The sequence below is a fragment of the Eucyclogobius newberryi genome, unplaced genomic scaffold (assembly GCF_026437365.1).
Source record: "Eucyclogobius newberryi isolate DKJ021-1_F unplaced genomic scaffold, fEucNew1.0.hap1 SCAF_387, whole genome shotgun sequence".
Lineage (NCBI taxonomy): Eukaryota > Metazoa > Chordata > Actinopteri > Gobiiformes > Gobiidae > Eucyclogobius > Eucyclogobius newberryi.
This window is the reverse complement of record NW_027316042.1, coordinates 5,826-67,681: the sequence shown is the minus strand read 5'-3', so window position 1 is coordinate 67,681 and position 61,856 is coordinate 5,826. Positions and strand designations below refer to the sequence as shown.

Genomic DNA, 61,856 nt, shown 5'->3' with positions numbered 1-61,856 from the left:
GCAGTTCCATATGACAAAAGCCTCCATTGGTAATGCAAAAGAAAAAGTCCTTGCTCCAAGATTACTTCAAATGGAACCACTTGTGCTTCTTCATGCTCATAAGTGCTCCTCTTTGGGGTTTTCTTGTCAGCAACTTGTTCACGAATAGGAACTGTACGGCCAATATCAGGACTCCTGTGCCAAATGTAAGTCAAAAGTAGAGCTCAACCACAGCCATGATCTGTCTGCATTTTATAGAAAGTGCTTCATAGTTGGGGTGTTGTTCTGGCTTCACTATTTAGCATTGCACAATAGAATATATCAGCTTGTTTTCTCAGTAATATCACTCTGTCTCTAGACACTGACTCTTGGGCAGTGATGCTGGCTTTAAAATCGAAATACAAGAATTGTTTCTTTTTCAGTAATAAACTAAACTGAACTTTTACTTTGATCAATGTCCATGATATTGTATGGCTCTTGGCTGCATAAACACTGTTGTTGACGGCTTGTATGTAAATTGACTACACATTGAAGGCCCATTTGCAGAATGGCCATTACCACAGTCGTTGAAACCCTGAAAAGAAGGTGGGGCTATGGCATACAGTACTTATACTGGTCACATACCTTAGCCAGCACAACTCACCAGAGACGGCCAAGAAGACATCGGAAGAAGATCTGGAGTACAGCAGCCACTTTGATAGGAATATCTGGATTCAGTGGAGTTCAACAGGAGCATTGACTTGTTTTTTTCAGTAAGTTCTACTTGTTGTGACCACCATTTAAGACATTGTGAAGCAAACACATTAAGACGACCTCAACTTGAGCCACTGTTGGCTTCTGCAATCATAAGTGCTTCTCTTTGGGGTTGTCTTGGTTGTGACTTTGGCCTCAATAACTGCAAGTATCTCAAGTTTTGAAAAATACCATGAAGTTTTCACTCTACCTGGTCATTCACATTACCCTGGCACAAGCACTGACTTGACTTTTGAATGCAGTAAGTGCTACTTGTTGGGGTAGTGTTGATGTCTTTGTCTGCATGCACTTTGAAATTACGTTCTGGAAAAGTTTGTTTAAACACCAGTTTCAGAGAGTCATTCTTATTTCCCTAACATGAGCATTGACTTGGCAATGAAATTCAGTAAGTGCTTTTTGTTGGGGGGCAGTTCCATATGACAAAAGCCTCCATTGGTAATGCAAAAGAAAAAGTCCTTGCTCCAAGATTACTTCAAATGGAACCACTTGTGCTTCTTCATGCTCATAAGTGCTCCTCTTTGGGGTTTTCTTGTCAGCAACTTGTTCACGAATAGGAACTGTACGGCCGATATCAGGACTCCTGTGCCAAATGTAAGTCAAAAGTAGAGCTCAACCACAGCCATGATCTGTCTGCATTTTATAGAAAGTGCTTCATAGTTGGGGTGTTGTTCTGGCTTCACTATTTAGCATTGCACAATAGAATATATCAGCTTGTTTTCTCAGTAATATCACTCTGTCTCTAGACACTGACTCTTGGGCAGTGATGCTGGCTTTAAAATCGAAATACAAGAATTGTTTCTTTTTCAGTAATAAACTAAACTGAACTTTTACTTTGATCAATGTCCATGATATTGTATGGCTCTTGGCTCCATAAACACTGTTGTTGATGGCTTGCATGTAAATTGACACTCGTTGAAAAAAGAGGGTGGGACCATGGCACACATTGGTTTGCAGTTTACAGTCAACTCAAGACAGTTCTAGGTTCCACCGAGATTTGAACTCGAATCACTGGATTCAAAGCCCAGAGTGCTAACCATTACACCATGCAACCATACAATGCAATACCGCCATGTAGGGTTGAATTTGATGAGGGTTGGTGATCAATCTGATATGATATATCACATGCAGTGTTTTTGATGTAGGGGAACCACAGGAAGTTCTTTTCGCATTAGGCAAGTCCAAATTCTGTCTACATGCCGGCATGAGTCATTAAAATTGTATGGTCTAGTATTGTGTTTAATGTCTTACAATAATTACATAGTAATACAACCACCTGAACAGGGACTTGAACCCTGGACCCTCAGATTAAAAGTCTGATGCTCTACCGACTGAGCTATCCAGGCTCTGAGTGAGACAGAGCCAAATGGAGCCTGGATCATTTCATAGCTGTGCATAACCTTTTTTGGGAACAGTGTTCTTTTAGCAGCAAATAAACTGGATCCAGAGTCTGACTCCCATGAGGCCTTGCATCTTTACAATGTCAATGACAATGTAATCCTTCAATGGGTACCAAAGACAGTTGCAAAAATGATTTTGAAGTTTCACAATGATTCAACTTGTTTGGCTGATCACTGGCTATGTATTTGATGTCTCTTGTTGGTCTGCATCGATAACTTTGTTGACGGCTTGTATGTAAATTGACTACACATTGAAGGCCCATTTGCAGAATGGCCATTACCACAGTCGTTGAAACCCTGAAAAGAAGGTGGGGCTATGGCATACGGTACTTATACTGGTCACATACCTTAGCCAGCACAACTCACCAGAGACGGCCAAGAAGACATCGGAAGAAGATCTGGAGTACAGCAGCCACTTTGATAGGAATATCTGGATTCAGTGGAGTTCAACAGGAGCATTGACTTGTTTTTTTCAGTAAGTTCTACTTGTTGTGACCACCATTTAAGACATTGTGAAGCAAACACATTAAGACGACCTCAACTTGAGCCACTGTTGGCTTCTGCAATCATAAGTGCTTCTCTTTGGGGTTGTCTTGGTTGTGACTTTGGCCTCAATAACTGCAAGTATCTCAAGTTTTGAAAAATACCATGAAGTTTTCACTCTACCTGGTCATTCACATTACCCTGGCACAAGCACTGACTTGACTTTTGAATGCAGTAAGTGCTACTTGTTGGGGTAGTGTTGATGTCTTTGTCTGCATGCACTTTGAAATTACGTTCTGGAAAAGTTTGTTTAAACACCAGTTTCAGAGAGTCATTCTTATTTCCCTAACATGAGCATTGACTTGTCAATGAAATTCAGTAAGTGCTTTTTGTTGGGGGGCAGTTCCATATGACAAAAGCCTCCATTGGTAATGCAAAAGAAAAAGTCCTTGCTCCAAGATTACTTCAAATGGAACCACTTGTGCTTCTTCATGCTCATAAGTGCTCCTCTTTGGGGTTTTCTTGTCAGCAACTTGTTCACGAATAGGAACTGTACGGCCAATATCAGGACTCCTGTGCCAAATGTAAGTCAAAAGTAGAGCTCAACCACAGCCATGATCTGTCTGCATTTTATAGAAAGTGCTTCATAGTTGGGGTGTTGTTCTGGCTTCACTATTTAGCATTGCACAATAGAATATATCAGCTTGTTTTCTCAGTAATATCACTCTGTCTCTAGACACTGACTCTTGGGCAGTGATGCTGGCTTTAAAATCGAAATACAAGAATTGTTTCTTTTTCAGTAATAAACTAAACTGAACTTTTACTTTGATCAATGTCCATGATATTGTATGGCTCTTGGCTCCATAAACACTGTTGTTGATGGCTTGCATGTAAATTGACACTCGTTGAAAAAAGAGGGTGGGACCATGGCACACATTGGTTTGCAGTTTACAGTCAACTCAAGACAGTTCTAGGTTCCACCGAGATTTGAACTCGAATCACTGGATTCAAAGCCCGGAGTGCTAACCATTACACCATGGAACCATACAATGCAATACCGCCATGTAGGGTTGAATTTGATGAGGGTTGGTGATCAATCTGATATGATATATCACATGCAGTGTTTTTGATGTAGGGGAACCACAGGAAGTTCTTTTCGCATTAGGCAAGTCCAAATTCTGTCTACATGCCGGCATGAGTCATTAAAATTGTATGGTCTAGTATTGTGTTTAATGTCTTACAATAATTACATAGTAATACAACCACCTGAACAGGGACTTGAACCCTGGACCCTCAGATTAAAAGTCTGATGCTCTACCGACTGAGCTATCCAGGCTCTGAGTGAGACAGAGCCAAATGGAGCCTGGATCATTTCATAGCTGTGCATAACCTTTTTTGGGAACAGTGTTCTTTTAGCAGCAAATAAACTGGATCCAGAGTCTGACTCCCATGAGGCCTTGCATCTTTACAATGTCAATGACAATGTAATCCTTCAATGGGTACCAAAGACAGTTGCAAAAATGATTTTGAAGTTTCACAATGATTCAACTTGTTTGGCTGATCACTGGCTATGTATTTTATGTCTCTTGTTGGTCTGCATCGATAACTTTGTTGACGGCTTGTATGTAAATTGACTACACATTGAAGGCCCATTTGCAGAATGGCCATTACCACAGTCGTTGAAACCCTGAAAAGAAGGTGGGGCTATGGCATACGGTACTTATACTGGTCACATACCTTAGCCAGCACAACTCACCAGAGACGGCCAAGAAGACATCGGAAGAAGATCTGGAGTACAGCAGCCACTTTGATAGGAATATCTGGATTCAGTGGAGTTCAACAGGAGCATTGACTTGTTTTTTTCAGTAAGTTCTACTTGTTGTGACCACCATTTAAGACATTGTGAAGCAAACACATTAAGACGACCTCAACTTGAGCCACTGTTGGCTTCTGCAATCATAAGTGCTTCTCTTTGGGGTTGTCTTGGTTGTGACTTTGGCCTCAATAACTGCAAGTATCTCAAGTTTTGAAAAATACCATGAAGTTTTCACTCTACCTGGTCATTCACATTACCCTGGCACAAGCACTGACTTGACTTTTGAATGCAGTAAGTGCTACTTGTTGGGGTAGTGTTGATGTCTTTGTCTGCATGCACTTTGAAATTACGTTCTGGAAAAGTTTGTTTAAACACCAGTTTCAGAGAGTCATTCTTATTTCCCTAACATGAGCATTGACTTGTCAATGAAATTCAGTAAGTGCTTTTTGTTGGGGGGCAGTTCCATATGACAAAAGCCTCCACTGGTAATGCAAAAGAAAAAGTCCTTGCTCCAAGATTACTTCAAATGGAACCACTTGTGCTTCTTCATGCTCATAAGTGCTCCTCTTTGGGGTTTTCTTGTCAGCAACTTGTTCACGAATAGGAACTGTACGGCCAATATCAGGACTCCTGTGCCAAATGTAAGTCAAAAGTAGAGCTCAACCACAGCCATGATCTGTCTGCATTTTATAGAAAGTGCTTCATAGTTGGGGTGTTGTTCTGGCTTCACTATTTAGCATTGCACAATAGAATATATCAGCTTGTTTTCTCAGTAATATCACTCTGTCTCTAGACACTGACTCTTGGGCAGTGATGCTGGCTTTAAAATCGAAATACAAGAATTGTTTCTTTTTCAGTAATAAACTAAACTGAACTTTTACTTTGATCAATGTCCATGATATTGTATGGCTCTTGGCTGCATAAACACTGTTGTTGACGGCTTGTATGTAAATTGACTACACATTGAAGGCCCATTTGCAGAATGGCCATTACCACAGTCGTTGAAACCCTGAAAAGAAGGTGGGGCTATGGCATACAGTACTTATACTGGTCACATACCTTAGCCAGCACAACTCACCAGAGACGGCCAAGAAGACATCGGAAGAAGATCTGGAGTACAGCAGCCACTTTGATAGGAATATCTGGATTCAGTGGAGTTCAACAGGAGCATTGACTTGTTTTTTTCAGTAAGTTCTACTTGTTGTGACCACCATTTAAGACATTGTGAAGCAAACACATTAAGACGACCTCAACTTGAGCCACTGTTGGCTTCTGCAATCATAAGTGCTTCTCTTTGGGGTTGTCTTGGTTGTGACTTTGGCCTCAATAACTGCAAGTATCTCAAGTTTTGAAAAATACCATGAAGTTTTCACTCTACCTGGTCATTCACATTACCCTGGCACAAGCACTGACTTGACTTTTGAATGCAGTAAGTGCTACTTGTTGGGGTAGTGTTGATGTCTTTGTCTGCATGCACTTTGAAATTACGTTCTGGAAAAGTTTGTTTAAACACCAGTTTCAGAGAGTCATTCTTATTTCCCTAACATGAGCATTGACTTGGCAATGAAATTCAGTAAGTGCTTTTTGTTGGGGGGCAGTTCCATATGACAAAAGCCTCCATTGGTAATGCAAAAGAAAAAGTCCTTGCTCCAAGATTACTTCAAATGGAACCACTTGTGCTTCTTCATGCTCATAAGTGCTCCTCTTTGGGGTTTTCTTGTCAGCAACTTGTTCACGAATAGGAACTGTACGGCCGATATCAGGACTCCTGTGCCAAATGTAAGTCAAAAGTAGAGCTCAACCACAGCCATGATCTGTCTGCATTTTATAGAAAGTGCTTCATAGTTGGGGTGTTGTTCTGGCTTCACTATTTAGCATTGCACAATAGAATATATCAGCTTGTTTTCTCAGTAATATCACTCTGTCTCTAGACACTGACTCTTGGGCAGTGATGCTGGCTTTAAAATCGAAATACAAGAATTGTTTCTTTTTCAGTAATAAACTAAACTGAACTTTTACTTTGATCAATGTCCATGATATTGTATGGCTCTTGGCTCCATAAACACTGTTGTTGATGGCTTGCATGTAAATTGACACTCGTTGAAAAAAGAGGGTGGGACCATGGCACACATTGGTTTGCAGTTTACAGTCAACTCAAGACAGTTCTAGGTTCCACCGAGATTTGAACTCGAATCACTGGATTCAAAGCCCAGAGTGCTAACCATTACACCATGCAACCATACAATGCAATACCGCCATGTAGGGTTGAATTTGATGAGGGTTGGTGATCAATCTGATATGATATATCACATGCAGTGTTTTTGATGTAGGGGAACCACAGGAAGTTCTTTTCGCATTAGGCAAGTCCAAATTCTGTCTACATGCCGGCATGAGTCATTAAAATTGTATGGTCTAGTATTGTGTTTAATGTCTTACAATAATTACATAGTAATACAACCACCTGAACAGGGACTTGAACCCTGGACCCTCAGATTAAAAGTCTGATGCTCTACCGACTGAGCTATCCAGGCTCTGAGTGAGACAGAGCCAAATGGAGCCTGGATCATTTCATAGCTGTGCATAACCTTTTTTGGGAACAGTGTTCTTTTAGCAGCAAATAAACTGGATCCAGAGTCTGACTCCCATGAGGCCTTGCATCTTTACAATGTCAATGACAATGTAATCCTTCAATGGGTACCAAAGACAGTTGCAAAAATGATTTTGAAGTTTCACAATGATTCAACTTGTTTGGCTGATCACTGGCTATGTATTTTATGTCTCTTGTTGGTCTGCATCGATAACTTTGTTGACGGCTTGTATGTAAATTGACTACACATTGAAGGCCCATTTGCAGAATGGCCATTACCACAGTCGTTGAAACCCTGAAAAGAAGGTGGGGCTATGGCATACAGTACTTATACTGGTCACATACCTTAGCCAGCACAACTCACCAGAGACGGCCAAGAAGACATCGGAAGAAGATCTGGAGTACAGCAGCCACTTTGATAGGAATATCTGGATTCAGTGGAGTTCAACAGGAGCATTGACTTGTTTTTTCAGTAAGTTCTACTTGTTGTGACCACCATTTAAGACATTGTGAAGCAAACACATTAAGACGACCTCAACTTGAGCCACTGTTGGCTTCTGCAATCATAAGTGCTTCTCTTTGGGGTTGTCTTGGTTGTGACTTTGGCCTCAATAACTGCAAGTATCTCAAGTTTTGAAAAATACCATGAAGTTTTCACTCTACCTGGTCATTCACATTACCCTGGCACAAGCACTGACTTGACTTTTGAATGCAGTAAGTGCTACTTGTTGGGGTAGTGTTGATGTCTTTGTCTGCATGCACTTTGAAATTACGTTCTGGAAAAGTTTGTTTAAACACCAGTTTCAGAGAGTCATTCTTATTTCCCTAACATGAGCATTGACTTGTCAATGAAATTCAGTAAGTGCTTTTTGTTGGGGGGCAGTTCCATATGACAAAAGCCTCCATTGGTAATGCAAAAGAAAAAGTCCTTGCTCCAAGATTACTTCAAATGGAACCACTTGTGCTTCTTCATGCTCATAAGTGCTCCTCTTTGGGGTTTTCTTGTCAGCAACTTGTTCACGAATAGGAACTGTACGGCCAATATCAGGACTCCTGTGCCAAATGTAAGTCAAAAGTAGAGCTCAACCACAGCCATGATCTGTCTGCATTTTATAGAAAGTGCTTCATAGTTGGGGTGTTGTTCTGGCTTCACTATTTAGCATTGCACAATAGAATATATCAGCTTGTTTTCTCAGTAATATCACTCTGTCTCTAGACACTGACTCTTGGGCAGTGATGCTGGCTTTAAAATCGAAATACAAGAATTGTTTCTTTTTCAGTAATAAACTAAACTGAACTTTTACTTTGATCAATGTCCATGATATTGTATGGCTCTTGGCTGCATAAACACTGTTGTTGACGGCTTGTATGTAAATTGACTACACATTGAAGGCCCATTTGCAGAATGGCCATTACCACAGTCGTTGAAACCCTGAAAAGAAGGTGGGGCTATGGCATACGGTACTTATACTGGTCACATACCTTAGCCAGCACAACTCACCAGAGACGGCCAAGAAGACATCGGAAGAAGATCTGGAGTACAGCAGCCACTTTGATAGGAATATCTGGATTCAGTGGAGTTCAACAGGAGCATTGACTTGTTTTTTTCAGTAAGTTCTACTTGTTGTGACCACCATTTAAGACATTGTGAAGCAAACACATTAAGACGACCTCAACTTGAGCCACTGTTGGCTTCTGCAATCATAAGTGCTTCTCTTTGGGGTTGTCTTGGTTGTGACTTTGGCCTCAATAACTGCAAGTATCTCAAGTTTTGAAAAATACCATGAAGTTTTCACTCTACCTGGTCATTCACATTACCCTGGCACAAGCACTGACTTGACTTTTGAATGCAGTAAGTGCTACTTGTTGGGGTAGTGTTGATGTCTTTGTCTGCATGCACTTTGAAATTACGTTCTGGAAAAGTTTGTTTAAACACCAGTTTCAGAGAGTCATTCTTATTTCCCTAACATGAGCATTGACTTGTCAATGAAATTCAGTAAGTGCTTTTTGTTGGGGGGCAGTTCCATATGACAAAAGCCTCCATTGGTAATGCAAAAGAAAAAGTCCTTGCTCCAAGATTACTTCAAATGGAACCACTTGTGCTTCTTCATGCTCATAAGTGCTCCTCTTTGGGGTTTTCTTGTCAGCAACTTGTTCACGAATAGGAACTGTACGGCCAATATCAGGACTCCTGTGCCAAATGTAAGTCAAAAGTAGAGCTCAACCACAGCCATGATCTGTCTGCATTTTATAGAAAGTGCTTCATAGTTGGGGTGTTGTTCTGGCTTCACTATTTAGCATTGCACAATAGAATATATCAGCTTGTTTTCTCAGTAATATCACTCTGTCTCTAGACACTGACTCTTGGGCAGTGATGCTGGCTTTAAAATCGAAATACAAGAATTGTTTCTTTTTCAGTAATAAACTAAACTGAACTTTTACTTTGATCAATGTCCATGATATTGTATGGCTCTTGGCTGCATAAACACTGTTGTTGACGGCTTGTATGTAAATTGACTACACATTGAAGGCCCATTTGCAGAATGGCCATTACCACAGTCGTTGAAACCCTGAAAAGAAGGTGGGGCTATGGCATACAGTACTTATACTGGTCACATACCTTAGCCAGCACAACTCACCAGAGACGGCCAAGAAGACATCGGAAGAAGATCTGGAGTACAGCAGCCACTTTGATAGGAATATCTGGATTCAGTGGAGTTCAACAGGAGCATTGACTTGTTTTTTTCAGTAAGTTCTACTTGTTGTGACCACCATTTAAGACATTGTGAAGCAAACACATTAAGACGACCTCAACTTGAGCCACTGTTGGCTTCTGCAATCATAAGTGCTTCTCTTTGGGGTTGTCTTGGTTGTGACTTTGGCCTCAATAACTGCAAGTATCTCAAGTTTTGAAAAATACCATGAAGTTTTCACTCTACCTGGTCATTCACATTACCCTGGCACAAGCACTGACTTGACTTTTGAATGCAGTAAGTGCTACTTGTTGGGGTAGTGTTGATGTCTTTGTCTGCATGCACTTTGAAATTACGTTCTGGAAAAGTTTGTTTAAACACCAGTTTCAGAGAGTCATTCTTATTTCCCTAACATGAGCATTGACTTGGCAATGAAATTCAGTAAGTGCTTTTTGTTGGGGGGCAGTTCCATATGACAAAAGCCTCCATTGGTAATGCAAAAGAAAAAGTCCTTGCTCCAAGATTACTTCAAATGGAACCACTTGTGCTTCTTCATGCTCATAAGTGCTCCTCTTTGGGGTTTTCTTGTCAGCAACTTGTTCACGAATAGGAACTGTACGGCCGATATCAGGACTCCTGTGCCAAATGTAAGTCAAAAGTAGAGCTCAACCACAGCCATGATCTGTCTGCATTTTATAGAAAGTGCTTCATAGTTGGGGTGTTGTTCTGGCTTCACTATTTAGCATTGCACAATAGAATATATCAGCTTGTTTTCTCAGTAATATCACTCTGTCTCTAGACACTGACTCTTGGGCAGTGATGCTGGCTTTAAAATCGAAATACAAGAATTGTTTCTTTTTCAGTAATAAACTAAACTGAACTTTTACTTTGATCAATGTCCATGATATTGTATGGCTCTTGGCTCCATAAACACTGTTGTTGATGGCTTGCATGTAAATTGACACTCGTTGAAAAAAGAGGGTGGGACCATGGCACACATTGGTTTGCAGTTTACAGTCAACTCAAGACAGTTCTAGGTTCCACCGAGATTTGAACTCGAATCACTGGATTCAAAGCCCAGAGTGCTAACCATTACACCATGGAACCATACAATGCAATACCGCCATGTAGGGTTGAATTTGATGAGGGTTGGTGATCAATCTGATATGATATATCACATGCAGTGTTTTTGATGTAGGGGAACCACAGGAAGTTCTTTTCGCATTAGGCAAGTCCAAATTCTGTCTACATGCCGGCATGAGTCATTAAAATTGTATGGTCTAGTATTGTGTTTAATGTCTTACAATAATTACATAGTAATACAACCACCTGAACAGGGACTTGAACCCTGGACCCTCAGATTAAAAGTCTGATGCTCTACCGACTGAGCTATCCAGGCTCTGAGTGAGACAGAGCCAAATGGAGCCTGGATCATTTCATAGCTGTGCATAACCTTTTTTGGGAACAGTGTTCTTTTAGCAGCAAATAAACTGGATCCAGAGTCTGACTCCCATGAGGCCTTGCATCTTTACAATGTCAATGACAATGTAATCCTTCAATGGGTACCAAAGACAGTTGCAAAAATGATTTTGAAGTTTCACAATGATTCAACTTGTTTGGCTGATCACTGGCTATGTATTTGATGTCTCTTGTTGGTCTGCATCGATAACTTTGTTGACGGCTTGTATGTAAATTGACTACACATTGAAGGCCCATTTGCAGAATGGCCATTACCACAGTCGTTGAAACCCTGAAAAGAAGGTGGGGCTATGGCATACAGTACTTATACTGGTCACATACCTTAGCCAGCACAACTCACCAGAGACGGCCAAGAAGACATCGGAAGAAGATCTGGAGTACAGCAGCCACTTTGATAGGAATATCTGGATTCAGTGGAGTTCAACAGGAGCATTGACTTGTTTTTTTCAGTAAGTTCTACTTGTTGTGACCACCATTTAAGACATTGTGAAGCAAACACATTAAGACGACCTCAACTTGAGCCACTGTTGGCTTCTGCAATCATAAGTGCTTCTCTTTGGGGTTGTCTTGGTTGTGACTTTGGCCTCAATAACTGCAAGTATCTCAAGTTTTGAAAAATACCATGAAGTTTTCACTCTACCTGGTCATTCACATTACCCTGGCACAAGCACTGACTTGACTTTTGAATGCAGTAAGTGCTACTTGTTGGGGTAGTGTTGATGTCTTTGTCTGCATGCACTTTGAAATTACGTTCTGGAAAAGTTTGTTTAAACACCAGTTTCAGAGAGTCATTCTTATTTCCCTAACATGAGCATTGACTTGGCAATGAAATTCAGTAAGTGCTTTTTGTTGGGGGGCAGTTCCATATGACAAAAGCCTCCATTGGTAATGCAAAAGAAAAAGTCCTTGCTCCAAGATTACTTCAAATGGAACCACTTGTGCTTCTTCATGCTCATAAGTGCTCCTCTTTGGGGTTTTCTTGTCAGCAACTTGTTCACGAATAGGAACTGTACGGCCGATATCAGGACTCCTGTGCCAAATGTAAGTCAAAAGTAGAGCTCAACCACAGCCATGATCTGTCTGCATTTTATAGAAAGTGCTTCATAGTTGGGGTGTTGTTCTGGCTTCACTATTTAGCATTGCACAATAGAATATATCAGCTTGTTTTCTCAGTAATATCACTCTGTCTCTAGACACTGACTCTTGGGCAGTGATGCTGGCTTTAAAATCGAAATACAAGAATTGTTTCTTTTTCAGTAATAAACTAAACTGAACTTTTACTTTGATCAATGTCCATGATATTGTATGGCTCTTGGCTCCATAAACACTGTTGTTGATGGCTTGCATGTAAATTGACACTCGTTGAAAAAAGAGGGTGGGACCATGGCACACATTGGTTTGCAGTTTACAGTCAACTCAAGACAGTTCTAGGTTCCACCGAGATTTGAACTCGAATCACTGGATTCAAAGCCCAGAGTGCTAACCATTACACCATGGAACCATACAATGCAATACCGCCATGTAGGGTTGAATTTGATGAGGGTTGGTGATCAATCTGATATGATATATCACATGCAGTGTTTTTGATGTAGGGGAACCACAGGAAGTTCTTTTCGCATTAGGCAAGTCCAAATTCTGTCTACATGCCGGCATGAGTCATTAAAATTGTATGGTCTAGTATTGTGTTTAATGTCTTACAATAATTACATAGTAATACAACCACCTGAACAGGGACTTGAACCCTGGACCCTCAGATTAAAAGTCTGATGCTCTACCGACTGAGCTATCCAGGCTCTGAGTGAGACAGAGCCAAATGGAGCCTGGATCATTTCATAGCTGTGCATAACCTTTTTTGGGAACAGTGTTCTTTTAGCAGCAAATAAACTGGATCCAGAGTCTGACTCCCATGAGGCCTTGCATCTTTACAATGTCAATGACAATGTAATCCTTCAATGGGTACCAAAGACAGTTGCAAAAATGATTTTGAAGTTTCACAATGATTCAACTTGTTTGGCTGATCACTGGCTATGTATTTGATGTCTCTTGTTGGTCTGCATCGATAACTTTGTTGACGGCTTGTATGTAAATTGACTACACATTGAAGGCCCATTTGCAGAATGGCCATTACCACAGTCGTTGAAACCCTGAAAAGAAGGTGGGGCTATGGCATACAGTACTTATACTGGTCACATACCTTAGCCAGCACAACTCACCAGAGACGGCCAAGAAGACATCGGAAGAAGATCTGGAGTACAGCAGCCACTTTGATAGGAATATCTGGATTCAGTGGAGTTCAACAGGAGCATTGACTTGTTTTTTTCAGTAAGTTCTACTTGTTGTGACCACCATTTAAGACATTGTGAAGCAAACACATTAAGACGACCTCAACTTGAGCCACTGTTGGCTTCTGCAATCATAAGTGCTTCTCTTTGGGGTTGTCTTGGTTGTGACTTTGGCCTCAATAACTGCAAGTATCTCAAGTTTTGAAAAATACCATGAAGTTTTCACTCTACCTGGTCATTCACATTACCCTGGCACAAGCACTGACTTGACTTTTGAATGCAGTAAGTGCTACTTGTTGGGGTAGTGTTGATGTCTTTGTCTGCATGCACTTTGAAATTACGTTCTGGAAAAGTTTGTTTAAACACCAGTTTCAGAGAGTCATTCTTATTTCCCTAACATGAGCATTGACTTGTCAATGAAATTCAGTAAGTGCTTTTTGTTGGGGGGCAGTTCCATATGACAAAAGCCTCCATTGGTAATGCAAAAGAAAAAGTCCTTGCTCCAAGATTACTTCAAATGGAACCACTTGTGCTTCTTCATGCTCATAAGTGCTCCTCTTTGGGGTTTTCTTGTCAGCAACTTGTTCACGAATAGGAACTGTACGGCCGATATCAGGACTCCTGTGCCAAATGTAAGTCAAAAGTAGAGCTCAACCACAGCCATGATCTGTCTGCATTTTATAGAAAGTGCTTCATAGTTGGGGTGTTGTTCTGGCTTCACTATTTAGCATTGCACAATAGAATATATCAGCTTGTTTTCTCAGTAATATCACTCTGTCTCTAGACACTGACTCTTGGGCAGTGATGCTGGCTTTAAAATCGAAATACAAGAATTGTTTCTTTTTCAGTAATAAACTAAACTGAACTTTTACTTTGATCAATGTCCATGATATTGTATGGCTCTTGGCTCCATAAACACTGTTGTTGATGGCTTGCATGTAAATTGACACTCGTTGAAAAAAGAGGGTGGGACCATGGCACACATTGGTTTGCAGTTTACAGTCAACTCAAGACAGTTCTAGGTTCCACCGAGATTTGAACTCGAATCACTGGATTCAAAGCCCAGAGTGCTAACCATTACACCATGCAACCATACAATGCAATACCGCCATGTAGGGTTGAATTTGATGAGGGTTGGTGATCAATCTGATATGATATATCACATGCAGTGTTTTTGATGTAGGGGAACCACAGGAAGTTCTTTTCGCATTAGGCAAGTCCAAATTCTGTCTACATGCCGGCATGAGTCATTAAAATTGTATGGTCTAGTATTGTGTTTAATGTCTTACAATAATTACATAGTAATACAACCACCTGAACAGGGACTTGAACCCTGGACCCTCAGATTAAAAGTCTGATGCTCTACCGACTGAGCTATCCAGGCTCTGAGTGAGACAGAGCCAAATGGAGCCTGGATCATTTCATAGCTGTGCATAACCTTTTTTGGGAACAGTGTTCTTTTAGCAGCAAATAAACTGGATCCAGAGTCTGACTCCCATGAGGCCTTGCATCTTTACAATGTCAATGACAATGTAATCCTTCAATGGGTACCAAAGACAGTTGCAAAAATGATTTTGAAGTTTCACAATGATTCAACTTGTTTGGCTGATCACTGGCTATGTATTTGATGTCTCTTGTTGGTCTGCATCGATAACTTTGTTGACGGCTTGTATGTAAATTGACTACACATTGAAGGCCCATTTGCAGAATGGCCATTACCACAGTCGTTGAAACCCTGAAAAGAAGGTGGGGCTATGGCATACGGTACTTATACTGGTCACATACCTTAGCCAGCACAACTCACCAGAGACGGCCAAGAAGACATCGGAAGAAGATCTGGAGTACAGCAGCCACTTTGATAGGAATATCTGGATTCAGTGGAGTTCAACAGGAGCTTTGACTTGTTTTTTTCAGTAAGTTCTACTTGTTGTGACCACCATTTAAGACATTGTGAAGCAAACACATTAAGACGACCTCAACTTGAGCCACTGTTGGCTTCTGCAATCATAAGTGCTTCTCTTTGGGGTTGTCTTGGTTGTGACTTTGGCCTCAATAACTGCAAGTATCTCAAGTTTTGAAAAATACCATGAAGTTTTCACTCTACCTGGTCATTCACATTACCCTGGCACAAGCACTGACTTGACTTTTGAATGCAGTAAGTGCTACTTGTTGGGGTAGTGTTGATGTCTTTGTCTGCATGCACTTTGAAATTACGTTCTGGAAAAGTTTGTTTAAACACCAGTTTCAGAGAGTCATTCTTATTTCCCTAACATGAGCATTGACTTGTCAATGAAATTCAGTAAGTGCTTTTTGTTGGGGGGCAGTTCCATATGACAAAAGCCTCCATTGGTAATGCAAAAGAAAAAGTCCTTGCTCCAAGATTACTTCAAATGGAACCACTTGTGCTTCTTCATGCTCATAAGTGCTCCTCTTTGGGGTTTTCTTGTCAGCAACTTGTTCACGAATAGGAACTGTACGGCCAATATCAGGACTCCTGTGCCAAATGTAAGTCAAAAGTAGAGCTCAACCACAGCCATGATCTGTCTGCATTTTATAGAAAGTGCTTCATAGTTGGGGTGTTGTTCTGGCTTCACTATTTAGCATTGCACAATAGAATATATCAGCTTGTTTTCTCAGTAATATCACTCTGTCTCTAGACACTGACTCTTGGGCAGTGATGCTGGCTTTAAAATCGAAATACAAGAATTGTTTCTTTTTCAGTAATAAACTAAACTGAACTTTTACTTTGATCAATGTCCATGATATTGTATGGCTCTTGGCTCCATAAACACTGTTGTTGATGGCTTGCATGTAAATTGACACTCGTTGAAAAAAGAGGGTGGGACCATGGCACACATTGGTTTGCAGTTTACAGTCAACTCAAGACAGTTCTAGGTTCCACCGAGATTTGAACTCGAATCACTGGATTTAAAGCCCAGAGTGCTAACCATTACACCATGCAACCATACAATGCAATACCGCCATGTAGGGTTGAATTTGATGAGGGTTGGTGATCAATCTGATATGATATATCACATGCAGTGTTTTTGATGTAGGGGAACCACAGGAAGTTCTTTTCGCATTAGGCAAGTCCAAATTCTGTCTACATGCCGGCATGAGTCATTAAAATTGTATGGTCTAGTATTGTGTTTAATGTCTTACAATAATTACATAGTAATACAACCACCTGAACAGGGACTTGAACCCTGGACCCTCAGATTAAAAGTCTGATGCTCTACCGACTGAGCTATCCAGGCTCTGAGTGAGACAGAGCCAAATGGAGCCTGGATCATTTCATAGCTGTGCATAACCTTTTTTGGGAACAGTGTTCTTTTAGCAGCAAATAAACTGGATCCAGAGTCTGACTCCCATGAGGCCTTGCATCTTTACAATGTCAATGACAATGTAATCCTTCAATGGGTACCAAAGACAGTTGCAAAAATGATTTTGAAGTTTCACAATGATTCAACTTGTTTGGCTGATCACTGGCTATGTATTTTATGTCTCTTGTTGGTCTGCATCGATAACTTTGTTGACGGCTTGTATGTAAATTGACTACACATTGAAGGCCCATTTGCAGAATGGCCATTACCACAGTCGTTGAAACCCTGAAAAGAAGGTGGGGCTATGGCATACAGTACTTATACTGGTCACATACCTTAGCCAGCACAACTCACCAGAGACGGCCAAGAAGACATCGGAAGAAGATCTGGAGTACAGCAGCCACTTTGATAGGAATATCTGGATTCAGTGGAGTTCAACAGGAGCATTGACTTGTTTTTTCAGTAAGTTCTACTTGTTGTGACCACCATTTAAGACATTGTGAAGCAAACACATTAAGACGACCTCAACTTGAGCCACTGTTGGCTTCTGCAATCATAAGTGCTTCTCTTTGGGGTTGTCTTGGTTGTGACTTTGGCCTCAATAACTGCAAGTATCTCAAGTTTTGAAAAATACCATGAAGTTTTCACTCTACCTGGTCATTCACATTACCCTGGCACAAGCACTGACTTGACTTTTGAATGCAGTAAGTGCTACTTGTTGGGGTAGTGTTGATGTCTTTGTCTGCATGCACTTTGAAATTACGTTCTGGAAAAGTTTGTTTAAACACCAGTTTCAGAGAGTCATTCTTATTTCCCTAACATGAGCATTGACTTGTCAATGAAATTCAGTAAGTGCTTTTTGTTGGGGGGCAGTTCCATATGACAAAAGCCTCCATTGGTAATGCAAAAGAAAAAGTCCTTGCTCCAAGATTACTTCAAATGGAACCACTTGTGCTTCTTCATGCTCATAAGTGCTCCTCTTTGGGGTTTTCTTGTCAGCAACTTGTTCACCAATAGGAACTGTACGGCCAATATCAGGACTCCTGTGCCAAATGTAAGTCAAAAGTAGAGCTCAACCACAGCCATGATCTGTCTGCATTTTATAGAAAGTGCTTCATAGTTGGGGTGTTGTTCTGGCTTCACTATTTAGCATTGCACAATAGAATATATCAGCTTGTTTTCTCAGTAATATCACTCTGTCTCTAGACACTGACTCTTGGGCAGTGATGCTGGCTTTAAAATCGAAATACAAGAATTGTTTCTTTTTCAGTAATAAACTAAACTGAACTTTTACTTTGATCAATGTCCATGATATTGTATGGCTCTTGGCTCCATAAACACTGTTGTTGATGGCTTGCATGTAAATTGACACTCGTTGAAAAAAGAGGGTGGGACCATGGCACACATTGGTTTGCAGTTTACAGTCAACTCAAGACAGTTCTAGGTTCCACCGAGATTTGAACTCGAATCACTGGATTCAAAGCCCGGAGTGCTAACCATTACACCATGGAACCATACAATGCAATACCGCCATGTAGGGTTGAATTTGATGAGGGTTGGTGATCAATCTGATATGATATATCACATGCAGTGTTTTTGATGTAGGGGAACCACAGGAAGTTCTTTTCGCATTAGGCAAGTCCAAATTCTGTCTACATGCCGGCATGAGTCATTAAAATTGTATGGTCTAGTATTGTGTTTAATGTCTTACAATAATTACATAGTAATACAACCACCTGAACAGGGACTTGAACCCTGGACCCTCAGATTAAAAGTCTGATGCTCTACCGACTGAGCTATCCAGGCTCTGAGTGAGACAGAGCCAAATGGAGCCTGGATCATTTCATAGCTGTGCATAACCTTTTTTGGGAACAGTGTTCTTTTAGCAGCAAATAAACTGGATCCAGAGTCTGACTCCCATGAGGCCTTGCATCTTTACAATGTCAATGACAATGTAATCCTTCAATGGGTACCAAAGACAGTTGCAAAAATGATTTTGAAGTTTCACAATGATTCAACTTGTTTGGCTGATCACTGGCTATGTATTTTATGTCTCTTGTTGGTCTGCATCGATAACTTTGTTGACGGCTTGTATGTAAATTGACTACACATTGAAGGCCCATTTGCAGAATGGCCATTACCACAGTCGTTGAAACCCTGAAAAGAAGGTGGGGCTATGGCATACGGTACTTATACTGGTCACATACCTTAGCCAGCACAACTCACCAGAGACGGCCAAGAAGACATCGGAAGAAGATCTGGAGTACAGCAGCCACTTTGATAGGAATATCTGGATTCAGTGGAGTTCAACAGGAGCATTGACTTGTTTTTTTCAGTAAGTTCTACTTGTTGTGACCACCATTTAAGACATTGTGAAGCAAACACATTAAGACGACCTCAACTTGAGCCACTGTTGGCTTCTGCAATCATAAGTGCTTCTCTTTGGGGTTGTCTTGGTTGTGACTTTGGCCTCAATAACTGCAAGTATCTCAAGTTTTGAAAAATACCATGAAGTTTTCACTCTACCTGGTCATTCACATTACCCTGGCACAAGCACTGACTTGACTTTTGAATGCAGTAAGTGCTACTTGTTGGGGTAGTGTTGATGTCTTTGTCTGCATGCACTTTGAAATTACGTTCTGGAAAAGTTTGTTTAAACACCAGTTTCAGAGAGTCATTCTTATTTCCCTAACATGAGCATTGACTTGTCAATGAAATTCAGTAAGTGCTTTTTGTTGGGGGGCAGTTCCATATGACAAAAGCCTCCATTGGTAATGCAAAAGAAAAAGTCCTTGCTCCAAGATTACTTCAAATGGAACCACTTGTGCTTCTTCATGCTCATAAGTGCTCCTCTTTGGGGTTTTCTTGTCAGCAACTTGTTCACGAATAGGAACTGTACGGCCAATATCAGGACTCCTGTGCCAAATGTAAGTCAAAAGTAGAGCTCAACCACAGCCATGATCTGTCTGCATTTTATAGAAAGTGCTTCATAGTTGGGGTGTTGTTCTGGCTTCACTATTTAGCATTGCACAATAGAATATATCAGCTTGTTTTCTCAGTAATATCACTCTGTCTCTAGACACTGACTCTTGGGCAGTGATGCTGGCTTTAAAATCGAAATACAAGAATTGTTTCTTTTTCAGTAATAAACTAAACTGAACTTTTACTTTGATCAATGTCCATGATATTGTATGGCTCTTGGCTCCATAAACACTGTTGTTGATGGCTTGCATGTAAATTGACACTCGTTGAAAAAAGAGGGTGGGACCATGGCACACATTGGTTTGCAGTCAACTCAAGACAGTTCTAGGTTCCACCGAAATTTGAACTCGGATCACTGGATTCAAAGCCCAGAGTGCTAACCATTACACCATGGAACCATACAATGCAATACCGCCATGTAGGATTGAATTTGATGAGGGTTGGTGATCAATCTGATATGATATATCACATGCAGTGTTTTTGATGTAGGGGAACCACGGGAAGTTCTTTTCGCATTAGGCAAGTCCAAATTCTGTCTACATGCCGGCATGAGTCATTAAAATTGTATGGTATTGTATTGTGTTTAATATCTTACAATAATTACATAGTAATACAACCGCCTGAACAGGGACTTGAACCCTGGACCCTCAGATTAAAAGTCTGATGCTCTACCGACTGAGCTATCCAGGCTCTGAGTGAGACAGAGCCAAATGGAGCCTGGATCATTTCATAGCTGTGCATAACCTTTTTTGGGAACAGTGTTCTTTTAGCAGCAAATAAACTGGATCCAGAGTCTGACTCCCATGAGGCCTTGCATCTTTACAATGTCAATGACAATGTAATCCTTCAATGGGTACCAAAGACAGTTGCAAAAATGATTTTGAAGTTTCACAATGATTCAACTTGTTTGGCTGATCACTGGCTATGTATTTGATGTCTCTTGTTGGTCTGCATCGATAACTTTGTTGACGGCTTGTATGTAAATTGACTACACATTGAAGGCCCATTTGCAGAATGGCCATTACCACAGTCGTTGAAACCCTGAAAAGAAGGTGGGGCTATGGCATACGGTACTTATACTGGTCACATACCTTAGCCAGCACAACTCACCAGAGACGGCCAAGAAGACATCGGAAGAAGATCTGGAGTACAGCAGCCACTTTGATAGGAATATCTGGATTCAGTGGAGTTCAACAGGAGCATTGACTTGTTTTTTTTCAGTAAGTTCTACTTGTTGTGACCACCATTTAAGACATTGTGAAGCAAACACATTAAGACGACCTCAACTTGAGCCACTGTTGGCTTCTGCAATCATAAGTGCTTCTCTTTGGGGTTGTCTTGGTTGTGACTTTGGCCTCAATAACTGCAAGTATCTCAAGTTTTGAAAAATACCATGAAGTTTTCACTCTACCTGGTCATTCACATTACCCTGGCACAAGCACTGACTTGACTTTTGAATGCAGTAAGTGCTACTTGTTGGGGTAGTGTTGATGTCTTTGTCTGCATGCACTTTGAAATTACGTTCTGGAAAAGTTTGTTTAAACACCAGTTTCAGAGAGTCATTCTTATTTCCCTAACATGAGCATTGACTTGTCAATGAGATTCAGTAAGTGCTTTTTGTTGGGGGGCAGTTCCATATGACAAAAGCCTCCATTGGTAATGCAAAAGAAAAAGTCCTTGCTCCAAGATTACTTCAAATGGAACCACTTGTGCTTCTTCATGCTCATAAGTGCTCCTCTTTGGGGTTTTCTTGTCAGCAACTTGTTCACGAATAGGAACTGTACGGCCAATATCAGGACTCCTGTGCCAAATGTAAGTCAAAAGTAGAGCTCAACCACAGCCATGATCTGTCTGCATTTTATAGAAAGTGCTTCATAGTTGGGGTGTTGTTCTGGCTTCACTATTTAGCATTGCACAATAGAATATATCAGCTTGTTTTCTCAGTAATATCACTCTGTCTCTAGACACTGACTCTTGGGCAGTGATGCTGGCTTTAAAATCGAAATACAAGAATTGTTTCTTTTTCAGTAATAAACTAAACTGAACTTTTACTTTGATCAATGTCCATGATATTGTATGGCTCTTGGCTCCATAAACACTGTTGTTGATGGCTTGCATGTAAATTGACACTCGTTGAAAAAAGAGGGTGGGACCATGGGACACATTGGTTTGCAGTTTACAGTCAACTCAAGACAGTTCTAGGTTCCGCCGAGATTTGAACTCAAATCACTGGATTCAAAGCCCAGAGTGCTAACTATTACACCATGGAACCATACAATGCAATACCGCCATGTAGGGTTGAATTTGATGAGGGTTGGTGATCAATCTGATATGATATATCACATGCAGTGTTTTTGATGTAGGGGAACCACAGGAAGTTCTTTTCGCATTAGGCAAGTCCAAATTCTGTCTACATGCCGGCATGAGTCATTAAAATTGTATGGTCTAGTATCGTGTTTAATATCTTACAATAATTACATAGTAATACAACCGCCTGAACAGGGACTTGAACCCTGGACCCTCAGATTAAAAGTCTGATGCTCTACCGACTGAGCTATCCAGGCTCTGAGTCAGACAGAGCCAAATGGAGCCTGGATCATTTCATAGCTGTGCATAACCTTTTTTGGGAACAGTGTTCTTTTAGCAGCAAATAAACTGGATCCAGAGTCTGACTCCCATGAGGCCTTGCATCTTTACAATGTCAATGACAATGTAATCCTTCAATGGGTACCAAAGACAGTTGCAAACATGATTTTGAAGTTTCACAATGATTCAACTTGTTTGGCTGATCACTGGCTATGTATTTGATGTCTCTTGTTGGTCTGCATCGATAACTTTGTTGACGGCTTGTATGTAAATTGACTACACATTGAAGGCCCATTTGCAGAATGGCCATTACCACAGTCGTTGAAACCCTGAAAAGAAGGTGGGGCTATGGCATACGGTACTTATACTGGTCACATACCTTAGCCAGCACAACTCACCAGAGACGGCCAAGAAGACATCGGAAGAAGATCTGGAGTACAGCAGCCACTTTGATAGGAATATCTGGATTCAGTGGAGTTCAACAGGAGCATTGACTTGTTTTTTTTCAGTAAGTTCTACTTGTTGTGACCACCATTTAAGACATTGTGAAGCAAACACATTAAGACGACCTCAACTTGAGCCACTGTTGGCTTCTGCAATCATAAGTGCTTCTCTTTGGGGTTGTCTTGGTTGTGACTTTGGCCTCAATAACTGCATGTATCTCAAGTTTTGAAAAATACCATGAAGTTTTCACTCTACCTGGTCATTCACATTACCCTGGCACAAGCACTGACTTGACTTTTGAATGCAGTAAGTGCTACTTGTTGGGGTAGTGTTGATGTCTTTGTCTGCATGCACTTTGAAATTACGTTCTGGAAAAGTTTGTTTAAACACCAGTTTCAGAGAGTCATTCTTATTTCCCTAACATGAGCATTGACTTGTCAATGAAATTCAGTAAGTGCTTTTTGTTGGGGGGCAGTTCCATATGACAAAAGCCTCCATTGGTAATGCAAAAGAAAAAGTCCTTGCTCCAAGATTACTTCAAATGGAACCACTTGTGCTTCTTCATGCTCATAAGTGCTCCTCTTTGGGGTTTTCTTGTCAGCAACTTGTTCACGAATAGGAACTGTACGGCCAATATCAGGACTCCTGTGCCAAATGTAAGTCAAAAGTAGAGCTCAACCACAGCCATGATCTGTCTGCATTTTATAGAAAGTGCTTCATAGTTGGGGTGTTGTTCTGGCTTCACTATTTAGCATTGCACAATAGAATATATCAGCTTGTTTTCTCAGTAATATCACTCTGTCTCTAGACACTGACTCTTGGGCAGTGATGCTGGCTTTAAAATCGAAATACAAGAATTGTTTCTTTTTCAGTAATAAACTAAACTGAACTTTTACTTTGATCAATGTCCATGATATTGTATGGCTCTTGGCTCCATAAACACTGTTGTTGATGGCTTGCATGTAAATTGACACTCGTTGAAAAAAGAGGGTGGGACCATGGCACACATTGGTTTGCAGTCAACTCAAGACAGTTCTAGGTTCCACCGAAATTTGAACTCGGATCACTGGATTCAAAGCCCAGAGTGCTAACCATTACACCATGGAACCATACAATGCAATACCGCCATGTAGGATTGAATTTGATGAGGGTTGGTGATCAATCTGATATGATATATCACATGCAGTGTTTTTGATGTAGGGGAACCACGGGAAGTTCTTTTCGCATTAGGCAAGTCCAAATTCTGTCTACATGCCGGCATGAGTCATTAAAATTGTATGGTATTGTATTGTGTTTAATATCTTACAATAATTACATAGTAATACAACCGCCTGAACAGGGACTTGAACCCTGGACCCTCAGATTAAAAGTCTGATGCTCTACCGACTGAGCTATCCAGGCTCTGAGTGAGACAGAGCCAAATGGAGCCTGGATCATTTCATAGCTGTGCATAACCTTTTTTGGGAACAGTGTTCTTTTAGCAGCAAATAAACTGGATCCAGAGTCTGACTCCCATGAGGCCTTGCATCTTTACAATGTCAATGACAATGTAATCCTTCAATGGGTACCAAAGACAGTTGCAAAAATGATTTTGAAGTTTCACAATGATTCAACTTGTTTGGCTGATCACTGGCTATGTATTTTATGTCTCTTGTTGGTCTGCATCGATAACTTTGTTGACGGCTTGTATGTAAATTGACTACACATTGAAGGCCCATTTGCAGAATGGCCATTACCACAGTCGTTGAAACCCTGAAAAGAAGGTGGGGCTATGGCATACGGTACTTATACTGGTCACATACCTTAGCCAGCACAACTCACCAGAGACGGCCAAGAAGACATCGGAAGAAGATCTGGAGTACAGCAGCCACTTTGATAGGAATATCTGGATTCAGTGGAGTTCAACAGGAGCATTGACTTGTTTTTTTTCAGTAAGTTCTACTTGTTGTGACCACCATTTAAGACATTGTGAAGCAAACACATTAAGACGACCTCAACTTGAGCCACTGTTGGCTTCTGCAATCATAAGTGCTTCTCTTTGGGGTTGTCTTGGTTGTGACTTTGGCCTCAATAACTGCAAGTATCTCAAGTTTTGAAAAATACCATGAAGTTTTCACTCTACCTGGTCATTCACATTACCCTGGCACAAGCACTGACTTGACTTTTGAATGCAGTAAGTGCTACTTGTTGGGGTAGTGTTGATGTCTTTGTCTGCATGCACTTTGAAATTACGTTCTGGAAAAGTTTGTTTAAACACCAGTTTCAGAGAGTCATTCTTATTTCCCTAACATGAGCATTGACTTGTCAATGAGATTCAGTAAGTGCTTTTTGTTGGGGGGCAGTTCCATATGACAAAAGCCTCCATTGGTAATGCAAAAGAAAAAGTCCTTGCTCCAAGATTACTTCAAATGGAACCACTTGTGCTTCTTCATGCTCATAAGTGCTCCTCTTTGGGGTTTTCTTGTCAGCAACTTGTTCACGAATAGGAACTGTACGGCCAATATCAGGACTCCTGTGCCAAATGTAAGTCAAAAGTAGAGCTCAACCACAGCCATGATCTGTCTGCATTTTATAGAAAGTGCTTCATAGTTGGGGTGTTGTTCTGGCTTCACTATTTAGCATTGCACAATAGAATATATCAGCTTGTTTTCTCAGTAATATCACTCTGTCTCTAGACACTGACTCTTGGGCAGTGATGCTGGCTTTAAAATCGAAATACAAGAATTGTTTCTTTTTCAGTAATAAACTAAACTGAACTTTTACTTTGATCAATGTCCATGATATTGTATGGCTCTTGGCTCCATAAACACTGTTGTTGATGGCTTGCATGTAAATTGACACTCGTTGAAAAAAGAGGGTGGGACCATGGCACACATTGGTTTGCAGTTTACAGTCAACTCAAGACAGTTCTAGGTTCCGCCGAGATTTGAACTCGAATCACTGGATTCAAAGCCCGGAGTGCTAACTATTACACCATGGAACCATACAATGCAATACCGCCATGTAGGGTTGAATTTGATGAGGGTTGGTGATCAATCTGATATGATATATCACATGCAGTGTTTTTGATGTAGGGGAACCACAGGAAGTTCTTTTCGCATTAGGCAAGTCCAAATTCTGTCTACATGCCGGCATGAGTCATTAAAATTGTATGGTCTAGTATTGTGTTTAATGTCTTACAATAATTACATAGTAATACAACCGCCTGAACAGGGACTTGAACCCTGGACCCTCAGATTAAAAGTCTGATGCTCTACCGACTGAGCTATCCAGGCTCTGAGTGAGACAGAGCCAAATGGAGCCTGGATCATTTCATAGCTGTGCATAACCTTTTTTGGGAACAGTGTTCTTTTAGCAGCAAATAAACTGGATCCAGAGTCTGACTCCCATGAGGCCTTGCATCTTTACAATGTCAATGACAATGTAATCCTTCAATGGGTACCAAAGACAGTTGCAAAAATGATTTTGAAGTTTCACAATGATTCAACTTGTTTGGCTGATCACTGGCTATGTATTTTATGTCTCTTGTTGGTCTGCATCGATAACTTTGTTGACGGCTTGTATGTAAATTGACTACACATTGAAGGCCCATTTGCAGAATGGCCATTACCACAGTCGTTGAAACCCTGAAAAGAAGGTGGGGCTATGGCATACGGTACTTATACTGGTCACATACCTTAGCCAGCACAACTCACCAGAGACGGCCAAGAAGACATCGGAAGAAGATCTGGAGTACAGCAGCCACTTTGATAGGAATATCTGGATTCAGTGGAGTTCAACAGGAGCATTGACTTGTTTTTTTCAGTAAGTTCTACTTGTTGTGACCACCATTTAAGACATTGTGAAGCAAACACATTAAGACGACCTCAACTTGAGCCACTGTTGGCTTCTGCAATCATAAGTGCTTCTCTTTGGGGTTGTCTTGGTTGTGACTTTGGCCTCAATAACTGCAAGTATCTCAAGTTTTGAAAAATACCATGAAGTTTTCACTCTACCTGGTCATTCACATTACCCTGGCACAAGCACTGACTTGACTTTTGAATGCAGTAAGTGCTACTTGTTGGGGTAGTGTTGATGTCTTTGTCTGCATGCACTTTGAAATTACGTTCTGGAAAAGTTTGTTTAAACACCAGTTTCAGAGAGTCATTCTTATTTCCCTAACATGAGCATTGACTTGTCAATGAAATTCAGTAAGTGCTTTTTGTTGGGGGGCAGTTCCATATGACAAAAGCCTCCATTGGTAATGCAAAAGAAAAAGTCCTTGCTCCAAGATTACTTCAAATGGAACCACTTGTGCTTCTTCATGCTCATAAGTGCTCCTCTTTGGGGTTTTCTTGTCAGCAACTTGTTCACGAATAGGAACTGTACGGCCAATATCAGGACTCCTGTGCCAAATGTAAGTCAAAAGTAGAGCTCAACCACAGCCATGATCTGTCTGCATTTTATAGAAAGTGCTTCATAGTTGGGGTGTTGTTCTGGCTTCACTATTTAGCATTGCACAATAGAATATATCAGCTTGTTTTCTCAGTAATATCACTCTGTCTCTAGACACTGACTCTTGGGCAGTGATGCTGGCTTTAAAATCGAAATACAAGAATTGTTTCTTTTTCAGTAATAAACTAAACTGAACTTTTACTTTGATCAATGTCCATGATATTGTATGGCTCTTGGCTCCATAAACACTGTTGTTGATGGCTTGCATGTAAATTGACACTCGTTGAAAAAAGAGGGTGGGACCATGGCACACATTGGTTTGCAGTTTACAGTCAACTCAAGACAGTTCTAGGTTCCACCGAGATTTGAACTCGAATCACTGGATTCAAAGCCCAGAGTGCTAACCATTACACCATGGAACCATACAATGCAATACCGCCATGTAGGGTTGAATTTGATGAGGGTTGGTGATCAATCTGATATGATATATCACATGCAGTGTTTTTGATGTAGGGGAACCACAGGAAGTTCTTTTCGCATTAGGCAAGTCCAAATTCTGTCTACATGCCGGCATGAGTCATTAAAATTGTATGGTCTAGTATTGTGTTTAATGTCTTACAATAATTACATAGTAATACAACCACCTGAACAGGGACTTGAACCCTGGACCCTCAGATTAAAAGTCTGATGCTCTACCGACTGAGCTATCCAGGCTCTGAGTGAGACAGAGCCAAATGGAGCCTGGATCATTTCATAGCTGTGCATAACCTTTTTTGGGAACAGTGTTCTTTTAGCAGCAAATAAACTGGATCCAGAGTCTGACTCCCATGAGGCCTTGCATCTTTACAATGTCAATGACAATGTAATCCTTCAATGGGTACCAAAGACAGTTGCAAAAATGATTTTGAAGTTTCACAATGATTCAACTTGTTTGGCTGATCACTGGCTATGTATTTTATGTCTCTTGTTGGTCTGCATCGATAACTTTGTTGACGGCTTGTATGTAAATTGACTACACATTGAAGGCCCATTTGCAGAATGGCCATTACCACAGTCGTTGAAACCCTGAAAAGAAGGTGGGGCTATGGCATACGGTACTTATACTGGTCACATACCTTAGCCAGCACAACTCACCAGAGACGGCCAAGAAGACATCGGAAGAAGATCTGGAGTACAGCAGCCACTTTGATAGGAATATCTGGATTCAGTGGAGTTCAACAGGAGCATTGACTTGTTTTTTTCAGTAAGTTCTACTTGTTGTGACCACCATTTAAGACATTGTGAAGCAAACACATTAAGACGACCTCAACTTGAGCCACTGTTGGCTTCTGCAATCATAAGTGCTTCTCTTTGGGGTTGTCTTGGTTGTGACTTTGGCCTCAATAACTGCAAGTATCTCAAGTTTTGAAAAATACCATGAAGTTTTCACTCTACCTGGTCATTCACATTACCCTGGCACAAGCACTGACTTGACTTTTGAATGCAGTAAGTGCTACTTGTTGGGGTAGTGTTGATGTCTTTGTCTGCATGCACTTTGAAATTACGTTCTGGAAAAGTTTGTTTAAACACCAGTTTCAGAGAGTCATTCTTATTTCCCTAACATGAGCATTGACTTGTCAATGAAATTCAGTAAGTGCTTTTTGTTGGGGGGCAGTTCCATATGACAAAAGCCTCCATTGGTAATGCAAAAGAAAAAGTCCTTGCTCCAAGATTACTTCAAATGGAACCACTTGTGCTTCTTCATGCTCATAAGTGCTCCTCTTTGGGGTTTTCTTGTCAGCAACTTGTTCACGAATAGGAACTGTACGGCCAATATCAGGACTCCTGTGCCAAATGTAAGTCAAAAGTAGAGCTCAACCACAGCCATGATCTGTCTGCATTTTATAGAAAGTGCTTCATAGTTGGGGTGTTGTTCTGGCTTCACTATTTAGCATTGCACAATAGAATATATCAGCTTGTTTTCTCAGTAATATCACTCTGTCTCTAGACACTGACTCTTGGGCAGTGATGCTGGCTTTAAAATCGAAATACAAGAATTGTTTCTTTTTCAGTAATAAACTAAACTGAACTTTTACTTTGATCAATGTCCATGATATTGTATGGCTCTTGGCTCCATAAACACTGTTGTTGATGGCTTGCATGTAAATTGACACTCGTTGAAAAAAGAGGGTGGGACCATGGCACACATTGGTTTGCAGTCAACTCAAGACAGTTCTAGGTTCCACCGAAATTTGAACTCGGATCACTGGATTCAAAGCCCAGAGTGCTAACCATTACACCATGGAACCATACAATGCAATACCGCCATGTAGGATTGAATTTGATGAGGGTTGGTGATCAATCTGATATGATATATCACATGCAGTGTTTTTGATGTAGGGGAACCACGGGAAGTTCTTTTCGCATTAGGCAAGTCCAAATTCTGTCTACATGCCGGCATGAGTCATTAAAATTGTATGGTATTGTATTGTGTTTAATATCTTACAATAATTACATAGTAATACAACCGCCTGAACAGGGACTTGAACCCTGGACCCTCAGATTAAAAGTCTGATGCTCTACCGACTGAGCTATCCAGGCTCTGAGTGAGACAGAGCCAAATGGAGCCTGGATCATTTCATAGCTGTGCATAACCTTTTTTGGGAACAGTGTTCTTTTAGCAGCAAATAAACTGGATCCAGAGTCTGACTCCCATGAGGCCTTGCATCTTTACAATGTCAATGACAATGTAATCCTTCAATGGGTACCAAAGACAGTTGCAAAAATGATTTTGAAGTTTCACAATGATTCAACTTGTTTGGCTGATCACTGGCTATGTATTTGATGTCTCTTGTTGGTCTGCATCGATAACTTTGTTGACGGCTTGTATGTAAATTGACTACACATTGAAGGCCCATTTGCAGAATGGCCATTACCACAGTCGTTGAAACCCTGAAAAGAAGGTGGGGCTATGGCATACGGTACTTATACTGGTCACATACCTTAGCCAGCACAACTCACCAGAGACGGCCAAGAAGACATCGGAAGAAGATCTGGAGTACAGCAGCCACTTTGATAGGAATATCTGGATTCAGTGGAGTTCAACAGGAGCATTGACTTGTTTTTTTTCAGTAAGTTCTACTTGTTGTGACCACCATTTAAGACATTGTGAAGCAAACACATTAAGACGACCTCAACTTGAGCCACTGTTGGCTTCTGCAATCATAAGTGCTTCTCTTTGGGGTTGTCTTGGTTGTGACTTTGGCCTCAATAACTGCAAGTATCTCAAGTTTTGAAAAATACCATGAAGTTTTCACTCTACCTGGTCATTCACATTACCCTGGCACAAGCACTGACTTGACTTTTGAATGCAGTAAGTGCTACTTGTTGGGGTAGTGTTGATGTCTTTGTCTGCATGCACTTTGAAATTACGTTCTGGAAAAGTTTGTTTAAACACCAGTTTCAGAGAGTCATTCTTATTTCCCTAACATGAGCATTGACTTGTCAATGAGATTCAGTAAGTGCTTTTTGTTGGGGGGCAGTTCCATATGACAAAAGCCTCCATTGGTAATGCAAAAGAAAAAGTCCTTGCTCCAAGATTACTTCAAATGGAACCACTTGTGCTTCTTCATGCTCATAAGTGCTCCTCTTTGGGGTTTTCTTGTCAGCAACTTGTTCACGAATAGGAACTGTACGGCCAATATCAGGACTCCTGTGCCAAATGTAAGTCAAAAGTAGAGCTCAACCACAGCCATGATCTGTCTGCATTTTATAGAAAGTGCTTCATAGTTGGGGTGTTGTTCTGGCTTCACTATTTAGCATTGCACAATAGAATATATCAGCTTGTTTTCTCAGTAATATCACTCTGTCTCTAGACACTGACTCTTGGGCAGTGATGCTGGCTTTAAAATCGAAATACAAGAATTGTTTCTTTTTCAGTAATAAACTAAACTGAACTTTTACTTTGATCAATGTCCATGATATTGTATGGCTCTTGGCTCCATAAACACTGTTGTTGATGGCTTGCATGTAAATTGACACTCGTTGAAAAAAGAGGGTGGGACCATGGCACACATTGGTTTGCAGTTTACAGTCAACTCAAGACAGTTCTAGGTTCCGCCGAGATTTGAACTCGAATCACTGGATTCAAAGCCCGGAGTGCTAACTATTACACCATGGAACCATACAATGCAATACCGCCATGTAGGGTTGAATTTGATGAGGGTTGGTGATCAATCTGATATGATATATCACATGCAGTGTTTTTGATGTAGGGGAACCACAGGAAGTTCTTTTCGCATTAGGCAAGTCCAAATTCTGTCTACATGCCGGCATGAGTCATTAAAATTGTATGGTCTAGTATTGTGTTTAATGTCTTACAATAATTACATAGTAATACAACCGCCTGAACAGGGACTTGAACCCTGGACCCTCAGATTAAAAGTCTGATGCTCTACCGACTGAGCTATCCAGGCTCTGAGTGAGACAGAGCCAAATGGAGCCTGGATCATTTCATAGCTGTGCATAACCTTTTTTGGGAACAGTGTTCTTTTAGCAGCAAATAAACTGGATCCAGAGTCTGACTCCCATGAGGCCTTGCATCTTTACAATGTCAATGACAATGTAATCCTTCAATGGGTACCAAAGACAGTTGCAAAAATGATTTTGAAGTTTCACAATGATTCAACTTGTTTGGCTGATCACTGGCTATGTATTTTATGTCTCTTGTTGGTCTGCATCGATAACTTTGTTGACGGCTTGTATGTAAATTGACTACACATTGAAGGCCCATTTGCAGAATGGCCATTACCACAGTCGTTGAAACCCTGAAAAGAAGGTGGGGCTATGGCATACGGTACTTATACTGGTCACATACCTTAGCCAGCACAACTCACCAGAGACGGCCAAGAAGACATCGGAAGAAGATCTGGAGTACAGCAGCCACTTTGATAGGAATATCTGGATTCAGTGGAGTTCAACAGGAGCATTGACTTGTTTTTTTCAGTAAGTTCTACTTGTTGTGACCACCATTTAAGACATTGTGAAGCAAACACATTAAGACGACCTCAACTTGAGCCACTGTTGGCTTCTGCAATCATAAGTGCTTCTCTTTGGGGTTGTCTTGGTTGTGACTTTGGCCTCAATAACTGCAAGTATCTCAAGTTTTGAAAAATACCATGAAGTTTTCACTCTACCTGGTCATTCACATTACCCTGGCACAAGCACTGACTTGACTTTTGAATGCAGTAAGTGCTACTTGTTGGGGTAGTGTTGATGTCTTTGTCTGCATGCACTTTGAAATTACGTTCTGGAAAAGTTTGTTTAAACACCAGTTTCAGAGAGTCATTCTTATTTCCCTAACATGAGCATTGACTTGTCAATGAAATTCAGTAAGTGCTTTTTGTTGGGGGGCAGTTCCATATGACAAAAGCCTCCATTGGTAATGCAAAAGAAAAAGTCCTTGCTCCAAGATTACTTCAAATGGAACCACTTGTGCTTCTTCATGCTCATAAGTGCTCCTCTTTGGGGTTTTCTTGTCAGCAACTTGTTCACGAATAGGAACTGTACGGCCAATATCAGGACTCCTGTGCCAAATGTAAGTCAAAAGTAGAGCTCAACCACAGCCATGATCTGTCTGCATTTTATAGAAAGTGCTTCATAGTTGGGGTGTTGTTCTGGCTTCACTATTTAGCATTGCACAATAGAATATATCAGCTTGTTTTCTCAGTAATATCACTCTGTCTCTAGACACTGACTCTTGGGCAGTGATGCTGGCTTTAAAATCGAAATACAAGAATTGTTTCTTTTTCAGTAATAAACTAAACTGAACTTTTACTTTGATCAATGTCCATGATATTGTATGGCTCTTGGCTCCATAAACACTGTTGTTGATGGCTTGCATGTAAATTGACACTCGTTGAAAAAAGAGGGTGGGACCATGGCACACATTGGTTTGCAGTTTACAGTCAACTCAAGACAGTTCTAGGTTCCACCGAGATTTGAACTCGAATCACTGGATTCAAAGCCCAGAGTGCTAACCATTACACCATGGAACCATACAATGCAATACCGCCATGTAGGGTTGAATTTGATGAGGGTTGGTGATCAATCTGATATGATATATATCACATGCAGTGTTTTTGATGTAGGGGAACCACAGGAAGTTCTTTTCGCATTAGGCAAGTCCAAATTCTGTCTACATGCCGGCATGAGTCATTAAAATTGTATGGTCTAGTATTGTGTTTAATGTCTTACAATAATTACATAGTAATACAACCACCTGAACAGGGACTTGAACCCTGGACCCTCAGATTAAAAGTCTGATGCTCTACCGACTGAGCTATCCAGGCTCTGAGTGAGACAGAGCCAAATGGAGCCTGGATCATTTCATAGCTGTGCATAACCTTTTTTGGGAACAGTGTTCTTTTAGCAGCAAATAAACTGGATCCAGAGTCTGACTCCCATGAGGCCTTGCATCTTTACAATGTCAATGACAATGTAATCCTTCAATGGGTACCAAAGACAGTTGCAAAAATGATTTTGAAGTTTCACAATGATTCAACTTGTTTGGCTGATCACTGGCTATGTATTTGATGTCTCTTGTTGGTCTGCATCGATAACTTTGTTGACGGCTTGTATGTAAATTGACTACACATTGAAGGCCCATTTGCAGAATGGCCATTACCACAGTCGTTGAAACCCTGAAAAGAAGGTGGGGCTATGGCATACGGTACTTATACTGGTCACATACCTTAGCCAGCACAACTCACCAGAGACGGCCAAGAAGACATCGGAAGAAGATCTGGAGTACAGCAGCCACTTTGATAGGAATATCTGGATTCAGTGGAGTTCAACAGGAGCATTGACTTGTTTTTTTCAGTAAGTTCTACTTGTTGTGACCACCATTTAAGACATTGTGAAGCAAACACATTAAGACGACCTCAACTTGAGCCACTGTTGGCTTCTGCAATCATAAGTGCTTCTCTTTGGGGTTGTCTTGGTTGTGACTTTGGCCTCAATAACTGCAAGTATCTCAAGTTTTGAAAAATACCATGAAGTTTTCACTCTACCTGGTCATTCACATTACCCTGGCACAAGCACTGACTTGACTTTTGAATGCAGTAAGTGCTACTTGTTGGGGTAGTGTTGATGTCTTTGTCTGCATGCACTTTGAAATTACGTTCTGGAAAAGTTTGTTTAAACACCAGTTTCAGAGAGTCATTCTTATTTCCCTAACATGAGCATTGACTTGTCAATGAAATTCAGTAAGTGCTTTTTGTTGGGGGGCAGTTCCATATGACAAAAGCCTCCATTGGTAATGCAAAAGAAAAAGTCCTTGCTCCAAGATTACTTCAAATGGAACCACTTGTGCTTCTTCATGCTCATAAGTGCTCCTCTTTGGGGTTTTCTTGTCAGCAACTTGTTCACGAATAGGAACTGTACGGCCAATATCAGGACTCCTGTGCCAAATGTAAGTCAAAAGTAGAGCTCAACCACAGCCATGATCTGTCTGCATTTTATAGAAAGTGCTTCATAGTTGGGGTGTTGTTCTGGCTTCACTATTTAGCATTGCACAATAGAATATATCAGCTTGTTTTCTCAGTAATATCACTCTGTCTCTAGACACTGACTCTTGGGCAGTGATGCTGGCTTTAAAATCGAAATACAAGAATTGTTTCTTTTTCAGTAATAAACTAAACTGAACTTTTACTTTGATCAATGTCCATGATATTGTATGGCTCTTGGCTCCATAAACACTGTTGTTGATGGCTTGCATGTAAATTGACACTCGTTGAAAAAAGAGGGTGGGACCATGGCACACATTGGTTTGCAGTTTACAGTCAACTCAAGACAGTTCTAGGTTCCACCGAGATTTGAACTCGAATCACTGGATTCAAAGCCCGGAGTGCTAACCATTACACCATGGAACCATACAATGCAATACCGCCATGTAGGGTTGAATTTGATGAGGGTTGGTGATCAATCTGATATGATATATCACATGCAGTGTTTTTGATGTAGGGGAACCACAGGAAGTTCTTTTCGCATTAGGCAAGTCCAAATTCTGTCTACATGCCGGCATGAGTCATTAAAATTGTATGGTCTAGTATTGTGTTTAATGTCTTACAATAATTACATAGTAATACAACCACCTGAACAGGGACTTGAACCCTGGACCCTCAGATTAAAAGTCTGATGCTCTACCGACTGAGCTATCCAGGCTCTGAGTGAGACAGAGCCAAATGGAGCCTGGATCATTTCATAGCTGTGCATAACCTTTTTTGGGAACAGTGTTCTTTTAGCAGCAAATAAACTGGATCCAGAGTCTGACTCCCATGAGGCCTTGCATCTTTACAATGTCAATGACAATGTAATCCTTCAATGGGTACCAAAGACAGTTGCAAAAATGATTTTGAAGTTTCACAATGATTCAACTTGTTTGGCTGATCACTGGCTATGTATTTTATGTCTCTTGTTGGTCTGCATCGATAACTTTGTTGACGGCTTGTATGTAAATTGACTACACATTGAAGGCCCATTTGCAGAATGGCCATTACCACAGTCGTTGAAACCCTGAAAAGAAGGTGGGGCTATGGCATACGGTACTTATACTGGTCACATACCTTAGCCAGCACAACTCACCAGAGACGGCCAAGAAGACATCGGAAGAAGATCTGGAGTACAGCAGCCACTTTGATAGGAATATCTGGATTCAGTGGAGTTCAACAGGAGCATTGACTTGTTTTTTTCAGTAAGTTCTACTTGTTGTGACCACCATTTAAGACATTGTGAAGCAAACACATTAAGACGACCTCAACTTGAGCCACTGTTGGCTTCTGCAATCATAAGTGCTTCTCTTTGGGGTTGTCTTGGTTGTGACTTTGGCCTCAATAACTGCAAGTATCTCAAGTTTTGAAAAATACCATGAAGTTTTCACTCTACCTGGTCATTCACATTACCCTGGCACAAGCACTGACTTGACTTTTGAATGCAGTAAGTGCTACTTGTTGGGGTAGTGTTGATGTCTTTGTCTGCATGCACTTTGAAATTACGTTCTGGAAAAGTTTGTTTAAACACCAGTTTCAGAGAGTCATTCTTATTTCCCTAACATGAGCATTGACTTGTCAATGAAATTCAGTAAGTGCTTTTTGTTGGGGGGCAGTTCCATATGACAAAAGCCTCCATTGGTAATGCAAAAGAAAAAGTCCTTGCTCCAAGATTACTTCAAATGGAACCACTTGTGCTTCTTCATGCTCATAAGTGCTCCTCTTTGGGGTTTTCTTGTCAGCAACTTGTTCACGAATAGGAACTGTACGGCCAATATCAGGACTCCTGTGCCAAATGTAAGTCAAAAGTAGAGCTCAACCACAGCCATGATCTGTCTGCATTTTATAGAAAGTGCTTCATAGTTGGGGTGTTGTTCTGGCTTCACTATTTAGCATTGCACAATAGAATATATCAGCTTGTTTTCTCAGTAATATCACTCTGTCTCTAGACACTGACTCTTGGGCAGTGATGCTGGCTTTAAAATCGAAATACAAGAATTGTTTCTTTTTCAGTAATAAACTAAACTGAACTTTTACTTTGATCAATGTCCATGATATTGTATGGCTCTTGGCTCCATAAACACTGTTGTTGATGGCTTGCATGTAAATTGACACTCGTTGAAAAAAGAGGGTGGGACCATGGCACACATTGGTTTGCAGTTTACAGTCAACTCAAGACAGTTCTAGGTTCCACCGAGATTTGAACTCGAATCACTGGATTCAAAGCCCGGAGTGCTAACCATTAGACCATGGAACCATACAATGCAATACCGCCATGTAGGGTTGAATTTGATGAGGGTTGGTGATCAATCTGATATGATATATCACATGCAGTGTTTTTGATGTAGGGGAACCACAGGAAGTTCTTTTCGCATTAGGCAAGTCCAAATTCTGTCTACATGCCGGCATGAGTCATTAAAATTGTATGGTCTAGTATTGTGTTTAATGTCTTACAATAATTACATAGTAATACAACCACCTGAACAGGGACTTGAACCCTGGACCCTCAGATTAAAAGTCTGATGCTCTACCGACTGAGCTATCCAGGCTCTGAGTGAGACAGAGCCAAATGGAGCCTGGATCATTTCATAGCTGTGCATAACCTTTTTTGGGAACAGTGTTCTTTTAGCAGCAAATAAACTGGATCCAGAGTCTGACTCCCATGAGGCCTTGCATCTTTACAATGTCAATGACAATGTAATCCTTCAATGGGTACCAAAGACAGTTGCAAAAATGATTTTGAAGTTTCACAATGATTCAACTTGTTTGGCTGATCACTGGCTATGTATTTTATGTCTCTTGTTGGTCTGCATCGATAACTTTGTTGACGGCTTGTATGTAAATTGACTACACATTGAAGGCCCATTTGCAGAATGGCCATTACCACAGTCGTTGAAACCCTGAAAAGAAGGTGGGGCTATGGCATACGGTACTTATACTGGTCACATACCTTAGCCAGCACAACTCACCAGAGACGGCCAAGAAGACATCGGAAGAAGATCTGGAGTACAGCAGCCACTTTGATAGGAATATCTGGATTCAGTGGAGTTCAACAGGAGCATTGACTTGTTTTTTTCAGTAAGTTCTACTTGTTGTGACCACCATTTAAGACATTGTGAAGCAAACACATTAAGACGACCTCAACTTGAGCCACTGTTGGCTTCTGCAATCATAAGTGCTTCTCTTTGGGGTTGTCTTGGTTGTGACTTTGGCCTCAATAACTGCAAGTATCTCAAGTTTTGAAAAATACCATGAAGTTTTCACTCTACCTGGTCATTCACATTACCCTGGCACAAGCACTGACTTGACTTTTGAATGCAGTAAGTGCTACTTGTTGGGGTAGTGTTGATGTCTTTGTCTGCATGCACTTTGAAATTACGTTCTGGAAAAGTTTGTTTAAACACCAGTTTCAGAGAGTCATTCTTATTTCCCTAACATGAGCATTGACTTGTCAATGAAATTCAGTAAGTGCTTTTTGTTGGGGGGCAGTTCCATATGACAAAAGCCTCCATTGGTAATGCAAAAGAAAAAGTCCTTGCTCCAAGATTACTTCAAATGGAACCACTTGTGCTTCTTCATGCTCATAAGTGCTCCTCTTTGGGGTTTTCTTGTCAGCAACTTGTTCACGAATAGGAACTGTACGGCCAATATCAGGACTCCTGTGCCAAATGTAAGTCAAAAGTAGAGCTCAACCACAGCCATGATCTGTCTGCATTTTATAGAAAGTGCTTCATAGTTGGGGTGTTGTTCTGGCTTCACTATTTAGCATTGCACAATAGAATATATCAGCTTGTTTTCTCAGTAATATCACTCTGTCTCTAGACACTGACTCTTGGGCAGTGATGCTGGCTTTAAAATCGAAATACAAGAATTGTTTCTTTTTCAGTAATAAACTAAACTGAACTTTTACTTTGATCAATGTCCATGATATTGTATGGCTCTTGGCTGCATAAACACTGTTGTTGACGGCTTGTATGTAAATTGACTACACATTGAAGGCCCATTTGCAGAATGGCCATTACCACAGTCGTTGAAACCCTGAAAAGAAGGTGGGGCTATGGCATACAGTACTTATACTGGTCACATACCTTAGCCAGCACAACTCACCAGAGACGGCCAAGAAGACATCGGAAGAAGATCTGGAGTACAGCAGCCACTTTGATAGGAATATCTGGATTCAGTGGAGTTCAACAGGAGCATTGACTTGTTTTTTTCAGTAAGTTCTACTTGTTGTGACCACCATTTAAGACATTGTGAAGCAAACACATTAAGACGACCTCAACTTGAGCCACTGTTGGCTTCTGCAATCATAAGTGCTTCTCTTTGGGGTTGTCTTGGTTGTGACTTTGGCCTCAATAACTGCAAGTATCTCAAGTTTTGAAAAATACCATGAAGTTTTCACTCTACCTGGTCATTCACATTACCCTGGCACAAGCACTGACTTGACTTTTGAATGCAGTAAGTGCTACTTGTTGGGGTAGTGTTGATGTCTTTGTCTGCATGCACTTTGAAATTACGTTCTGGAAAAGTTTGTTTAAACACCAGTTTCAGAGAGTCATTCTTATTTCCCTAACATGAGCATTGACTTGGCAATGAAATTCAGTAAGTGCTTTTTGTTGGGGGGCAGTTCCATATGACAAAAGCCTCCATTGGTAATGCAAAAGAAAAAGTCCTTGCTCCAAGATTACTTCAAATGGAACCACTTGTGCTTCTTCATGCTCATAAGTGCTCCTCTTTGGGGTTTTCTTGTCAGCAACTTGTTCACGAATAGGAACTGTACGGCCGATATCAGGACTCCTGTGCCAAATGTAAGTCAAAAGTAGAGCTCAACCACAGCCATGATCTGTCTGCATTTTATAGAAAGTGCTTCATAGTTGGGGTGTTGTTCTGGCTTCACTATTTAGCATTGCACAATAGAATATATCAGCTTGTTTTCTCAGTAATATCACTCTGTCTCTAGACACTGACTCTTGGGCAGTGATGCTGGCTTTAAAATCGAAATACAAGAATTGTTTCTTTTTCAGTAATAAACTAAACTGAACTTTTACTTTGATCAATGTCCATGATATTGTATGGCTCTTGGCTCCATAAACACTGTTGTTGATGGCTTGCATGTAAATTGACACTCGTTGAAAAAAGAGGGTGGGACCATGGCACACATTGGTTTGCAGTTTACAGTCAACTCAAGACAGTTCTAGGTTCCACCGAGATTTGAACTCGAATCACTGGTTTCAAAGCCCAGAGTGCTAACCATTACACCATGCAACCATACAATGCAATACCGCCATGTAGGGTTGAATTTGATGAGGGTTGGTGATCAATCTGATATGATATATCACATGCAGTGTTTTTGATGTAGGGGAACCACAGGAAGTTCTTTTCGCATTAGGCAAGTCCAAATTCTGTCTACATGCCGGCATGAGTCATTAAAATTGTATGGTCTAGTATTGTGTTTAATGTCTTACAATAATTACATAGTAATACAACCACCTGAACAGGGACTTGAACCCTGGACCCTCAGATTAAAAGTCTGATGCTCTACCGACTGAGCTATCCAGGCTCTGAGTGAGACAGAGCCAAATGGAGCCTGGATCATTTCATAGCTGTGCATAACCTTTTTTGGGAACAGTGTTCTTTTAGCAGCAAATAAACTGGATCCAGAGTCTGACTCCCATGAGGCCTTGCATCTTTACAATGTCAATGACAATGTAATCCTTCAATGGGTACCAAAGACAGTTGCAAAAATGATTTTGAAGTTTCACAATGATTCAACTTGTTTGGCTGATCACTGGCTATGTATTTGATGTCTCTTGTTGGTCTGCATCGATAACTTTGTTGACGGCTTGTATGTAAATTGACTACACATTGAAGGCCCATTTGCAGAATGGCCATTACCACAGTCGTTGAAACCCTGAAAAGAAGGTGGGGCTATGGCATACAGTACTTATACTGGTCACATACCTTAGCCAGCACAACTCACCAGAGACGGCCAAGAAGACATCGGAAGAAGATCTGGAGTACAGCAGCCACTTTGATAGGAATATCTGGATTCAGTGGAGTTCAACAGGAGCATTGACTTGTTTTTTCAGTAAGTTCTACTTGTTGTGACCACCATTTAAGACATTGTGAAGCAAACACATTAAGACGACCTCAACTTGAGCCACTGTTGGCTTCTGCAATCATAAGTGCTTCTCTTTGGGGTTGTCTTGGTTGTGACTTTGGCCTCAATAACTGCAAGTATCTCAAGTTTTGAAAAATACCATGAAGTTTTCACTCTACCTGGTCATTCACATTACCCTGGCACAAGCACTGACTTGACTTTTGAATGCAGTAAGTGCTACTTGTTGGGGTAGTGTTGATGTCTTTGTCTGCATGCACTTTGAAATTACGTTCTGGAAAAGTTTGTTTAAACACCAGTTTCAGAGAGTCATTCTTATTTCCCTAACATGAGCATTGACTTGTCAATGAAATTCAGTAAGTGCTTTTTGTTGGGGGGCAGTTCCATATGACAAAAGCCTCCATTGGTGATGCAAAAGAAAAAGTCCTTGCTCCAAGATTACTTCAAATGGAACCACTTGTGCTTCTTCATGCTCATAAGTGCTCCTCTTTGGGGTTTTCTTGTCAGCAACTTGTTCACGAATAGGAACTGTACGGCCAATATCAGGACTCCTGTGCCAAATGTAAGTCAAAAGTAGAGCTCAACCACAGCCATGATCTGTCTGCATTTTATAGAAAGTGCTTCATAGTTGGGGTGTTGTTCTGGCTTCACTATTTAGCATTGCACAATAGAATATATCAGCTTGTTTTCTCAGTAATATCACTCTGTCTCTAGACACTGACTCTTGGGCAGTGATGCTGGCTTTAAAATCGAAATACAAGAATTGTTTCTTTTTCAGTAATAAACTAAACTGAACTTTTACTTTGATCAATGTCCATGATATTGTATGGCTCTTGGCTGCATAAACACTGTTGTTGACGGCTTGTATGTAAATTGACTACACATTGAAGGCCCATTTGCAGAATGGCCATTACCACAGTCGTTGAAACCCTGAAAAGAAGGTGGGGCTATGGCATACAGTACTTATACTGGTCACATACCTTAGCCAGCACAACTCACCAGAGACGGCCAAGAAGACATCGGAAGAAGATCTGGAGTACAGCAGCCACTTTGATAGGAATATCTGGATTCAGTGGAGTTCAACAGGAGCATTGACTTGTTTTTTTCAGTAAGTTCTACTTGTTGTGACCACCATTTAAGACATTGTGAAGCAAACACATTAAGACGACCTCAACTTGAGCCACTGTTGGCTTCTGCAATCATAAGTGCTTCTCTTTGGGGTTGTCTTGGTTGTGACTTTGGCCTCAATAACTGCAAGTATCTCAAGTTTTGAAAAATACCATGAAGTTTTCACTCTACCTGGTCATTCACATTACCCTGGCACAAGCACTGACTTGACTTTTGAATGCAGTAAGTGCTACTTGTTGGGGTAGTGTTGATGTCTTTGTCTGCATGCACTTTGAAATTACGTTCTGGAAAAGTTTGTTTAAACACCAGTTTCAGAGAGTCATTCTTATTTCCCTAACATGAGCATTGACTTGGCAATGAAATTCAGTAAGTGCTTTTTGTTGGGGGGCAGTTCCATATGACAAAAGCCTCCATTGGTAATGCAAAAGAAAAAGTCCTTGCTCCAAGATTACTTCAAATGGAACCACTTGTGCTTCTTCATGCTCATAAGTGCTCCTCTTTGGGGTTTTCTTGTCAGCAACTTGTTCACGAATAGGAACTGTACGGCCGATATCAGGACTCCTGTGCCAAATGTAAGTCAAAAGTAGAGCTCAACCACAGCCATGATCTGTCTGCATTTTATAGAAAGTGCTTCATAGTTGGGGTGTTGTTCTGGCTTCACTATTTAGCATTGCACAATAGAATATATCAGCTTGTTTTCTCAGTAATATCACTCTGTCTCTAGACACTGACTCTTGGGCAGTGATGCTGGCTTTAAAATCGAAATACAAGAATTGTTTCTTTTTCAGTAATAAACTAAACTGAACTTTTACTTTGATCAATGTCCATGATATTGTATGGCTCTTGGCTCCATAAACACTGTTGTTGATGGCTTGCATGTAAATTGACACTCGTTGAAAAAAGAGGGTGGGACCATGGCACACATTGGTTTGCAGTTTACAGTCAACTCAAGACAGTTCTAGGTTCCACCGAGATTTGAACTCGAATCACTGGTTTCAAAGCCCAGAGTGCTAACCATTACACCATGCAACCATACAATGCAATACCGCCATGTAGGGTTGAATTTGATGAGGGTTGGTGATCAATCTGATATGATATATCACATGCAGTGTTTTTGATGTAGGGGAACCACAGGAAGTTCTTTTCGCATTAGGCAAGTCCAAATTCTGTCTACATGCCGGCATGAGTCATTAAAATTGTATGGTCTAGTATTGTGTTTAATGTCTTACAATAATTACATAGTAATACAACCACCTGAACAGGGACTTGAACCCTGGACCCTCAGATTAAAAGTCTGATGCTCTACCGACTGAGCTATCCAGGCTCTGAGTGAGACAGAGCCAAATGGAGCCTGGATCATTTCATAGCTGTGCATAACCTTTTTTGGGAACAGTGTTCTTTTAGCAGCAAATAAACTGGATCCAGAGTCTGACTCCCATGAGGCCTTGCATCTTTACAATGTCAATGACAATGTAATCCTTCAATGGGTACCAAAGACAGTTGCAAAAATGATTTTGAAGTTTCACAATGATTCAACTTGTTTGGCTGATCACTGGCTATGTATTTGATGTCTCTTGTTGGTCTGCATCGATAACTTTGTTGACGGCTTGTATGTAAATTGACTACACATTGAAGGCCCATTTGCAGAATGGCCATTACCACAGTCGTTGAAACCCTGAAAAGAAGGTGGGGCTATGGCATACAGTACTTATACTGGTCACATACCTTAGCCAGCACAACTCACCAGAGACGGCCAAGAAGACATCGGAAGAAGATCTGGAGTACAGCAGCCACTTTGATAGGAATATCTGGATTCAGTGGAGTTCAACAGGAGCATTGACTTGTTTTTTCAGTAAGTTCTACTTGTTGTGACCACCATTTAAGACATTGTGAAGCAAACACATTAAGACGACCTCAACTTGAGCCACTGTTGGCTTCTGCAATCATAAGTGCTTCTCTTTGGGGTTGTCTTGGTTGTGACTTTGGCCTCAATAACTGCAAGTATCTCAAGTTTTGAAAAATACCATGAAGTTTTCACTCTACCTGGTCATTCACATTACCCTGGCACAAGCACTGACTTGACTTTTGAATGCAGTAAGTGCTACTTGTTGGGGTAGTGTTGATGTCTTTGTCTGCATGCACTTTGAAATTACGTTCTGGAAAAGTTTGTTTAAACACCAGTTTCAGAGAGTCATTCTTATTTCCCTAACATGAGCATTGACTTGTCAATGAAATTCAGTAAGTGCTTTTTGTTGGGGGGCAGTTCCATATGACAAAAGCCTCCATTGGTGATGCAAAAGAAAAAGTCCTTGCTCCAAGATTACTTCAAATGGAACCACTTGTGCTTCTTCATGCTCATAAGTGCTCCTCTTTGGGGTTTTCTTGTCAGCAACTTGTTCACGAATAGGAACTGTACGGCCAATATCAGGACTCCTGTGCCAAATGTAAGTCAAAAGTAGAGCTCAACCACAGCCATGATCTGTCTGCATTTTATAGAAAGTGCTTCATAGTTGGGGTGTTGTTCTGGCTTCACTATTTAGCATTGCACAATAGAATATATCAGCTTGTTTTCTCAGTAATATCACTCTGTCTCTAGACACTGACTCTTGGGCAGTGATGCTGGCTTTAAAATCGAAATACAAGAATTGTTTCTTTTTCAGTAATAAACTAAACTGAACTTTTACTTTGATCAATGTCCATGATATTGTATGGCTCTTGGCTGCATAAACACTGTTGTTGACGGCTTGTATGTAAATTGACTACACATTGAAGGCCCATTTGCAGAATGGCCATTACCACAGTCGTTGAAACCCTGAAAAGAAGGTGGGGCTATGGCATACAGTACTTATACTGGTCACATACCTTAGCCAGCACAACTCACCAGAGACGGCCAAGAAGACATCGGAAGAAGATCTGGAGTACAGCAGCCACTTTGATAGGAATATCTGGATTCAGTGGAGTTCAACAGGAGCATTGACTTGTTTTTTTCAGTAAGTTCTACTTGTTGTGACCACCATTTAAGACATTGTGAAGCAAACACATTAAGACGACCTCAACTTGAGCCACTGTTGGCTTCTGCAATCATAAGTGCTTCTCTTTGGGGTTGTCTTGGTTGTGACTTTGGCCTCAATAACTGCAAGTATCTCAAGTTTTGAAAAATACCATGAAGTTTTCACTCTACCTGGTCATTCACATTACCCTGGCACAAGCACTGACTTGACTTTTGAATGCAGTAAGTGCTACTTGTTGGGGTAGTGTTGATGTCTTTGTCTGCATGCACTTTGAAATTACGTTCTGGAAAAGTTTGTTTAAACACCAGTTTCAGAGAGTCATTCTTATTTCCCTAACATGAGCATTGACTTGGCAATGAAATTCAGTAAGTGCTTTTTGTTGGGGGGCAGTTCCATATGACAAAAGCCTCCATTGGTAATGCAAAAGAAAAAGTCCTTGCTCCAAGATTACTTCAAATGGAACCACTTGTGCTTCTTCATGCTCATAAGTGCTCCTCTTTGGGGTTTTCTTGTCAGCAACTTGTTCACGAATAGGAACTGTACGGCCGATATCAGGACTCCTGTGCCAAATGTAAGTCAAAAGTAGAGCTCAACCACAGCCATGATCTGTCTGCATTTTATAGAAAGTGCTTCATAGTTGGGGTGTTGTTCTGGCTTCACTATTTAGCATTGCACAATAGAATATATCAGCTTGTTTTCTCAGTAATATCACTCTGTCTCTAGACACTGACTCTTGGGCAGTGATGCTGGCTTTAAAATCGAAATACAAGAATTGTTTCTTTTTCAGTAATAAACTAAACTGAACTTTTACTTTGATCAATGTCCATGATATTGTATGGCTCTTGGCTCCATAAACACTGTTGTTGATGGCTTGCATGTAAATTGACACTCGTTGAAAAAAGAGGGTGGGACCATGGCACACATTGGTTTGCAGTTTACAGTCAACTCAAGACAGTTCTAGGTTCCACCGAGATTTGAACTCTGGATTCAAAGCCCAGAGTGCTAACCATTACACCATGGAACCATACAATGCAATACCGCCATGTAGGGTTGAATTTGATGAGGGTTGGTGATCAATCTGATATGATATATCACATGCAGTGTTTTTGATGTAGGGGAACCACAGGAAGTTCTTTTCGCATTAGGCAAGTCCAAATTCTGTCTACATGCCGGCATGAGTCATTACAATTGTATGGTCTAGTATTGTGTTTAATGTCTTACAATAATTACATAGTAATACAACCACCTGAACAGGGACTTGAACCCTGGACCCTCAGATTAAAAGTCTGATGCTCTACCGACTGAGCTATCCAGGCTCTGAGTGAGACAGAGCCAAATGGAGCCTGGATCATTTCATAGCTGTGCATAACCTTTTTTGGGAACAGTGTTCTTTTAGCAGCAAATAAACTGGATCCAGAGTCTGACTCCCATGAGGCCTTGCATCTTTACAATGTCAATGACAATGTAATCCTTCAATGGGTACCAAAGACAGTTGCAAAAATGATTTTGAAGTTTCACAATGATTCAACTTGTTTGGCTGATCACTGGCTATGTATTTGATGTCTCTTGTTGGTCTGCATCGATAACTTTGTTGACGGCTTGTATGTAAATTGACTACACATTGAAGGCCCATTTGCAGAATGGCCATTACCACAGTCGTTGAAACCCTGAAAAGAAGGTGGGGCTATGGCATACGGTACTTATACTGGTCACATACCTTAGCCAGCACAACTCACCAGAGACGGCCAAGAAGACATCGGAAGAAGATCTGGAGTACAGCAGCCACTTTGATAGGAATATCTGGATTCAGTGGAGTTCAACAGGAGCTTTGACTTGTTTTTTTCAGTAAGTTCTACTTGTTGTGACCACCATTTAAGACATTGTGAAGCAAACACATTAAGACGACCTCAACTTGAGCCACTGTTGGCTTCTGCAATCATAAGTGCTTCTCTTTGGGGTTGTCTTGGTTGTGACTTTGGCCTCAATAACTGCAAGTATCTCAAGTTTTGAAAAATACCATGAAGTTTTCACTCTACCTGGTCATTCACATTACCCTGGCACAAGCACTGACTTGACTTTTGAATGCAGTAAGTGCTACTTGTTGGGGTAGTGTTGATGTCTTTGTCTGCATGCACTTTGAAATTACGTTCTGGAAAAGTTTGTTTAAACACCAGTTTCAGAGAGTCATTCTTATTTCCCTAACATGAGCATTGACTTGTCAATGAAATTCAGTAAGTGCTTTTTGTTGGGGGGCAGTTCCATATGACAAAAGCCTCCATTGGTAATGCAAAAGAAAAAGTCCTTGCTCCAAGATTACTTCAAATGGAACCACTTGTGCTTCTTCATGCTCATAAGTGCTCCTCTTTGGGGTTTTCTTGTCAGCAACTTGTTCACGAATAGGAACTGTACGGCCAATATCAGGACTCCTGTGCCAAATGTAAGTCAAAAGTAGAGCTCAACCACAGCCATGATCTGTCTGCATTTTATAGAAAGTGCTTCATAGTTGGGGTGTTGTTCTGGCTTCACTATTTAGCATTGCACAATAGAATATATCAGCTTGTTTTCTCAGTAATATCACTCTGTCTCTAGACACTGACTCTTGGGCAGTGATGCTGGCTTTAAAATCGAAATACAAGAATTGTTTCTTTTTCAGTAATAAACTAAACTGAACTTTTACTTTGATCAATGTCCATGATATTGTATGGCTCTTGGCTCCATAAACACTGTTGTTGATGGCTTGCATGTAAATTGACACTCGTTGAAAAAAGAGGGTGGGACCATGGCACACATTGGTTTGCAGTTTACAGTCAACTCAAGACAGTTCTAGGTTCCACCGAGATTTGAACTCGGATCACTGCATTCAAAGCCCAGAGTGCTAACCATTACACTATGGAACCATACAATGCAATACCGCCATGTAGGGTTGAATTTGATGAGGGTTGGTGATCAATCTGATATGATATATCACATGCAGTGTTTTTGATGTAGGGGAACCACAGGAAGTTCTTTTCGCATTAGGCAAGTCCAAATTCTGTCTACATGCCGGCATGAGTCATTAAAATTGTATGGTCTAGTATCGTGTTTAATATCTTACAATAATTACATAGTAATACAACCGCCTGAACAGGGACTTGAACCCTGGACCCTCAGATTAAAAGTCTGATGCTCTACCGACTGAGCTATCCAGGCTCTGAGTGAGACAGAGCCAAATGGAGCCTGGATCATTTCATAGCTGTGCATAACCTTTTTTGGGAACAGTGTTCTTTTAGCAGCAAATAAACTGGATCCAGAGTCTGACTCCCATGAGGCCTTGCATCTTTACAATGTCAATGACAATGTAATCCTTCAATGGGTACCAAAGACAGTTGCAAAAATGATTTTGAAGTTTCACAATGATTCAACTTGTTTGGCTGATCACTGGCTATGTATTTGATGTCTCTTGTTGGTCTGCATCGATAACTTTGTTGACGGCTTGTATGTAAATTGACTACACATTGAAGGCCCATTTGCAGAATGGCCATTACCACAGTCGTTGAAACCCTGAAAAGAAGGTGGGGCTATGGCATACAGTACTTATACTGGTCACATACCTTAGCCAGCACAACTCACCAGAGACGGCCAAGAAGACATCGGAAGAAGATCTGGAGTACAGCAGCCACTTTGATAGGAATATCTGGATTCAGTGGAGTTCAACAGGAGCATTGACTTGTTTTTTTCAGTAAGTTCTACTTGTTGTGACCACCATTTAAGACATTGTGAAGCAAACACATTAAGACGACCTCAACTTGAGCCACTGTTGGCTTCTGCAATCATAAGTGCTTCTCTTTGGGGTTGTCTTGGTTGTGACTTTGGCCTCAATAACTGCAAGTATCTCAAGTTTTGAAAAATACCATGAAGTTTTCACTCTACCTGGTCATTCACATTACCCTGGCACAAGCACTGACTTGACTTTTGAATGCAGTAAGTGCTACTTGTTGGGGTAGTGTTGATGTCTTTGTCTGCATGCACTTTGAAATTACGTTCTGGAAAAGTTTGTTTAAACACCAGTTTCAGAGAGTCATTCTTATTTCCCTAACATGAGCATTGACTTGGCAATGAAATTCAGTAAGTGCTTTTTGTTGGGGGGCAGTTCCATATGACAAAAGCCTCCATTGGTAATGCAAAAGAAAAAGTCCTTGCTCCAAGATTACTTCAAATGGAACCACTTGTGCTTCTTCATGCTCATAAGTGCTCCTCTTTGGGGTTTTCTTGTCAGCAACTTGTTCACGAATAGGAACTGTACGGCCGATATCAGGACTCCTGTGCCAAATGTAAGTCAAAAGTAGAGCTCAACCACAGCCATGATCTGTCTGCATTTTATAGAAAGTGCTTCATAGTTGGGGTGTTGTTCTGGCTTCACTATTTAGCATTGCACAATAGAATATATCAGCTTGTTTTCTCAGTAATATCACTCTGTCTCTAGACACTGACTCTTGGGCAGTGATGCTGGCTTTAAAATCGAAATACAAGAATTGTTTCTTTTTCAGTAATAAACTAAACTGAACTTTTACTTTGATCAATGTCCATGATATTGTATGGCTCTTGGCTCCATAAACACTGTTGTTGATGGCTTGCATGTAAATTGACACTCGTTGAAAAAAGAGGGTGGGACCATGGCACACATTGGTTTGCAGTTTACAGTCAACTCAAGACAGTTCTAGGTTCCACCGAGATTTGAACTCGAATCACTGGATTCAAAGCCCAGAGTGCTAACCATTACACCATGCAACCATACAATGCAATACCGCCATGTAGGGTTGAATTTGATGAGGGTTGGTGATCAATCTGATATGATATATCACATGCAGTGTTTTTGATGTAGGGGAACCACAGGAAGTTCTTTTCGCATTAGGCAAGTCCAAATTCTGTCTACATGCCGGCATGAGTCATTAAAATTGTATGGTCTAGTATTGTGTTTAATGTCTTACAATAATTACATAGTAATACAACCACCTGAACAGGGACTTGAACCCTGGACCCTCAGATTAAAAGTCTGATGCTCTACCGACTGAGCTATCCAGGCTCTGAGTGAGACAGAGCCAAATGGAGCCTGGATCATTTCATAGCTGTGCATAACCTTTTTTGGGAACAGTGTTCTTTTAGCAGCAAATAAACTGGATCCAGAGTCTGACTCCCATGAGGCCTTGCATCTTTACAATGTCAATGACAATGTAATCCTTCAATGGGTACCAAAGACAGTTGCAAAAATGATTTTGAAGTTTCACAATGATTCAACTTGTTTGGCTGATCACTGGCTATGTATTTGATGTCTCTTGTTGGTCTGCATCGATAACTTTGTTGACGGCTTGTATGTAAATTGACTACACATTGAAGGCCCATTTGCAGAATGGCCATTACCACAGTCGTTGAAACCCTGAAAAGAAGGTGGGGCTATGGCATACGGTACTTATACTGGTCACATACCTTAGCCAGCACAACTCACCAGAGACGGCCAAGAAGACATCGGAAGAAGATCTGGAGTACAGCAGCCACTTTGATAGGAATATCTGGATTCAGTGGAGTTCAACAGGAGCATTGACTTGTTTTTTTCAGTAAGTTCTACTTGTTGTGACCACCATTTAAGACATTGTGAAGCAAACACATTAAGACGACCTCAACTTGAGCCACTGTTGGCTTCTGCAATCATAAGTGCTTCTCTTTGGGGTTGTCTTGGTTGTGACTTTGGCCTCAATAACTGCAAGTATCTCAAGTTTTGAAAAATACCATGAAGTTTTCACTCTACCTGGTCATTCACATTACCCTGGCACAAGCACTGACTTGACTTTTGAATGCAGTAAGTGCTACTTGTTGGGGTAGTGTTGATGTCTTTGTCTGCATGCACTTTGAAATTACGTTCTGGAAAAGTTTGTTTAAACACCAGTTTCAGAGAGTCATTCTTATTTCCCTAACATGAGCATTGACTTGTCAATGAAATTCAGTAAGTGCTTTTTGTTGGGGGGCAGTTCCATATGACAAAAGCCTCCATTGGTAATGCAAAAGAAAAAGTCCTTGCTCCAAGATTACTTCAAATGGAACCACTTGTGCTTCTTCATGCTCATAAGTGCTCCTCTTTGGGGTTTTCTTGTCAGCAACTTGTTCACGAATAGGAACTGTACGGCCAATATCAGGACTCCTGTGCCAAATGTAAGTCAAAAGTAGAGCTCAACCACAGCCATGATCTGTCTGCATTTTATAGAAAGTGCTTCATAGTTGGGGTGTTGTTCTGGCTTCACTATTTAGCATTGCACAATAGAATATATCAGCTTGTTTTCTCAGTAATATCACTCTGTCTCTAGACACTGACTCTTGGGCAGTGATGCTGGCTTTAAAATCGAAATACAAGAATTGTTTCTTTTTCAGTAATAAACTAAACTGAACTTTTACTTTGATCAATGTCCATGATATTGTATGGCTCTTGGCTGCATAAACACTGTTGTTGACGGCTTGTATGTAAATTGACTACACATTGAAGGCCCATTTGCAGAATGGCCATTACCACAGTCGTTGAAACCCTGAAAAGAAGGTGGGGCTATGGCATACAGTACTTATACTGGTCACATACCTTAGCCAGCACAACTCACCAGAGACGGCCAAGAAGACATCGGAAGAAGATCTGGAGTACAGCAGCCACTTTGATAGGAATATCTGGATTCAGTGGAGTTCAACAGGAGCATTGACTTGTTTTTTTCAGTAAGTTCTACTTGTTGTGACCACCATTTAAGACATTGTGAAGCAAACACATTAAGACGACCTCAACTTGAGCCACTGTTGGCTTCTGCAATCATAAGTGCTTCTCTTTGGGGTTGTCTTGGTTGTGACTTTGGCCTCAATAACTGCAAGTATCTCAAGTTTTGAAAAATACCATGAAGTTTTCACTCTACCTGGTCATTCACATTACCCTGGCACAAGCACTGACTTGACTTTTGAATGCAGTAAGTGCTACTTGTTGGGGTAGTGTTGATGTCTTTGTCTGCATGCACTTTGAAATTACGTTCTGGAAAAGTTTGTTTAAACACCAGTTTCAGAGAGTCATTCTTATTTCCCTAACATGAGCATTGACTTGGCAATGAAATTCAGTAAGTGCTTTTTGTTGGGGGGCAGTTCCATATGACAAAAGCCTCCATTGGTAATGCAAAAGAAAAAGTCCTTGCTCCAAGATTACTTCAAATGGAACCACTTGTGCTTCTTCATGCTCATAAGTGCTCCTCTTTGGGGTTTTCTTGTCAGCAACTTGTTCACGAATAGGAACTGTACGGCCGATATCAGGACTCCTGTGCCAAATGTAAGTCAAAAGTAGAGCTCAACCACAGCCATGATCTGTCTGCATTTTATAGAAAGTGCTTCATAGTTGGGGTGTTGTTCTGGCTTCACTATTTAGCATTGCACAATAGAATATATCAGCTTGTTTTCTCAGTAATATCACTCTGTCTCTAGACACTGACTCTTGGGCAGTGATGCTGGCTTTAAAATCGAAATACAAGAATTGTTTCTTTTTCAGTAATAAACTAAACTGAACTTTTACTTTGATCAATGTCCATGATATTGTATGGCTCTTGGCTCCATAAACACTGTTGTTGATGGCTTGCATGTAAATTGACACTCGTTGAAAAAAGAGGGTGGGACCATGGCACACATTGGTTTGCAGTTTACAGTCAACTCAAGACAGTTCTAGGTTCCACCGAGATTTGAACTCGAATCACTGGATTCAAAGCCCAGAGTGCTAACCATTACACCATGCAACCATACAATGCAATACCGCCATGTAGGGTTGAATTTGATGAGGGTTGGTGATCAATCTGATATGATATATCACATGCAGTGTTTTTGATGTAGGGGAACCACAGGAAGTTCTTTTCGCATTAGGCAAGTCCAAATTCTGTCTACATGCCGGCATGAGTCATTAAAATTGTATGGTCTAGTATTGTGTTTAATGTCTTACAATAATTACATAGTAATACAACCACCTGAACAGGGACTTGAACCCTGGACCCTCAGATTAAAAGTCTGATGCTCTACCGACTGAGCTATCCAGGCTCTGAGTGAGACAGAGCCAAATGGAGCCTGGATCATTTCATAGCTGTGCATAACCTTTTTTGGGAACAGTGTTCTTTTAGCAGCAAATAAACTGGATCCAGAGTCTGACTCCCATGAGGCCTTGCATCTTTACAATGTCAATGACAATGTAATCCTTCAATGGGTACCAAAGACAGTTGCAAAAATGATTTTGAAGTTTCACAATGATTCAACTTGTTTGGCTGATCACTGGCTATGTATTTGATGTCTCTTGTTGGTCTGCATCGATAACTTTGTTGACGGCTTGTATGTAAATTGACTACACATTGAAGGCCCATTTGCAGAATGGCCATTACCACAGTCGTTGAAACCCTGAAAAGAAGGTGGGGCTATGGCATACGGTACTTATACTGGTCACATACCTTAGCCAGCACAACTCACCAGAGACGGCCAAGAAGACATCGGAAGAAGATCTGGAGTACAGCAGCCACTTTGATAGGAATATCTGGATTCAGTGGAGTTCAACAGGAGCATTGACTTGTTTTTTTCAGTAAGTTCTACTTGTTGTGACCACCATTTAAGACATTGTGAAGCAAACACATTAAGACGACCTCAACTTGAGCCACTGTTGGCTTCTGCAATCATAAGTGCTTCTCTTTGGGGTTGTCTTGGTTGTGACTTTGGCCTCAATAACTGCAAGTATCTCAAGTTTTGAAAAATACCATGAAGTTTTCACTCTACCTGGTCATTCACATTACCCTGGCACAAGCACTGACTTGACTTTTGAATGCAGTAAGTGCTACTTGTTGGGGTAGTGTTGATGTCTTTGTCTGCATGCACTTTGAAATTACGTTCTGGAAAAGTTTGTTTAAACACCAGTTTCAGAGAGTCATTCTTATTTCCCTAACATGAGCATTGACTTGTCAATGAAATTCAGTAAGTGCTTTTTGTTGGGGGGCAGTTCCATATGACAAAAGCCTCCATTGGTAATGCAAAAGAAAAAGTCCTTGCTCCAAGATTACTTCAAATGGAACCACTTGTGCTTCTTCATGCTCATAAGTGCTCCTCTTTGGGGTTTTCTTGTCAGCAACTTGTTCACGAATAGGAACTGTACGGCCAATATCAGGACTCCTGTGCCAAATGTAAGTCAAAAGTAGAGCTCAACCACAGCCATGATCTGTCTGCATTTTATAGAAAGTGCTTCATAGTTGGGGTGTTGTTCTGGCTTCACTATTTAGCATTGCACAATAGAATATATCAGCTTGTTTTCTCAGTAATATCACTCTGTCTCTAGACACTGACTCTTGGGCAGTGATGCTGGCTTTAAAATCGAAATACAAGAATTGTTTCTTTTTCAGTAATAAACTAAACTGAACTTTTACTTTGATCAATGTCCATGATATTGTATGGCTCTTGGCTCCATAAACACTGTTGTTGATGGCTTGCATGTAAATTGACACTCGTTGAAAAAAGAGGGTGGGACCATGGCACACATTGGTTTGCAGTTTACAGTCAACTCAAGACAGTTCTAGGTTCCACCGAGATTTGAACTCGAATCACTGGATTCAAAGCCCGGAGTGCTAACCATTACACCATGGAACCATACAATGCAATACCGCCATGTAGGGTTGAATTTGATGAGGGTTGGTGATCAATCTGATATGATATATCACATGCAGTGTTTTTGATGTAGGGGAACCACAGGAAGTTCTTTTCGCATTAGGCAAGTCCAAATTCTGTCTACATGCCGGCATGAGTCATTAAAATTGTATGGTCTAGTATTGTGTTTAATGTCTTACAATAATTACATAGTAATACAACCACCTGAACAGGGACTTGAACCCTGGACCCTCAGATTAAAAGTCTGATGCTCTACCGACTGAGCTATCCAGGCTCTGAGTGAGACAGAGCCAAATGGAGCCTGGATCATTTCATAGCTGTGCATAACCTTTTTTGGGAACAGTGTTCTTTTAGCAGCAAATAAACTGGATCCAGAGTCTGACTCCCATGAGGCCTTGCATCTTTACAATGTCAATGACAATGTAATCCTTCAATGGGTACCAAAGACAGTTGCAAAAATGATTTTGAAGTTTCACAATGATTCAACTTGTTTGGCTGATCACTGGCTATGTATTTTATGTCTCTTGTTGGTCTGCATCGATAACTTTGTTGACGGCTTGTATGTAAATTGACTACACATTGAAGGCCCATTTGCAGAATGGCCATTACCACAGTCGTTGAAACCCTGAAAAGAAGGTGGGGCTATGGCATACGGTACTTATACTGGTCACATACCTTAGCCAGCACAACTCACCAGAGACGGCCAAGAAGACATCGGAAGAAGATCTGGAGTACAGCAGCCACTTTGATAGGAATATCTGGATTCAGTGGAGTTCAACAGGAGCATTGACTTGTTTTTTTCAGTAAGTTCTACTTGTTGTGACCACCATTTAAGACATTGTGAAGCAAACACATTAAGACGACCTCAACTTGAGCCACTGTTGGCTTCTGCAATCATAAGTGCTTCTCTTTGGGGTTGTCTTGGTTGTGACTTTGGCCTCAATAACTGCAAGTATCTCAAGTTTTGAAAAATACCATGAAGTTTTCACTCTACCTGGTCATTCACATTACCCTGGCACAAGCACTGACTTGACTTTTGAATGCAGTAAGTGCTACTTGTTGGGGTAGTGTTGATGTCTTTGTCTGCATGCACTTTGAAATTACGTTCTGGAAAAGTTTGTTTAAACACCAGTTTCAGAGAGTCATTCTTATTTCCCTAACATGAGCATTGACTTGTCAATGAAATTCAGTAAGTGCTTTTTGTTGGGGGGCAGTTCCATATGACAAAAGCCTCCACTGGTAATGCAAAAGAAAAAGTCCTTGCTCCAAGATTACTTCAAATGGAACCACTTGTGCTTCTTCATGCTCATAAGTGCTCCTCTTTGGGGTTTTCTTGTCAGCAACTTGTTCACGAATAGGAACTGTACGGCCAATATCAGGACTCCTGTGCCAAATGTAAGTCAAAAGTAGAGCTCAACCACAGCCATGATCTGTCTGCATTTTATAGAAAGTGCTTCATAGTTGGGGTGTTGTTCTGGCTTCACTATTTAGCATTGCACAATAGAATATATCAGCTTGTTTTCTCAGTAATATCACTCTGTCTCTAGACACTGACTCTTGGGCAGTGATGCTGGCTTTAAAATCGAAATACAAGAATTGTTTCTTTTTCAGTAATAAACTAAACTGAACTTTTACTTTGATCAATGTCCATGATATTGTATGGCTCTTGGCTGCATAAACACTGTTGTTGACGGCTTGTATGTAAATTGACTACACATTGAAGGCCCATTTGCAGAATGGCCATTACCACAGTCGTTGAAACCCTGAAAAGAAGGTGGGGCTATGGCATACAGTACTTATACTGGTCACATACCTTAGCCAGCACAACTCACCAGAGACGGCCAAGAAGACATCGGAAGAAGATCTGGAGTACAGCAGCCACTTTGATAGGAATATCTGGATTCAGTGGAGTTCAACAGGAGCATTGACTTGTTTTTTTCAGTAAGTTCTACTTGTTGTGACCACCATTTAAGACATTGTGAAGCAAACACATTAAGACGACCTCAACTTGAGCCACTGTTGGCTTCTGCAATCATAAGTGCTTCTCTTTGGGGTTGTCTTGGTTGTGACTTTGGCCTCAATAACTGCAAGTATCTCAAGTTTTGAAAAATACCATGAAGTTTTCACTCTACCTGGTCATTCACATTACCCTGGCACAAGCACTGACTTGACTTTTGAATGCAGTAAGTGCTACTTGTTGGGGTAGTGTTGATGTCTTTGTCTGCATGCACTTTGAAATTACGTTCTGGAAAAGTTTGTTTAAACACCAGTTTCAGAGAGTCATTCTTATTTCCCTAACATGAGCATTGACTTGGCAATGAAATTCAGTAAGTGCTTTTTGTTGGGGGGCAGTTCCATATGACAAAAGCCTCCATTGGTAATGCAAAAGAAAAAGTCCTTGCTCCAAGATTACTTCAAATGGAACCACTTGTGCTTCTTCATGCTCATAAGTGCTCCTCTTTGGGGTTTTCTTGTCAGCAACTTGTTCACGAATAGGAACTGTACGGCCGATATCAGGACTCCTGTGCCAAATGTAAGTCAAAAGTAGAGCTCAACCACAGCCATGATCTGTCTGCATTTTATAGAAAGTGCTTCATAGTTGGGGTGTTGTTCTGGCTTCACTATTTAGCATTGCACAATAGAATATATCAGCTTGTTTTCTCAGTAATATCACTCTGTCTCTAGACACTGACTCTTGGGCAGTGATGCTGGCTTTAAAATCGAAATACAAGAATTGTTTCTTTTTCAGTAATAAACTAAACTGAACTTTTACTTTGATCAATGTCCATGATATTGTATGGCTCTTGGCTCCATAAACACTGTTGTTGATGGCTTGCATGTAAATTGACACTCGTTGAAAAAAGAGGGTGGGACCATGGCACACATTGGTTTGCAGTTTACAGTCAACTCAAGACAGTTCTAGGTTCCACCGAGATTTGAACTCGAATCACTGGATTCAAAGCCCAGAGTGCTAACCATTACACCATGCAACCATACAATGCAATACCGCCATGTAGGGTTGAATTTGATGAGGGTTGGTGATCAATCTGATATGATATATCACATGCAGTGTTTTTGATGTAGGGGAACCACAGGAAGTTCTTTTCGCATTAGGCAAGTCCAAATTCTGTCTACATGCCGGCATGAGTCATTAAAATTGTATGGTCTAGTATTGTGTTTAATGTCTTACAATAATTACATAGTAATACAACCACCTGAACAGGGACTTGAACCCTGGACCCTCAGATTAAAAGTCTGATGCTCTACCGACTGAGCTATCCAGGCTCTGAGTGAGACAGAGCCAAATGGAGCCTGGATCATTTCATAGCTGTGCATAACCTTTTTTGGGAACAGTGTTCTTTTAGCAGCAAATAAACTGGATCCAGAGTCTGACTCCCATGAGGCCTTGCATCTTTACAATGTCAATGACAATGTAATCCTTCAATGGGTACCAAAGACAGTTGCAAAAATGATTTTGAAGTTTCACAATGATTCAACTTGTTTGGCTGATCACTGGCTATGTATTTTATGTCTCTTGTTGGTCTGCATCGATAACTTTGTTGACGGCTTGTATGTAAATTGACTACACATTGAAGGCCCATTTGCAGAATGGCCATTACCACAGTCGTTGAAACCCTGAAAAGAAGGTGGGGCTATGGCATACAGTACTTATACTGGTCACATACCTTAGCCAGCACAACTCACCAGAGACGGCCAAGAAGACATCGGAAGAAGATCTGGAGTACAGCAGCCACTTTGATAGGAATATCTGGATTCAGTGGAGTTCAACAGGAGCATTGACTTGTTTTTTCAGTAAGTTCTACTTGTTGTGACCACCATTTAAGACATTGTGAAGCAAACACATTAAGACGACCTCAACTTGAGCCACTGTTGGCTTCTGCAATCATAAGTGCTTCTCTTTGGGGTTGTCTTGGTTGTGACTTTGGCCTCAATAACTGCAAGTATCTCAAGTTTTGAAAAATACCATGAAGTTTTCACTCTACCTGGTCATTCACATTACCCTGGCACAAGCACTGACTTGACTTTTGAATGCAGTAAGTGCTACTTGTTGGGGTAGTGTTGATGTCTTTGTCTGCATGCACTTTGAAATTACGTTCTGGAAAAGTTTGTTTAAACACCAGTTTCAGAGAGTCATTCTTATTTCCCTAACATGAGCATTGACTTGTCAATGAAATTCAGTAAGTGCTTTTTGTTGGGGGGCAGTTCCATATGACAAAAGCCTCCATTGGTAATGCAAAAGAAAAAGTCCTTGCTCCAAGATTACTTCAAATGGAACCACTTGTGCTTCTTCATGCTCATAAGTGCTCCTCTTTGGGGTTTTCTTGTCAGCAACTTGTTCACGAATAGGAACTGTACGGCCAATATCAGGACTCCTGTGCCAAATGTAAGTCAAAAGTAGAGCTCAACCACAGCCATGATCTGTCTGCATTTTATAGAAAGTGCTTCATAGTTGGGGTGTTGTTCTGGCTTCACTATTTAGCATTGCACAATAGAATATATCAGCTTGTTTTCTCAGTAATATCACTCTGTCTCTAGACACTGACTCTTGGGCAGTGATGCTGGCTTTAAAATCGAAATACAAGAATTGTTTCTTTTTCAGTAATAAACTAAACTGAACTTTTACTTTGATCAATGTCCATGATATTGTATGGCTCTTGGCTGCATAAACACTGTTGTTGACGGCTTGTATGTAAATTGACTACACATTGAAGGCCCATTTGCAGAATGGCCATTACCACAGTCGTTGAAACCCTGAAAAGAAGGTGGGGCTATGGCATACGGTACTTATACTGGTCACATACCTTAGCCAGCACAACTCACCAGAGACGGCCAAGAAGACATCGGAAGAAGATCTGGAGTACAGCAGCCACTTTGATAGGAATATCTGGATTCAGTGGAGTTCAACAGGAGCATTGACTTGTTTTTTTCAGTAAGTTCTACTTGTTGTGACCACCATTTAAGACATTGTGAAGCAAACACATTAAGACGACCTCAACTTGAGCCACTGTTGGCTTCTGCAATCATAAGTGCTTCTCTTTGGGGTTGTCTTGGTTGTGACTTTGGCCTCAATAACTGCAAGTATCTCAAGTTTTGAAAAATACCATGAAGTTTTCACTCTACCTGGTCATTCACATTACCCTGGCACAAGCACTGACTTGACTTTTGAATGCAGTAAGTGCTACTTGTTGGGGTAGTGTTGATGTCTTTGTCTGCATGCACTTTGAAATTACGTTCTGGAAAAGTTTGTTTAAACACCAGTTTCAGAGAGTCATTCTTATTTCCCTAACATGAGCATTGACTTGTCAATGAAATTCAGTAAGTGCTTTTTGTTGGGGGGCAGTTCCATATGACAAAAGCCTCCATTGGTAATGCAAAAGAAAAAGTCCTTGCTCCAAGATTACTTCAAATGGAACCACTTGTGCTTCTTCATGCTCATAAGTGCTCCTCTTTGGGGTTTTCTTGTCAGCAACTTGTTCACGAATAGGAACTGTACGGCCAATATCAGGACTCCTGTGCCAAATGTAAGTCAAAAGTAGAGCTCAACCACAGCCATGATCTGTCTGCATTTTATAGAAAGTGCTTCATAGTTGGGGTGTTGTTCTGGCTTCACTATTTAGCATTGCACAATAGAATATATCAGCTTGTTTTCTCAGTAATATCACTCTGTCTCTAGACACTGACTCTTGGGCAGTGATGCTGGCTTTAAAATCGAAATACAAGAATTGTTTCTTTTTCAGTAATAAACTAAACTGAACTTTTACTTTGATCAATGTCCATGATATTGTATGGCTCTTGGCTGCATAAACACTGTTGTTGACGGCTTGTATGTAAATTGACTACACATTGAAGGCCCATTTGCAGAATGGCCATTACCACAGTCGTTGAAACCCTGAAAAGAAGGTGGGGCTATGGCATACAGTACTTATACTGGTCACATACCTTAGCCAGCACAACTCACCAGAGACGGCCAAGAAGACATCGGAAGAAGATCTGGAGTACAGCAGCCACTTTGATAGGAATATCTGGATTCAGTGGAGTTCAACAGGAGCATTGACTTGTTTTTTTCAGTAAGTTCTACTTGTTGTGACCACCATTTAAGACATTGTGAAGCAAACACATTAAGACGACCTCAACTTGAGCCACTGTTGGCTTCTGCAATCATAAGTGCTTCTCTTTGGGGTTGTCTTGGTTGTGACTTTGGCCTCAATAACTGCAAGTATCTCAAGTTTTGAAAAATACCATGAAGTTTTCACTCTACCTGGTCATTCACATTACCCTGGCACAAGCACTGACTTGACTTTTGAATGCAGTAAGTGCTACTTGTTGGGGTAGTGTTGATGTCTTTGTCTGCATGCACTTTGAAATTACGTTCTGGAAAAGTTTGTTTAAACACCAGTTTCAGAGAGTCATTCTTATTTCCCTAACATGAGCATTGACTTGGCAATGAAATTCAGTAAGTGCTTTTTGTTGGGGGGCAGTTCCATATGACAAAAGCCTCCATTGGTAATGCAAAAGAAAAAGTCCTTGCTCCAAGATTACTTCAAATGGAACCACTTGTGCTTCTTCATGCTCATAAGTGCTCCTCTTTGGGGTTTTCTTGTCAGCAACTTGTTCACGAATAGGAACTGTACGGCCGATATCAGGACTCCTGTGCCAAATGTAAGTCAAAAGTAGAGCTCAACCACAGCCATGATCTGTCTGCATTTTATAGAAAGTGCTTCATAGTTGGGGTGTTGTTCTGGCTTCACTATTTAGCATTGCACAATAGAATATATCAGCTTGTTTTCTCAGTAATATCACTCTGTCTCTAGACACTGACTCTTGGGCAGTGATGCTGGCTTTAAAATCGAAATACAAGAATTGTTTCTTTTTCAGTAATAAACTAAACTGAACTTTTACTTTGATCAATGTCCATGATATTGTATGGCTCTTGGCTCCATAAACACTGTTGTTGATGGCTTGCATGTAAATTGACACTCGTTGAAAAAAGAGGGTGGGACCATGGCACACATTGGTTTGCAGTTTACAGTCAACTCAAGACAGTTCTAGGTTCCACCGAGATTTGAACTCGAATCACTGGATTCAAAGCCCAGAGTGCTAACCATTACACCATGGAACCATACAATGCAATACCGCCATGT

At 40.8% G+C, this 61,856-nt stretch overlaps 15 non-coding genes across 15 annotated transcripts; all 15 read right to left on the bottom strand.

Moving 5' to 3' along the window:
• Positions 1-10,743: 10,743 nt before the first annotated feature.
• On the bottom strand, positions 10,744-10,815 carry trnaq-uug (transfer RNA glutamine (anticodon UUG)). Its single transcript has one exon. It is a non-coding gene; the product is annotated as a tRNA-Gln (tRNA).
• Positions 10,816-12,616: 1,801 nt separating this feature from the next.
• On the bottom strand, positions 12,617-12,688 carry trnaq-uug (transfer RNA glutamine (anticodon UUG)). The gene has a single exon. It is a non-coding gene; the product is annotated as a tRNA-Gln (tRNA).
• A 7,412-nt stretch (positions 12,689-20,100) lies between these two features.
• trnaq-uug (transfer RNA glutamine (anticodon UUG)) lies at positions 20,101-20,172 on the bottom strand. The gene has a single exon. It is a non-coding gene; the product is annotated as a tRNA-Gln (tRNA).
• Positions 20,173-20,391: 219 nt separating this feature from the next.
• trnak-uuu (transfer RNA lysine (anticodon UUU)) lies at positions 20,392-20,464 on the bottom strand. The gene has a single exon. It is a non-coding gene; the product is annotated as a tRNA-Lys (tRNA).
• A 1,801-nt stretch (positions 20,465-22,265) lies between these two features.
• On the bottom strand, positions 22,266-22,338 carry trnak-uuu (transfer RNA lysine (anticodon UUU)). The gene has a single exon. It is a non-coding gene; the product is annotated as a tRNA-Lys (tRNA).
• A 1,503-nt stretch (positions 22,339-23,841) lies between these two features.
• Positions 23,842-23,913, bottom strand: trnaq-uug (transfer RNA glutamine (anticodon UUG)). The gene has a single exon. It is a non-coding gene; the product is annotated as a tRNA-Gln (tRNA).
• Positions 23,914-24,132: 219 nt separating this feature from the next.
• On the bottom strand, positions 24,133-24,205 carry trnak-uuu (transfer RNA lysine (anticodon UUU)). Its single transcript has one exon. It is a non-coding gene; the product is annotated as a tRNA-Lys (tRNA).
• A 1,801-nt stretch (positions 24,206-26,006) lies between these two features.
• trnak-uuu (transfer RNA lysine (anticodon UUU)) lies at positions 26,007-26,079 on the bottom strand. The gene has a single exon. It is a non-coding gene; the product is annotated as a tRNA-Lys (tRNA).
• Positions 26,080-27,588: 1,509 nt separating this feature from the next.
• Positions 27,589-27,660, bottom strand: trnaq-uug (transfer RNA glutamine (anticodon UUG)). The gene has a single exon. It is a non-coding gene; the product is annotated as a tRNA-Gln (tRNA).
• A 1,794-nt stretch (positions 27,661-29,454) lies between these two features.
• Positions 29,455-29,526, bottom strand: trnaq-uug (transfer RNA glutamine (anticodon UUG)). The gene has a single exon. It is a non-coding gene; the product is annotated as a tRNA-Gln (tRNA).
• Positions 29,527-29,745: 219 nt separating this feature from the next.
• trnak-uuu (transfer RNA lysine (anticodon UUU)) lies at positions 29,746-29,818 on the bottom strand. The gene has a single exon. It is a non-coding gene; the product is annotated as a tRNA-Lys (tRNA).
• Positions 29,819-31,619: 1,801 nt separating this feature from the next.
• On the bottom strand, positions 31,620-31,692 carry trnak-uuu (transfer RNA lysine (anticodon UUU)). The gene has a single exon. It is a non-coding gene; the product is annotated as a tRNA-Lys (tRNA).
• Positions 31,693-33,201: 1,509 nt separating this feature from the next.
• On the bottom strand, positions 33,202-33,273 carry trnaq-uug (transfer RNA glutamine (anticodon UUG)). Its single transcript has one exon. It is a non-coding gene; the product is annotated as a tRNA-Gln (tRNA).
• A 14,864-nt stretch (positions 33,274-48,137) lies between these two features.
• trnak-uuu (transfer RNA lysine (anticodon UUU)) lies at positions 48,138-48,210 on the bottom strand. The gene has a single exon. It is a non-coding gene; the product is annotated as a tRNA-Lys (tRNA).
• Positions 48,211-61,762: 13,552 nt separating this feature from the next.
• On the bottom strand, positions 61,763-61,834 carry trnaq-uug (transfer RNA glutamine (anticodon UUG)). Its single transcript has one exon. It is a non-coding gene; the product is annotated as a tRNA-Gln (tRNA).
• Between the last annotated feature and the right edge of the window lie 22 nt (positions 61,835-61,856).